The sequence below is a fragment of the Lycium barbarum genome, chromosome 7 (assembly GCF_019175385.1).
Source record: "Lycium barbarum isolate Lr01 chromosome 7, ASM1917538v2, whole genome shotgun sequence".
Taxonomy (NCBI): Eukaryota; Viridiplantae; Streptophyta; class Magnoliopsida; order Solanales; family Solanaceae; genus Lycium; species Lycium barbarum.
In genome coordinates this window covers 100,629,121-100,701,209 of record NC_083343.1, presented here as the reverse complement: position 1 = coordinate 100,701,209, position 72,089 = coordinate 100,629,121, and the positions used below count along the sequence as shown (strand labels likewise).

General features: G+C 36.2%; 2 protein-coding genes across 6 annotated transcripts; both read right to left on the bottom strand.

The window, feature by feature from the left end:
* Positions 1 to 16,920: 16,920 nt before the first annotated feature.
* Positions 16,921 to 17,743, bottom strand: LOC132603642 (VQ motif-containing protein 11-like). The gene has a single exon (XM_060316784.1). The coding sequence runs from the start codon at positions 17,581 to 17,583 to the stop codon at positions 17,032 to 17,034; it is 552 nt and encodes a 183-aa protein (XP_060172767.1). The 5' UTR covers positions 17,584 to 17,743; the 3' UTR covers positions 16,921 to 17,031.
* A 16,518-nt stretch (positions 17,744 to 34,261) lies between these two features.
* LOC132603641 (uncharacterized) lies at positions 34,262 to 46,338 on the bottom strand. Of its 5 annotated transcripts, none has more exons than XM_060316781.1 (2): positions 46,178 to 46,338; positions 34,262 to 34,884 (listed from the first exon to the last, which is right to left on the bottom strand). In XM_060316781.1, the coding sequence occupies exon 2, from the start codon at positions 34,877 to 34,879 to the stop codon at positions 34,478 to 34,480; it is 402 nt and encodes a 133-aa protein (XP_060172764.1). In that variant the 5' UTR covers positions 34,880 to 34,884; positions 46,178 to 46,338; the 3' UTR covers positions 34,262 to 34,477. The 5 variants fall into 5 exon arrangements, with proteins under 5 accessions (XP_060172764.1, XP_060172762.1, XP_060172766.1 ...); XM_060316779.1 differs by having other exon boundaries at positions 34,262 to 34,904; positions 46,178 to 46,321; XM_060316783.1 differs by lacking the exon at positions 46,178 to 46,338 and adding an exon at positions 45,899 to 46,020.
* Positions 46,339 to 72,089: the final 25,751 nt, after the last annotated feature.

The window sequence follows — 72,089 nt, the reverse complement described above, 5'->3', positions numbered from 1 at the left end:
CCTCGATTTGCCTGATCCTTTTTGGAGTAGGAAACTTAAGCAACAAATGAAGAGTCTAGGGGATAGCTTTCATGTCATGGAACTAGGGCCTCCCAAAGATTGTGTTATATCGCATATTGCTGTCGATCACGTAGAACTTTGTTATTTTGATAACCCCTTCGGCGTCTACTGGTAAGTCGATCTCTCCCTTGGTTACTTCACTGGACATATTGAAGCCGGCAAGGGTCCATTTCCTCCACTACTTTCCAACGGAGAATGTTGCCCAAACTCCCCAGATCAATCATTACCCGCTTCACCCGATAGCTACCAATGAGCACAATGATAACTAAGGCGTCATTGTGGGGTAAAGTAATGCCTGCCGTGTCCTCATCGGAAAAGGTAATCAAATCCTCATTTGAGAAGTCCCGAGTTTTTTTTCGTGTTACTGAGATCTTCATCTTTCTAAATGCGGTAAAGCTGGTCCGAGCGCTCATGGATCCGCCAAAAATCATATTGATGACATGCGGAGGAACGTCGGGTGCCCCTTCTCTTCGGCTGGTCTGTCTCTATCATAGTTACTCCTTTCCCTTTCTCTCAGATACTCTCGTAGATGTCCCCTAGCGAGCATATTAGCCACTTTCTCCCGGAGGTGCCTGCAGTCTGCAGTTTTGTGCCCAAGGGTTCCATGGAACGCTCACCAAACCTTCTGATCCTGAGTACTGGGATCCAACCGCAATGGTCTAGGAGGGTGTGATGGCGGATGGGACTTCAAAATATCCACCATTTGACATTCATAAATGGTGAAGTTTTAATCTGCAAATTTAGGATGCTTTGTCCCTTTTGAAGAGGTCCCAGAAGGATTGTTCTTAGGCTGTAGCCCGCGACTGTTCTTCTCAGGGTTCTCTTTCTTGCTTGGATTCGGCTTTTCTAACAATCGGTAGCCTGACCCGCCACTGGTCGTTTCCGGAGGTGGGTAAAGTAGGAAACGATTCTGCGATGAATTTTGGTCCTACCTGAAACCTTTGTTCGCCTTTGCTGAGAAAACTACCGACGAAGCCCCCAGCAAGTCGTCCTCCACCCAGATCATCGACTCATATCTGTTATGCACATCATCTCACGTGGTAGCCTAGAAATCTAGGAGGTTCTCCTTGAGATTTCGGGAAGCATTCGAACTTAAGGGGTTCAAATCCTTAGTAAAAGCCTCAGCTTCCCACTCATCCAGTACGGTAGCCAAAAGCATGGGTTCCTTCTGGAATCGTGTGACGAAGTCTTGGAGATGTTCTGATTCTCCCTGTATGATGCAAAAAATATCCTCCTTTCTAGTTTTTACCTTTCTTGCACCGGCGTGAGCTTTGATAAATGTGTCGGCCAGCAATGCAAAAGAAGTGATTAAGTGCTCTGGTAGTTAGGAGTACCACGTTAAACCCCCTCCCCGGACGAGAGTCTTGCCGAATTTTTTGATTAGGACCAACTCGATCTCCTTCTTCTTCTTCAAGTCTTGCTTTTTATCGCCATTGTGTAAGCCATAATATGCTCCTGTGGATCTGTCGTCCGGTCGTATTTAGGAATGTCGGGCATCTTGAACCTCTTCGAGATCAACTCCGGAGCGGCTTCCGATTTATATGCTCGCTGAATATACTTTCTTGCGTCGGGGCCCTCTATAATCGGGGGAGCCCCAGGAATTTGATTTAAGCGCCTTTAGAATTCCTTGGCATTCTTCTCAGCTTCCTTGGCGGTGTCATCTATTTTCCCTATGATTTCCTCATGAACCGCTTGACTTCGGTTTGGAAGGGATCATCGGGGGCAGACTCGATGCCGGAGGCATCTCCGGTCCTCCCTACAGTTTGTCCGCTACTGATGGCGACGTTTTCATTGATAGGAGTCGTGGGGGTGACGCCGGGACGCGCAACTCTGTCCTGAGGAGCAGACATGACAGATGCAACGATCTACCTCAACTTTTCTAGTTCTGTGCGATGATCCTCATCGCATGACTTTATTCCCTCAGGATCTGCATTGACTCCCCAGGAGTTTCATCGGTTAGAACTTCGTTCTCGGTAGTGCGGTTGTCCTGTTCTTCTCCCGTTGCCTCCTCACTTGTATTCTGGGGCTGCAAACCTCCTAGTGGTACTTGGAGAGGCAAACCGTTTGTACCTAGCCGAGTGTTGCCTGAATGGCTTCCAGTGTTCGCGTTGTCGTTTGCTCCTGTCATACCTAAAACGGATACTTAAGCACAACACGGAACTTAAGAAACGTTAGTTAGACAAACAATGGTCACAATAACAACCACAACTATCCTGGCCCTATAGTGGGCATCAATGTTTACCCGAAAAATGGTTCAGTTGAATTTGTGTTCGTAGTCAAGGACACATGGATCAAAGTAACCAGTAAAGCAATGTAATATGCAAGTAAAGTTGATATAAAATGAAATGTAAACAAAGCAAAGTTAAGAAATAGTCGGAGCCTTGTTAGAATCGGGTGTTAACTCCTCCGGTCAGGCTTGTGATTGGGGAGGTAATAAATCAAAGAAGAACTTAAAATAGAATGATTGTTTGTTTTATGTTGTGTATTGCACTTGAATTTTGTGTTAATGGGAACGTTAGTCCCTATTTATACTAAGAGCTAGGAGGACATATTCCATGTATTGCGCTCCTGCCAATAATGAGCATTAATTACGCAATAATAACAATCAATAAAGAGGATCATTAAGTCTAATAACACCACACGGATAACGTTAAGCTTGATTTGTAACAACAGTTCGTTGAGCTCTCCTCCGGAGCTATTCCAACGATCTTCCCATCCTAGCGGTATCTCCGGTACCATGAAGCCACCTCCGGTGAAGGTGTGTGATGACTCATTCTTGACTTATCTATTTTTCCACGTGTTGCAATGGCATTGGTCCAACTGTATTATACAAATTTAGCCCAATACACTAGTACCTGCCACTGCCAATACACTAGTACCTGCCACTGCTTAAGTAAAATTTAACTCGAATATTTGGTGTAACTACATCCATGCGCACCTCCATTTTATACTAAGGAAGGACTTGGATCTATTATGATCTGAAAAACTATTCGCTAATGATCACTGATATATGATACAAACTATGGGAAATAACTTAACTGCAAACTTCTCTTGGTCCTTGTTCCATCACAAAGAAAGTATGAGGACGAATTTGAGGAATCTTATAAATAATGTAATCAAAATCAATAGGTATCGGTGTCCATTTACAATCATTGGTATAGAAGGTGCAAACTCTGCCTAGTTGGTTCAACTTAAACCGCTAACACCCCTTTAAAATTAAAAAAAAAATAGTATTTTAAAATAACAAAATTTACATAATTTGAATTTAGAAAAGCGAAAAATATCACATAAATTGGAACATCTATAGGAGTAGTATCAATTTGATTTCAAAGTTTAATAGTATTTATATTACTCCTACTATTTTTCACAGTTTTATGGTGTATGTCAAAATTCAATAGGTTCAATTGAATTCATCTATGGCGGTAAAACAGGGAAAAATTGGGTGGCAGGACCCCAAAAGTTTTTTCCTAAGTGGCAGGATCCCCATTTTCTTTTCCATTTACTTTTTGTCCAAAAATTACTAATCACTTGATAGCAAACACGCAGGGGCCTTTTTGTATTTTTAAAAACTTTGGGGTTTAGTTTTAAACTAACAAAAAAATTACAATTTAGGCTCCAACTACATCTTTCCTTCACCGTCATCTTCCCCCCATTCCCATTGTTTGATCTTCCCGCTTCTCGAAAACAAGCAACTGACAAAGTCATAAATGCATCCTAAGTTCTAGGTTCTAAGTTGTTGAATATCCCCTTCTTCAACTTCCTTCATTGCTACGATTTCAAGATTTAATGTACCCTTACGGAACCCTAACTTTATCCTTTTTTATTTATTTATTTTTGGGATATCTGTTTTTCATATTTTCTATTTTTGTTCACAGTTTGTATATTTGAAAAATTATAGTCATGCCTAGGACCAAAAACCTTGAAGAATTTGAGAATGGTGAATCAACAAGTAAAACATATATTGGGAAAGTTAAATCGGTGGTGAAGTCCGCTGGAAATAACAGGCAAGGAAGGAAAAAAAGGTTGAGAGTGGAGCATAAAGGAGATGAAGACTTTGTGTTGCGTAATTACATGGATAAAAAAGAGTTATAATAAACAATTACAAAAGAAAAGAATGTTGATATTCATGAAGAAGAAGAAGAAGAAGAAATAGTGGAAAATAGTGTTCAAAATGAAGGGGGAAATGATGATGATGATGTTGAAGAAGAAGAAGAAGAAGAAGAAGAAGAAGAAGAAGAAGAAGAAGAAGAAGAAGAAGAAAATGATGATGATGATGTTCAAGAAGAACAAGAAGAAGAAAAAATGACGATGATGAGGTTGATGAAGAAGAATAAGAAGAAAAACAAGAAGAAGAGAAGGAAGAAGAAGATGATGATGTAGAAGAATAAGAAGAAGTACAAGAAGCGAATGAGATGACCATATACCTCGAAAGTTTTGGATTGATGACTTGGAGGGCCAAGTTTGGTGGTACTTTCCCTGGAAAGATCTCAATAAGGTCTAGGATGAATGTTTTTTTTTTGAATTCCTAGATATTATTAGAGATCAAGGACTCAATGAAGATTTTGAACACTCTTGTTTTGGCCACTTTATGACATTGTCAAAGTCATGGATTGGTTTCAATGGAAAATTTATTCATTCTCTTCTTCTTCGTCAAGTTACAAAGAATAAGAAGAAGCATCAGATGTGGTTCATAGTGGAGGGAGTGCCCTGTTGTTTTGGGTTGAGGGAGTTTGCACTGGTCACGAGTTTAAATTGCGGAGCTTTTCCCAGTGAGGAAATGAGGAAGGTTATTTTCTCAAGAGGTTTGGATTTTTATAAAAAAAAAAAATAAACAAGCTTATCAGATCCACGGGATTTACCACTACTGCGCTGCTGAAATTGAGAAAATTAGAGAAGTTTAAGACTGTAATGGTTGTATTTGTCCATACCGTCTTGTTGGGGCACGATGTTTCAAAAAAAGTTGATCTGAAATGGATCACCATGCCAGATAGTATTAATTTCTTTCAAAAAATTTCCATGGGGCAAGGAAACCTTCAATCTGACCTTTCAATATTTAAAGAAGGTGAACATTCCAAAGATGTATAAACTATCTTGTGAACAAAGTCAACCACCACAGTATGCTCTCTATGGCTTCCCCTGGGCCTTCATTGTAAGTATTTCATTACGAACCAATATGGAGATTATATCATTATAGATTAGTGGTGACATTTTTACTACTTATTCTACTTATTTGTTTATTCCTTTTTACTACAAGCATGGGCATACGTAGCTTTGTCATTTGCTGGAAAAACTGCTGCCCCATCTAAAGAACGTCCTTTTTCGATGCCAAGGATTTTGAGATGGCAAACGCAGGAGAAGCCCGAAGTTGTTGATCCTTTCAAAAATGCAATTGACAGTCCTGCGGTAATGATACAAAACTATTAATGCATTAGAACTTAGGTAAAGGTGAATAATGTATATTTTTATTTAATCTGTTGTTGTTTTTGTTTACTTGAGGTGGTGAGACCTTTTCTACACCCTGATGATGTGGAGAAGAGAAAGGACTACATTAAAATCTTGTTGATTATGATGATGAAGTACCAGACCCGAATATTGATGCCCTAAAGAGAGAGATTGGGGATACTCGTCAATTTCGCGTGGAAGCAGAACTTGCATATAAATCTGGGCACCAACATGATCATGATGAAGACCAAGTTCAAGATCGAGATCTTGGAGGACTGGATAAAGAGAGGTTTAGCCATTGTGGTTAGGTCGGGTGTCATTGCAAATAGATTGCCATCAATTAAGGAAAAATTAGTTAGCATTCACAAATTTCTTGAGGGAAAACCAAGAAGGCGTTCTAAATGTGTTTCTCCTTCAGTTAGGTCCAGTATGAAGGGGATCAGGAAGGCATTGCAATTTGACAATGCTAAGAAGAAGCCCAAAGGTAACCTGCCAACTTCTATGACATTCAAGTTAGTTAGTAGTAATTTTTATGGTCTATTCTTAGTAACTTATGTTAATTTTGACCTAGTGAATGCTCTTGCTGGTTCTCCTTTGAGTGATCTTGTCCATGTCAGCAATGTTGATGGCTCTTCTAGTCCTCTACTTGATCACACTGATGATTCCAATCGCAAGACTCTTCCTTGTTCTCCTTTGAGTGATCTTGCTGATGTCCCCAATGCTAAGGGAACTTCTAGTACTTTGAGTGATCCTGCTCATGTCCCCAATGCTAATGGCACTTCTAGTCCTTTGCTTGATCATGTTGATTCATTAGGTCTTCTTCTTGATTCTGCTGATATTGTTGTTGCTAGTGAAGATAGATCACCTGATAGAAGAATAGTTGATGTCTTAGAAACACTCAATGGCGAGATTAGCGTTGGACAAAATGGCTATGAGACAGCCAGTGAAGATCAAGTTTGAACAATTACTTTGGAACAATTATTTAGGTTTATTGTTTGAACAATTATTTAAGTTACTTTTTTGTATAAGTGCAAATATTGGTTTTAGTTTTTTACATTAAATATCACAACTTTCGATGGTCCCCATTAACTGGTTATTATCATGGATAAACAAATTTTTATTTAAATATTATTAACGCACCAGTTATAATAACGTATGCTTTGGGTAGTGGTCTATGGTTAAACAAATTTTCCTGTAAATATGATTAACGCACCAGCTATAATAACGTATGCTTTGGGTAGTGGTTTATGGTTAAACAAATTTTCATTTAAATATTATTAACGCACCAATTATAATAATGTATGCTTTAGGTAGTAAGTCTAGTGATTGGCTTTATCAGTTTGGTTTGTTTACACTTTAAATATCAAAATTTTCTTGTAAATAATTTTAACGCACCAGTTATAATAACGTATGTTCTGTGTAGTGGTCTATGGTTAAACAAATTTTCATTTAAACAGTATTAACGCACTAGTTATAATAACGTATGCTCTGTGTAGTGGTCTACGGTTAAACAAATTTTCATTTAAACAATATTAACGCACCAATTATAATAGCGTATGCTCTGTGTAGTGGTCTATGGTTAATCATTTAAATAATATTACCGCACCAGTTGTAATAACATATGCTCTATCTTCCGAGATAGGGATAAGGTCTGCGTACACTTTACCCTCCCCAGACCCCACATTGTGGGATTTCACTGGGTATGCTGTTGTTGCTCTGTGTAGTGATCTATGGTTAAATAAATTTTCATTTAAACAATATTAACGCACCAGTTATAATAACGTATGCTCTGTGTAGTGGTCTATGGTTAAAAAAAATCATGTTTGGTTTGTTTATACTTCAAACGATAAAACTCAAAAGTTTCCTGTAAATTTGCCTAACGATAACATATACAAATGAGATAATGCAACAGGAACAAAACATAAAATCAACAAAATATTTATATATATTATATTCATATATTTAACATAACAAAAACTAAATACATAAAATACTTTAAACATGAGGAGGGGAGTTTTTTTTTTTTTTTTGGCGGGGGGGGGGGGGGGGGGGGGGGGGAGGGGTTATGAAATCATCCGTGTCTATCCCCGCCAAAAGACATAAGGCCCTCAGCATGCCAGCAATGCGCCTCATCTTCATCTCTTGGCGTTGAGCATCCTCGTTGATGCATTGAGTAAGCCGATTCAGATCGGCTCTAACAATTATGCAGTCAGGACAGAGGTGGTTTCTCTTTGGCGGCATTTTGGATGAAGATTAAGAAAAGATGAAAATATTTTTATAAAGATTGCAAGTGAGAAGAGGAAGAAGTGTGGGTGTTGAATTTATAGGACTGAAAAGGTGTAAGGTGTGGTTTCGTGCTGCAGTGATCCATTGCGTCAATTGGTGCAGTGATTAATTAAATCACTTCAGTTTACGAGTTGATTTGATATGGGAAAGATGAACAGATGGGGTCTATTAATAATTGGTGTTAGGATACTAGTGTAGCTTTTCATTATAATATAATAAATTACATGTATACAATAACACTTAAATTTGTAAAAACTAAAAATGGTGACTTAAAATTATGTTAACGGCATGAAATTGGTGACTTGATGTATGCATTATTAAAAGTAATGTGTAATTACACATTAACTACGACATAAACCTCACTTCAAACATTACATTATCTAAGGATTACTCTTTACAAACTTGAAATGTTGATATTAATATTGATATTTTTTTTTTTGTAATATTTCAATAATATAAATGTTTTTGGTCATGTATAAATAAATTTTCATGAGATTAATATTTTGATAATCATGTTTTTAATTAATAAGAGACAATTTATGTATTAATTTGGGATTTTGTGTTTGTGATCTGGAATATTCTACTAAACTATTCGTCTGGATACAATAAATCCAGTTGAACCCCTAATTATTACATATATTAATGAGTAGAAGGCTTTCTTAGGTCCCAAAGCACCTCATTAAGTAGTTTCAACTACTATCAATACCCAAATATTGATTTAAACGATAAATACCATAATTATCCGTAGACTAATCTTATTTTGAAATACCATAATTAATACATAGTTGGTTTTTTTTTTTTTTTTTTTGGGGGGGGGGGGGGGGGTGTGGAAATTAGAATAGCAAGTGTATTAGAAGACACACTTATGAAACCTCTCCTGATAAGATGTGGCGTAGCAGAATCAAAATCCATTGTATTAGAAGACACACTTACTATTGATATTTTTTATCGTGTATAAACAAAATTCCATGAGATTAATATTTTGATAATCATGTTTTTTAATTAACAAGAGACTAATTTTGGGGTTTTGTGTTTGTGATCTCCTTATTCTGCTAAACAGTCCGTCGGGATACAATTAATCCAGTTGCATGCCTAATCATAGCATATATTAATTTGTCAACAACTTTCTCAGGTCCCAAAGCACCTCATTAAGTAGTTTCAACTATTACCAATACCCAAATATTGATTTAAAAGATAAATACCATAATTATCTGTAGACTAAGCTTATTTTGAAATATCATAATTAATACATAATTGGTTTTTTTTTGGGGGGGGGGGGGGGGGGGGGAATTAGAATAGCAATGGTCCTTGTGGTGTAGTAGAATCAAAATACGGTGTATTAGAAGACACACTTATGAAATCTCTCCTGATAAGGTGTGGTATAGTAGAATCAAAATACAATGTATTAGATGACACACCTATGAAACCTTTACTGATAATGTGTTGCTTCATGAAATTATAATGTCAGTTAGGATACGTATTCAAATACACATTTTCAAGATGTCTTTTCACCTTTCAAGGTGCCTTTTGGCCTTAAGGGTTTATAAATACCCTGCTTCACCAATTCAGCCACATTCACAATCCAATTTCATTACCCAAAAGACCAGACAACAGAATCATTATGGATCAAGGGGAAGGCTTACCAAATGGACTACCAAACGGTGCACCAAATGGACTACCAAATGGTGCACTGAATGCACAACAAAATGGTTATGTACGATGAACGATAAGCCGCTTGTTGTGGGATTTCTACGGTCTAGAAATTGATATAAGGGATCTAAACCATGAAATCAATCGATGCAACACTAAACATTGGGGTTACGAGGGATGGTTTGAAGAACTAAGCGAGGTCGTCAAGAGAATAGAGAGGATTCTCACTATTTTTCTCGAGGAAAGAGGACACGGTCTTGCAGAATTCAACAGGCCTCCTAACAGCCCTACCATCTCACCCCCTAACATCCCTACCAATTCACACCCTCATAATGCCTAGTTAGTTTTTTTATTGTATGCCATATTTACTATTTTCCCCGGATGTGATAGTTCATGTTGTATTAATGCTAATGATATTAATGTCTATTTCTATTTCGTATTACATCCAGTTTTCAGTACAAATTTATTTTCCCATGTTCAAGTCCAGTTTACAGTTATGAATTGGTCCAGTTTTAATTCTGAATGTTGAAAATCTGCACCTCTAATAACCGTAAAGGCGGTCTAGTGATCAGTTTGCATCAAGTTTGAATTCTAAAAATCTAATATTTGAGTTCTAAATATGTAACATAACAAGAACACTAAATAGTGTAGTTAATTAAATATCTTGACAATACAATAGAAGTTCCAAGTTCTGAACACAACATTACTAATTCAAGAAGTTCAAACTAAAAAAATTAGAACGCTTATTGCAACAAATTGAAGAAAAACAAATCAGTCTCCATTGCGTGACAAAGCTTTTGGGCAAGTTGTCTTCTTGTGGCCATATGTTTTGCACATTGAGCATTTATATCTCCTCTTCCTGTATATAGATGCTTCCCCTGTATCCATAGTATGGCTTTGACACCCTTTCCACGATCGATGATTTATTTTCATGAAAGCTAGCATCAATGCATTTACAAATGCCTTTGTGATCATTGATGTTTGCCCATGGAAAAAACCAGTGTCATCGATAAGGTTTTGGCTGGACTGTGTTGTAGCATACTCTGATGAGCAATATGTGTTGAAACCAATGGCAAAATTGTCGTAATTTTCTTGACAAGGATTATTCCTGGATTCTTCAACAAATAATGATGGTGGTGGTGGGGGTGATGTTGCAACCGTGGCATGTGAACCTCCAACAGAACTCTCAGCCACATTTATCCTTAGAATGGGCCTAGAACCATCACAAGCAATATCAAGAAGATACATACGAACATGATAATCTGTCTTTATGAATGCAAGAGCTATTTTTTCCCTAGTAGACGCAACACTAATCATATAACTAATCGTCATGTCCATATGTGAGCATTTTAGTTGACCACTTACAATGACGCTTTCAATCAACTGCTTATATGTACATGGCCTTTGAATTTCAATTGGTACTGTCACCTTTGTTCTGGGTTGCCAAATCCAACAATCTGAAGTCTCCACCCATTCACCATAATATTCTCTGCCTACTACAATACCATCTTCCATAACAACTAAACTAGACCAATAAAAGAACAGCTCGTCAAAAATAACTTCAACTAGACTAATAAGCGAACAACTTGTCTAAAATAAACTACACTAATAAGCGAACAAATCGTCTAATATAACTTTAACTAGATTAATAAAATAACAGCTCGTCTAAAATAAATTCAATCAAATTAATCTTGTACAGTAGAGCTGATTAAACAAGAAATAACTGCAAAAAAAAAATTGTTTACTAAAACAAAATTTGTAGAGATCTGCAGAACCACAAAATCAAATCATCAAAAATGAAACAACAGATTCTACAACATATAGGCAACTACATCTATTGCGATTAATGCACAAGATAAATTGAATGAAAATTACCGGAACAGAAATGGAGGAATCCGACCAAGATGAATAGAGGGAGCTTAAGGCAACAAATCCGAGCAAGACGAAAGGGCAAGGCTGTATATTAGCAATTTTATAGTCAGGAACGATCTACGGGAAGGGAATTAATGGCAGCAGTCGTGAAGAAGAAGTAATTGAGGCAGCTAGGATTTTTGCTATTTTGGAGAAATTATTAATAATTTGATTTATACAAAAGTGTATTTTTTAAAACTTGGGGGCTGGTTTGAAAGCTTAGAATATTTATAATTTTATTATTTTATTTTTATTTTTAAATCATTGGACTAAAATGTATTTTTTAAAAGTTGGAGGTTGATTTTGACGTTTTGCTAACTTGTCTCCAATTAATTAGCACTAATCATAAAAAGGGTCCCAAATACCTAATAATTAAAACTTGGGGTCTGGATTCCAAATAAAAACTTACTTGGGGCCAGTGGCGGAGTCACAGCCTGACAAGGGTGTTGAACACCCTTCGCCCAAAAATTATACCGTATAGACATGCAATTATTACGTATTATATACCTATATTACATATTAAACACCCTTAATATATAGATTATATGAATTCGAACACCCTTGACAAAATTTCTAGCTCTATCACTGCTTGGGCCCCTATCACCCCACTGCCCCGTAAAACTGAGTACCGCAAAGACTAATCGGGAAAAAAAAAAGACTGCAAGCTTATGGTATCTGTAAGAGAATATTTTCCCTGATCATTCTTATTCCTTGAATAGGTTAATATACAACATTTACAACATAAATGTAGGCTACAAATTAGGAGCTAATTTGACTAATATATGCTAACCTAAAATAGAAGATTACAAAATATATTTGACTAAATATTTACATAATCTAACATACCCCCGCAGTCAAAGCGGGAGGTTTACGAACGGTTAGACTGTCTCGAAAATAATCAAATAGTACGCGCGGAAGACCTTTGGTGAAGATGTCGGCAATCTGATAACGGGACGGAACATGTAGGACACGAACCTCTCCACGTCTAACCTTTTCACGAGCAAAGTGAATGTCCATTTCAATATGCTTGGTACGTTGATGTTGTACCGGATTTCCAGACAAATAAATGGCACTCACATTGTCACAATAGACCAAAGTTGCTTTACGAATAGGACAATTGAGTTCAAGCAACAGATTACGAATCCAACAACCTTCAGAGACAACATTAGGAATCCCTCTGTATTCAGCTTCAACACTAGACTTAGATAGAGTAAGTTGGCGCTTGGAAGACCAAGAAATTAAGTTATCCCCAAATATACACAATAACCCGATGTGGAGCGTTGAGTGTATGGACATCCTCCCCAATCAGCATCTGTATATGATAGAAGTGACTGTAGAGAGGTTTTGTATAAGTGTGTACCAAAGTCAATCGTACCTCGAATGTATCGCAAAATGCATTTTAATGCTTCCATATGCTCGACTTTGGGATCATGCATAAACAAGCAAACCTGTTGGACCGCATATGATATGTCTGGCCGAGTAAATGTCAAGTATTGCAAAGCACCTGTCAGACGACGATACTTCGTAGGATCTTCATACGGGGTGCTCGAAGTAGCGTTGAGTTTGCCTTTGATATCAACTGGAGTGGGGCAAGGCTTACATTGTGACATGCCTGCCCTATCAAGAATATCCTCTGCATAAGAACTCTGAGACATGAATAGGCTATTTTTGTCCCGGGCGACGGCAATCCCCAAAAAATAGCTCAACGGACCCAAGTCTTTCATGGCAAATTCTGTAGCTAACTTGGACATAATACCTAGTCTGAGAGAGTCTGAAGATGCAGTTAGAATAATATCATCCACATATAACAAAATGTAAGCAGTATCCTTTCCACGACAATAAGTGAAGAGAGAGTTGTTAGATGTACTATGAGAGAAACCAATGGTTGCCACATATTCAGCAAAACGCCGATACCATGCCCGCGGTGCCTGTTTCAAGCCATAAAGAGACTTACGCAAGAGACAAACATGATCAGGACGAGCCGGATCCCGGAATCCCAGAGGCTGATACATATAGACGGTCTCATTCAAATTGCCATGTAAGAAAGCATTCTTTACATCAAGTTGGTGAATGGTCCAAGAGTGAGATATAGCAATAGTAAGAACCACACGGATAGTTGTCGGCTTGACCACCGGACTGAAAGTCTCGTCACAATCAACACCTTCCCGTTGAGACCTTCCATCACCTACAAGACGGGCTTTATGCCTCTCAAAAGATCCATCAGATTTCCTTTTATGCCGAAAAATCCATAAAGACCGAATAATATTAGCATTTGAAGGACGAGGGACCAACTCCCAAGTCTTACTATCAATAAGAGCATTATATTCATCTTGCATAGCATTTTTCCAATTCGGGTCATTAAGCACACCAACTGGATTCCGGGGAATAGGGGAGATGGAATTGTTGGTGACACTTAAGGCTTGATTATAGTATTTCAAGTTCGGCTTAAATATCCCATGTTGACTACGTGTAGTCATGCGAGGAGCGGGTGAGGGGCTGGCAGGGATGGGGCTGCTGCCGTGGTGGGGGGTTGGCAGCGAGGGTGATGGAGGAGCTGGCAGTGGCGGGACTGCTGGCTGGACCGCGGAAGGATTGGGAGGGAGCTGGCGGGCAGCGGCGGGACAGGCGACGAGGGAGGAGAGGAGATGGGTGAGTTTGGGTGTTGGGTTGCAGAAGGCGGAGCAGCGGCCTGGTCATGCAACAAATGTATTCACAATGGGGAATTATCATCACCCAAAAACTCATATGAGGTGGAAGATGGACTATTTATTTGTGAAAATGGAAAGGATTTTTCATCAAACCACACATGCCGAGCTATGATTATTTTTCGGCTCGATAAATCATAGCATTTGTACCCCTGATGATTAGAAGGATACCCCTGGAAAACACACGAAGTGGACCTAGATTGTAGCTTATGAATTTGTGTGGACGGAAAAAGAGGAAAGCATAGACAACCAAAGACTCGGAGATGAGAGTAGGATGGAGTCTTTTGATAAAGAATATGAGTGGGCGTCTTATATGCTAAGATTTTAGAAGGGAGAATACTGTGTAGGTATATTGCCATGGCCAAGGCGTGATGCCAATAGGAGGGGGGCATAGATACATAGGCAAGGAGTGTACGAACAATATTATTTATGGATTTAATTTTCCGTTCCGCCTTACCATTTTGGGGTGAGGTGTGCGGGCAAGAAAATCAGAAAAGCATCCCGTTTTGTTCACAAAATTTATGAAAAGGACAATTATCAAATTCACGCCCGTTGTCACATTGAAAAGTTTTGATTTCTTTTTCAAACTGAGTGCGAATGAAAATTCGGAAAGACAAGAAACAATCATAAACTTGGGACTTTGTTTTAATGGGAAAAGTCCAAAGAAAATTAGTGTAATTGTCAAGAAATAAAACATAATATCTATGACCAGAAGAGCTAAGAACAGGTGAAGTCCATAAATCACTGTGAACAATGTCAAAGGGCATCGTAGTAGTTGAAAGAGAGTCATAAAAAGGCATTTTAATTAATTTCCCCAAAGGGCAAGAATGACAAACATTGTTTCGAGCCTTATTACATTCAATCAAATTACTACTACGTAAAGAACTAAGAATTACATCCCCGGGATGACCTAAACGGGAGTGCCAAATATGAGGAGAGATGACGGTAAAAGCAGATGGTGCGGAAGGCGAGATGGCTCGATAATTTTTTAAGAATGGATAAAGATCACCCGAACTCTCACATCTCATGAGTTTGCTCCCCGTCCGTAAATCCTTCACAGAAAAGCCAAAAGGATAAAAATCAACAAAAACCATATTATCGATAGTAAATTTACGAACGGAAATAAGGTTTTTGATGAGTTTAGGTGCATGTAAAACATTTTTCAGGTTTAAGGAGGGATTTACTTGAAGGGATATATGACCATAACCACGAATCGGAATCATGTTACCATTACCAACAATAATGCCATTATTTTTGCTCAATTGATAGTAAGACGAGAGAGTACTTTGGGAGTCGGTCATGTGAGATGTGGCTCCGGTGTCCATGTACCAATTGTTGTCATCGGGCGGATTTAAAGACATTGTGTGCATAGCTTGATCAATGTCCGTGGGCGCATACCCACCATGTGATGACGGGGCTGCCGAGTAGAACGACTGTGGAGGACGAGCACCGAGAACTCCCTGCTGCGACGGGGCTGGGCGTGGCTGCTGCCAGTCGCGGGGCTGCTGCCACCGTGCGGTGGGGTACGGGCACGGTGGGGTGGCCCATGGCTGTGGCCCCCAAGCAGCCCACGGTGGAAAATACCACGACGGGGCAGTGGACCGCTGGTGCTGCGACGCGGCGGGATGGTTGGGCTGGGCATTGTTCTGACTGCCCCCGCCGCTGCTTTGCCCATTTCCGGGGCCACCGTGGTTGTTGTTGCGGTTGCCGCCGCTGCAACCGCGGTTGTTCCTCTTTCCACGATTGTGAGAATTTCCTCGATTGTTGAAGGTATTTTCAGAATTGTTGGGCTGCCCATTACCAGAGAAATTATGAGGATTAATATTGTGGGAAACGAGAGCAGCATTCGACCCGGAGTCGTGAATGGCGTCCTCGCCATGGTTGTCTTCCTCAAGTTCGAGCATCGACCGGACAACGTCAAAAGATGGGAGAGGAGTACGGTGCTGCACCGTCATTCGAAAGGTTTTATATTCTTCCGATAACCCTCGCAGAAGACGAAGTACAAGTCGTTCGTCGGAAACTTTGTGTCTGACGTTGGCGAGATTGTCTGCAAGAACTTTCAGCCTGGTGCAGTATGCCTTCACATTCGAAAAATCCACCAATTTGGTGTTGGTGAATTTTGCATCAAGAGCAAGAGCCCTAGCCGATTTGTTATCCTGAAAGAGATGAACAAGGCGATTCTAAGCCTCGGCTGCGGTGTCCTCTTGATGAATGATCGTGTTGAGAAGATCATTCGATATCGTACCATATATCCATTGCCGAACAATGTCATCTAGCCGTTCCCACAGAGCCTTTGTAGCAAGTTTCTCGGCTACGGTTGCCGGGGGTGGCACGGTGGAGGAGGCTGGAGGTAGTATGTGGTCGATCACCAAGTTTGCTCGGCAATGGAGCTTGAAGAGGGTAGCCCAGTTATTGTATTGGCTTCCTTCATAGTCAAGAACAATAGGAATGCATGATTTGATATTGGTGACTATAGTCGCAGGATGCAACTTGGACGCGTCAGCCATGGAGAGGAGGAGGAGGAGGAGGAAGGGCCGAAGAGGAGGAGGAGGAAGGGCCGAAGAGGAGGAAAACGAAAAAGGGGGTCGGCGGCTAGGGTTAGGATGCTAGGGTTTTAGGAGAGACCTAGTCTGATACCATGTAAGAGAATATTTTCCCTGATCATTCTCATTACTTGAATAGGTTAATATACAACATTTACAACATGAATGTAGGCTACAAATTAGGAACTAATTTGACTAATATATGCTAACCTAAAATAGAAGATTACAAAATATATTTTGACTAAATATTTACATAATCTAACAGTATCATCTAATTAAAGCATCTTCAAAAATTCTTTTGAGACACAAAAGATCATCCAAAATTTAACCAACATGACTAGAACATCAAATTAACAACAAATATCAACTAGATTAATTTGAGTGTCTATATGTAAATAAATACATCCTACACAATATATCTATAATTGGATTAATTAAGAAGAAGAATGATGTGTAGCTGTAGGAGATTGAAGTGGAAATAAAGGCAAGAGTTGAGGTGGCTGAGAACCTCTAGGAGTACTTGGATGCAAGTAAAATCCTTTCCCAGCAATAGCTCTTTCTTCTTCTTTTTCTTCTTCCATTGGTGATCTTGGACTTATTCCACGTGTCATCATTTCAAGAGGGAACACTGGAGATGCAAGAAAATTACTTCTTTGCCTAGACGTAGAATAATTAGGTGATGACAAAATTTTATTAGTGAAAATATTTTCAAGCTTTCTTGCACTATGCCTTCGTTCGTGCAACTTAAATATCGATCGTTGAGGAGGACCTTTCTTGCCATAGTTGGATTTTCCGATGGGATGACATGAAGATTCATCATGACCGGTGAGTTTTTGGACGATGGAGCGGAAGTTAGAGGGATCAGCTTGGACAAAAGTAGTACTATTATTATTGTTACTAGATGGAGAAGCACATGAGATGTTCATCACAACATTATTGGGTTGGTTGTTGTTTTGGTTATGTAGTGTATGGCTAGAAGAAGCCATTTTTTTTGAATAAATATCTATGAAGAACAAGAAGGAGAAATCAAGAGAGAGGGATGGAAAAGAAAAGGCATAAAAGTTGGCTATTTTAGATGGGAAAATGAAAGAGAAATTGAGTTGCTTTATGTGTTGGTGTTTTTAAAGTTGAAGGGGTCCCGTAGGGTTGCACTTGTATGTTAGTAAAAGTTTCAACTTTTATACCAATTTTACGCTCAAATTCTTCACAAACAGTGGATAGGTAATCTTAAAAATAAAGTAAAATATATGTTTCTTTTTCATTATATATAAGTGCAGTGGGGGTACGAACACAGCTGTCCCCACTTGTACAATGAGCTTCACAAATTGTACCCGCAATGAATGCTTGTACCATAAACTATATAACTTGTACACTTTATTCAACTATTTTTATATCCCACGTAGACATATGTCATATTACTTAATATTTATTCCCTTCTCATGTATAGACGCATACACTTCAAATTTAATTCTTCGACACATTTATTTCCTCCGTGCATTTTTACTTGTTCACTTTTGACTTTTCGTATTCTAGTTGAATATTCTCATGTATAGAGTATAGACATATGCAGTTCAATTTTAATTCTCCTACACAAATTTATTTCGTCTGTGCACTTTAATATGTTCACTTTTGACTTTTCACATTCTTTAAGAATTAATAAATCCCACGTGGATATATGTCATAGTACTGAATATTTATTCTATTCTCATATATACACGTGTGCACTTCTATTTTAATTCTCCGACACATTTATTTCCTCCGTGCACTTTTACTTGTTCACTTTTGACTTTTCACGTTTTTGCTGAATATTTATTTTCAATGAGCTTCACAAACACGCAATGAATGCTTGTACCATGAGCTATATAACTTGTACATTTTATCCAACTATTTTTATATCCCACGTAGACATATGTCATAGTACTTAATATCTATTACCTTCTCATGTATAGACGTATGCACTTCAAGTTTTAATTCTCTTACACAAATTTATTTCGTTCGTGCACTTTAATATGTTCACTTTTGACTTTTCACATTCTTTAAGAATTAATAAATCCCACATGGATATATGTCATAGTACAGAATATTTATTCTCTTCTCATGTATACACGTGTGCACTTCTATTTTAATTCTCCGACACATATTTACTTCGTCCGTGCACTTTAACATGTTTACTTTTGACTTTTCACGTTTTTGCTGAATATTTATTTTCTTCCCATGTTTCTAATATATATAAGTGACTTGGGGGTACGAACACAGCTGCTCAAACTTGTACCAAAAGCTTCACAAATTGTACACTTTTGACTTTTCACATTTTTTAAGAATTAATAAATCTCACGTGGATATATGTCATAGTACTGAATATTTATTCTCTTCTCATGTGTACACGTGCGCACTTCTATTTTAATTCTCCGACACATTTATTTGCTCCGTGCACTTTTACTTGTTCACTTTTGACTTTTCACGTTTTTGCTGAGTATTTATTTTCTTCCCATGAGCTTCACAAATTGTACACGCAATGAATGCATGTACCATGAGCTATATAACTTGTACACTTTATCCAACTATTTTATATCCTACATAGACATATGTCATAGTACTTAAAATTTATTCCCTTCTCATGTATAGACGTATGCACTTCAAAATTTTAATTCTCCTACACAAATTTATTTCGTACGTGCACTTTAATATGTTCACTTTTGACTTTTCACATTCTTTAAGAATTAATAAATCCCACGTGGATATATGTCATAGTACTGAATATTTATTCTCTTCTCATGTATACACGTGTGCACTTCTATTTTAATTCTCCGACACATTTATTTTCTCCGTGCACTTTTACTTGTTCACTTTTGACTTTTCACGTTTTTGCTGAATATTTATTTTCTTACCATATTTCTAATATATATAAGTGGCTTGGGGGTACGAACACAGCTGCCCAAACTTGTACCAAAAGCTTAACAAATTGTACACGCAATGAATGCTTGTACCATAGGTTATATAATTTGTACACTTTACCCAACTATTTTTTAATCCCACGTGGACATTTCTAATATGTCATAGTACTTAATATTTATTCCATAGACGTATGTACTTCAATTTTAATTCTCCGGCACATTTATTTCCTCCGTGCACTTTTACTTGTTCACTCTTGACTTTTCGCGTTCTTGAAAAATATAATATGTGTGTGTCCAAATTATTTGTTCATTTATAAAACCAAAATAAAATTAACCCGTTTTAATAAATATTCTTGAAAATAGTCTATTGGAGAGAGACTATGACAAATGTCTAAGTGGGATAAAAAAGTAGTTGGTTAAAGTGTGCAATTTATATAACTTTTGGTACAAATTTGCATTGCTATTGTTCGTCCTCTTTTCACGTTTAAAGTATTAAGAAAGAAGGAAAACCCGTTTTCCTTCTTGTCAATACTTTACTTATCTTACTCTCCTTTGCATTCTCTGATTATTGTTTCTTTACATTTATAAAATGTATTACTTTATATTTTCATTTTGGAATTAAAATTTGGTGATTTACGATATAACATATCACATTTCTAATATGTCATAATACTTAATATTTATTCCATAGACATACGCACTTCAATTTTAATTATCCGACACATTTATTTCCTCGTATTTTTTAATTAATTTACTAAAAATATTTCATTAGTTTTGCTTTTAAAAAATCCAATATATACAACAATGGTTCTTATGTTTGGATTTGAACAGTTAATTGATTGAGATGGATATCAACTTGTCGGTATACATATAAGATATTAAACAATTTAAAAAAAAATCTAAAATGAAAATATTAATTTTCCCTCACCTTCTTACTAATTTTCTTTTTTCACATTGATGAATAACTTTCATTGTCAAGACTATGACAAATTTTTAAAAATTATTTACAAAATACAAACCTTAAAGATAGGCTAATTAAAGTGAATAAACATGTTCGGTGCACGGGCATAAGCGTAGAGGAGGGATGAACACCGCTCCTCCCGCTTGTACCATGAGCTTCACAAATTGTACACGCAATGAATGCTTGTACCATAAGCTGTATAACTTATACACTTTATCCAACTATTTTTATATCCCACGTAGACATATGTCATAATACTTAATATTTATTTCTTTCTCATGTATAGACGTATGCACTTCAAATTTAATTCTCCGACACATTTATTTCTTCTGTGCACTTTTATTTTTTCACTTTTGACTTTTCATGTTCTAACTGAATATTTATTCTCTTCTCATGTATAGACATATGCAGTCCAATTTTAATTTTCCTACACAAATTTATTTCCTCCGTACACTTTAATTTGTTCACTTTTGACTTTTCACATTCTTTAAGAATTAATAAATTCCACGTGGATATATGCCATAGTAGTGAATATTTATTCTCTTCTCATGTATACACATGTGCACTTCTATTTTAATTCTCCGACACATATTTATTCCCTCCGTGCACTTTTACTTGTTCACTTTTGACTTTTCACGTTTTTGCTGAATATTTATTTTCTCCCCATGTATATATGAATGCACTTCAATTTTAATTATCCGATACATATTTATTTTCTCCGTGCACTTTTACTTGTTCACTTTTGACTTTTCACGTTATTTAAGAATTAATAAATGAAATACTCCTTCCATCCCATATTTCTTGGCCACATTACTTGACTTTTCACGTTCTTTAAGAATTAATAAATGAAGTACTATCTTCGTCTCATATTACTTGGCCACATTACTATACTTGATTTTTCACGTTCTTTAAGAATTAATAAAAATAAAGTACTCCCTTAGTCCATATTACTTGGCCACATTATTAAAAATATATGTCTATTTTTCAATTCTATATTTTCCTTCTTTTCTATTTTTATTTTCTAATATATCTAAGTGTGAAGAGAGGACTAACACGGCAATAGAAATTTGTACCACAGGCTATATGAATTGTACATTTTAACCAACTACTTTTTTATCGCTCGTGATCATATGTCATAGTACTGAATATTTATCTCTTCTCATGTATACACATATGCACTTCAAACTTAATTCTCTGACACATTTATTTCCTCCGCGCACTTATACTTGTTGACTTTTGACTTTTCAAGTTCTTTAAGAATTAATAAATGAAGTACTCCCTTCATTCCATATTACTTGGCTACATTACTAAACTACTTTTTTACTGAATATTTGTTTTCTACTCATGTATACAAGTATGCACTTCAATTTTAATTGTCTGACACATATTTATTTCGTCCGTGCGCTTTTACTTGTTCATAAATGAAGTACTCAACATTACTAAAAATATATGTCCCAATTACTTGTTCATTTACAGAACCAAGATAAAATTAATTAAATCTTTCACATCTTATCCTCTCTGTCCCATATTACTTGGCCACATTATTAAAAATATATGTCTAAATTACTTGTTCATTTACAAAACCAAGATAAAATTAATTAAATCTTTCTCATCTTAGCTTTAGTAATAAATGTTCTTGAAAATAATCAATTTTGATTAGAATGTATTTATTGGAGAGAGATAGGGGTTAGATAGCAAAATATATCTTTTATTCTGATTTCTTAAGGGGCGTGCAAAAGGGAAAGTGACAAGTAATATGGGACAGAGAAAGTATATATTTTATCATAATATTCATATTTATTGGTGTAAGTCTCAATAGCCTTCAAAAATAATTTCAAAATGAGTAATTAAAGGGTGAAATTAATAATAAGAACACACAAATATTCACTCATTAATTCCATAGAAATTAATGGTCAGCCCCTTCTGCATGATTCTCCCACTCTTCTTGCGTTGCCTAGCTTGATAATCCCCGTGATAAATAAAGGAATACAAGAAAAAGGATGACATGTATACAAATATGTATGCCTATAATATATGCATAGTCGTTATCTATATACACAATCAAAATAATTGAAGTTTCATACTAATTAATAATTACCATATTAGTTTCTTTCTCTTGATATGTTAACGTGGACAAGTAAAAGTAAACAGAGGGAGTGACTTTTATCCCATTTTCCTTCTTTGTCAATATTTTAAACGTGAAGAGAGGACGAACAATAGCAATGCAAATTTGTACCAAAAGTTATTTTAATTCTCCTACACATAACTTGTTCACTTTTGACTTTTCACGTTCTTTGAGAATTAATAAATAAATCTTTGAGAATTAATAAATAAAGTATATATTTTATCATAATATCCATATTTATTGGTATATAGTCTCAATAGCCTCAGAAAATGATTTGAAAATGAATAATTAATGTGAAGGGTAAAATAAGAAGAAGAATTTTTTTCTTCCTTGATATGTTAACGTCGATAAGTAAAAGTGAAGGGAGGGGGTGACTTTTATCCCCGTTTTCCTTCATTGTCAATACTTTACTTATTTACTCTCATTAGTAGTCTCTGATTATTGTTTCTTTACATTTATAAAATGTATTACTTTATATTTTCATTTCAGAATTAAAATTTGGTGATTAATGATATAACATATATCTTTCTAATTTTGATTTCTTTGTAACAATTTGTTTTATCTATAATTATTAAATAAAAAATTATTATATATTTTTTAATTAATTTAATAAAAATATTTTATTAGTTTTGCTTTTAAAAAATCCAATATATACAACAATGGTTCTTATGTTTGGATCTAAGCAGATACTTAATTGAAATAGATATCAACTTGTGGATATACATATAAAATATTAAAGAACTTAAAAGAAAAAATTTAGAATCAAAATATTATTTTTCCCTCGTATTCTTACTAATTTTCTTTTACATCGATGAACAACTTTCATTGTCATGATAATGAGAAAAAAGTCCGACTCTTTCCATTTCAAAGACTTAATTCCATCAACTTCATTTTTTAATTATAACTAAAGTGATGGTACATAAAACACATTTTGTATATGTTGCTATATATAATAACAATTAGAATGTTTTTAAAAGTTATTTTCAAAATACAAACTTTAAAGAGGTCCAAACCAAAGCCAAAGCTCCAAAAGTCTAAGGATAAGTTCCTTCTCTATGGAAGAAAGAGAGTGCCACAACTATTATTTCAAAAGCTCGGAAATTCCTTTTGAGACTGGCTAATTAAAGTGAATAGACATATTTGGCCGGACATCGCACGGGCATGTATTGTTAGTTATACTAATAAGTGAAGAGGGCCTCGGTGGATATGAGTTAAACTCATATGTTAATTATTACATCCGTATAGGAAATAAAAAGATTTACATTATATGCACAAACAATATAAAGATTAATTTTACATAATCGGTATTGTTTAACGTCTTTACACGATTACTATTAAGAAGTTAAACTTGTATGTTAGTGTAAAATACTAAAATGGTCAGTCGCTATTCCAAGAAGACTTTGAGGCTTTAGGAAAAGCATAACTAGCTTTTACTTTTTGACATATATAATCCATGATTTGCTATTTCCACTCCACACACGCTATAAAGTCTTTGTCGCATTGGACCATCTTTGTGTTTGTTATGGAAGTCATTTCGGGGCTACTCTGTTAATTAACTAATGTGTTTTTACATTTTTCAAATGGACCAAAATACTTCAGTAATGACAATTAGAGTGTGTAAAAGGCAGGGCAGATCTATAGTATTAGTACTCCCTTCGTCTCAAATTATTTTTCATTTTGCACGCCTCTTAAAAATATTAATTAAGAGGGGTGTTTGACTACTTTTACCCTTATTTATGTCTAAGTTATAATTTATATCCATTAAATATTTACTTTATTTATGTGTCATCTCTATTAATGATCTACTAAGGGTAAAATGAGAAGAAAAAAAAAAGTACTCCCTCCGTCCCAATTTATGTGGCACCATTTGATTAGGCACGGAGTTTAAGATAGATAAAAACACTTTATTTGTGGTCCAAAACAAGCATTAGATATTTGTGTGGTTGTAAATCATCTCTTAAAGTTAAATTGTTTCTATATATAAAAAAAGTAACATTTATTTTGGGATAGACTAAAAAGAAAGTGTAGCACATAAATTGGGATAGACAGGAGTATTAATTGTGCTTTGAATTTCTAAAACAATAAATAATTTGAGACAACTATTTTTAATAACCACGATAAATAAGTATTAGCCTATTAGGTATCACGTAAATCTAGTTACTTTTGCCTAAACTTTATATTTATTTATTAAGAAATCCATTAAATGAGTAATAATATATATATAAATAGCTTGAAATCTAATAAATTTCTTATTATTATTATTATTATTATTATTATTATTATTATTATTATTATTATTATTATGATATTAACTTAAAATTGTTATAGAAATTATAATTTTAAAGACTGGATTCATCTCTGAAGAGGAAAAATAATCTCGGGTTCGAAATGAATAATATAAAAAGATAAGAGGAATACAGTATAACATGTTACCAAGAAGTATATATGGTGGTTAATTTTCAGTGGAGTTGAAAAGCTTGAAATTTGAAGTGTAAGTAGCAGTGGGGAAAGAAACAAAGACAAGGCCGCAGTAAATTAAATGGGAATGAGCTGTCTATGAAATGTATTAATGATGAGCGATGAAAGGGTCAACGGGGCATTGAAACCGGAAATAAATGACATGTTTGGACCGCTCTAAAAAATAATAACATGTTATAAAATAAAAAATAAAAAATAAATACACCAAAGAGAAGTATACAGAGAGAAACTAATTGTGTATATAAATTCTTCAAATGACCACTATTATAAGAGAAATATATGCTTGATGGTCAAGCCATTTAAGGAAACTTGGTGGCCACGTTACTTGGTCTCCAAGTTCCTTGTTGGCCAAGTCCTTGTGGACATCCACCAATAAATGTTTACAACACTCCCCCTTGGATGTCCATTTAATAGATGATGTGCCTCGTTAAAACCTTATTAGGAAAAACTCTGTGGGAAAAAATGAAGGAAAAAGAGTACACATATCTAGTAATACGCTTTGAGAGCTGCCTCATTAAAAACCTTGCCAGGAAAACCCAAATGAGACAAAACCTTGGTCAAGGGAAAAAGAATACAGTGCGTATTTGCTCCCCCTGATTAAAGCATCACATAATTCTTGACGATGATGTAACAAATCTTGTACACCAACTTATCATATCTTGAGATTGACAGAGCTTTTATCAGATCTGTCAAATGATCATTTGACGAACTGGTTGATGATCTGCATCTTCCTTTCTCAGATAGAGTTGCATCATCACCGTATAATATTGTTGCAATCAGGACAAGTACATCATGACTTGCTTCATAATCTGTTGTTGTCTTTCTATGATTTGACTGTCAAGACAATAATCCTTCACGGAAATAGATAACACATCTGGATTGAACTCTTATGTCGATCAAATGAATGCCCTGTATGTCCAAAACACTTGACAATATTGGTTAGGACAAATACATTCATGTCAGGGCTTTCATTTGCAATATGCAGTTGATCTATTTCAATCACTCCATGTTGGAGTAAATTATATCATGCCTGTAGTTATAGCAAGATATATAAATGCATCAACTGCACAAATATATGGTACTTCAGGACCATTTCAATTTTCTCATTTCAACCTCTTTCAGCAGATATAATCAAGTGCTTTTGGAAACTCTTCAAGAGCTCCAATAATATTCAAGTCATCAACTTGCATAATAATATGAAAGGTTCTGATTATCATATAGAGACAAGGGTAAACATGATCTTATTTGTACCCTTCGTTAATAAATATTCATTAAGGTGATTTCAGTACATCAGTCTTGATTCATTTAATCCATTTAAGGATTATAAACAAGTTTCCCAAGAATTTATATATGCTTCAGGCATTTTGAATCCTTCAGAAATTTTCATATAAATTTTGTCAAGTAAGCCATATAGGCTGTGAAAACTTCCATCATTATAAATTGTGACATCTTCTAATGTCTTAACTATAGGTCCAATCGCTTACCGAGATACATCATATCACTTGGTAATTATTTCTACGTCAGCATGCTTTAAGAGACGTAGAACTGATATCCTCACAATCTTATACAATATTGCGTACCATACCATATCAAAGATATCGTCGATGAGATATCATCTCGTATCGGTTCGCAATTCGACATAACTTACTGAGATCTCATCACTTCATTATTTTCAGGTACCTGAACCTCTCATAAGGTTTATGAAGTATTATGTCGTAGCTCTTCAAGAGCACATTGCCTCATTATTATGATCATTTGCTCCTCTCTTTTTCAAGGATTATTATATTTGGAACCGATTGGTCTACCATGCTCCATGCACGCTGTAGACTTTGTCCTTCAGGGACATTAAGAGCATTTTGCAGATGAAATATGAAATAGTTGGGTCAGCAAATGCTTCCAACATTTGACTTGGATTATCTGAGGATCATACTGATGATAATTCACAACATATTTCTTAGCTGCTTATTCTCTCCCCCTTATTTTAGTGACATATGTCCCCATTTTCTTTGGAAAAATCCATCTGTGTGCATCATGGTATATCCATTAATCATGTACCGCACATCAAATGCTAAAAGATGGAAATATCTAGTTCCTGACCCTAAACCAAATATGAGGGGAGAATTTATCAAAATTTATTGATCTAAAGCATACAAGTGATGTTGTATGCAATATATCATATCTCAGACCAACATCTGAAACTCTGTTCTCATAAGCAATGGTTTAGTTGTATTATGGAGGCATCTAACGCCAAACCAACTTAGATATAAACCAGCATTATTATGATGATTGTCTTGATTACATATTCTAAAAATTGTGCTTCCAACTCAATCATTTTGAGCAAGCAACTTCGTAAATGTCAAACTGCTAGTCGACAATAAACATACATGTGACCGTCTCATAGATGCATCTATTTAAGACATCACATCGCAGGTGAAGGGGCCCATATTCACCTTTTATATTTTCCAGAATTTTAGGGGATTCAGTCCCAACATTAGCTGGTGTAATCAACTTATCATGAGAACAAGCAACAAAAACAAATTCTTGAAGAATCTTCTAGTTCTTCAATATATTTTAAATACTCAATTAGCACATCAGATTTAAATCAGGAAGACCAAAATGGTCTTGTCAACTGATAAAATTATCTGTACCTGTAAACTTCAAGTTTACCATGACGAGTGCTATTTATTTTAGTAAACTTCTGGTTTACTATTGCATGAGATTGTATATCAATAAACTTCTGGTTTATCGTGGTATGTGATCTCATCATGCTCGGGTAACATTTTACATGTGTATTTCTTACCCGCAGTAACTTGAAGATATTTAATATTCCGATCATTTGTAGTCTCAATATGATAACCATTTTTATTGTTAGTAAACTTCAGGTCTACCACAGTTTGTTTTTCAAACGTAACAATTGCAATCTCGGATAAATGGTGTTATCACATATAACCTCTTCAAGAGACTTCAATTTATCTATCATAATCAGATATTATTTGGACACTGCTAGTGTCATGATACTTGTAAATAAATAATTAGCTCTTTTGGAGCCTTTGATCATTAATTTCTATTATCAAATGTTTCTTAAATACTTCTGGTACCATGAAAGCAAATTTCGACACTACTGGTGTCATGAAATAAACATTGAATTCTAAACTTTAATATTTCAAACATCTCCTTCAGAGAGATTCATTATTAACTGAATATTTTGTATCTAAGCGTCAACCACATAATAATCACATCCTTCATAAAGAGATACATTAATTGTTATTTCCTTCAAGGAAATAAATAATAACTAACCATAATGTATCAATGTTGTTATAGTAGAAACATTCTGTTTTGCTTTCTTTTTTCTTAAAAAGATACTTTGATAAAATTATTAAAGATGTTTTTGCGTACGACAGGTACGTGTTGTCATGTCTTAATTTCATACCACAAAAATAACATGTATATTCCTTGTATTTTATCTCTCTAGAAGATAGGTTGTGGTATTTCTTCATTCACTTCGGGAAATGAAGCCTGATTATTCAAATGTGCTTGCAATACGACGTTCATCAATAGCTCGTTATTTTGCTCAAGCACAAGAAGACACTGCTCAGAATATTTCTCAGATATTTTACTCGTTCTTTCTGCTTCAGGAGTGAAGATTAAAATTTTACTAATTCGGGAGTAAAGTTTAAAGGTTTACTACTTCAAGAGTAAATTTCAAAGTTTTACTACTTCAGGAGTAAAATTTTAGATTTCTACTACTTCGGATTAGATTTCAGAGTTGTACTACTTCAGGAGTTGAATTCAAAGCCTTACTACTTCAGGAGTAAAATTCATAATCATACTACTTCTAGTAAAATTCAGAGTCTTACTATTTCGTGAGTAGAGCTCAAAATTCTACTGTTTCGGGAGTAGAGTTCAAAGTTTGCTAATCGAGGAGCAAATTTATGAGTTTAGTACTTCAGGAGTAAAGCATATAATATTCAGAATATTTCTTCTCAATTATTCTACCTCTTCTGGAGATGAATCATGATATTTTCACTATCAAATGCACGTTTATATTTATAGGCTTTACTACATACTATCACATTCACTTCAGAGAATGGATCTGTACTTGCAACATTTATCAAAAGTTTTCATTCTTAAGGAATAAAACATAATTATCTAAACGTGCCTCAAGCATATCAAATCGTGATAGCTTATAACCTCTTTTAAGATATTGCTACTTTAGGAGCAAATTGAGGTATACATATTTAGTCCCAACAACAAGCCCATAAAACTATTACCACTTCTGGTGGTTGTAAACTTATTATGAACTCTACTGGAGTTCAAGAAGAGTCATTAATTCATCTTACATAAAGCGCTTATCATGCTGATAAAAATATCAAACCAAGAGCAACAAAAAAATCTCGAATTTCTTACCTGCAATATTGGCCACCTCTCTCTAAATACCTCGGATGGTAATCTTGTGACCATACAACTCTCAAGCCCACTTAAAACCTTTGAAAGTAACCAAAATTTGCTTCTTTCTAAAGTCAGAAGTGAGCCAACAAATATAGAAAGAAAATTGGCTCAATACTGTGAGAACTAATAATTAGCTTGGTAACGAAGCTCCTTATAAGAGTATGCATAATCAGTTAAAAATTTCGTCTATCTTTGAACTCAATAGCAATTGATCGAGCCATCAAAACAAATAAATAAATAAATATTTGAAATATGTTACCTGAAATTGCTTTGAGAATTATAATCTCACCTTTGCTTCGGCAGATATATCGAAGATTCGAACCATTTTGCTATACACATGCTCAAGATAGCAGAGTCTCGTGCTGATAACGTGTTATAAAATAAAGAATATAAAATAAATACACCAGAGAGAAGTATATAGGGAGAAACTAATTGTGTATATAAATTCTTCAAATGACCACTATTATAAGAGAAATATATGCTTGATGGCCAAGCCATTTAAGGAAACTTGGTGGCCACGTTACTTGGTCTCCAAGTTCCTTCTTGGCCAAGTCCTTGTGGACATCCACCAATAAATGTTTACAACATAACATACATTTTACATATTAAATATAAATATATAAAAAATATAGTATATATTATACTCTTTTCATTTACTTTTACTTATCCAATATATTAAAAATAGATTCTCACTTTTACTTGTCACTTTTAGCATATCAAGAGAAGACAATTTTTTTTCCTGTTTTACCCTTTGTATTAAATATTATAATGCTCACTTCAAATCATTTTTCAAATCTAATAAAAATATGCATCAATTAATATGGATACATTGGTAAATTATGCTCTTCATTTATTATTTCTTAATAGGTGTGCATAGTCAAAAGTGAATAAGTAAAAGTGAACAGAGAAAGTACATAATATACATATTATATATATATAGCCGGTGTATAGGTTTTGTATATTTTGACCTGTTGTTAATTTTGGTTGATGGGCCAAAAAAACCCCTTTTCCTTTTATCATATGATTATTAGCAGAGACAGAGTTAGGGGGTTAAAGTGATTCATCTAAATTTTCTTCTCAAAAAATCATACTATATACTCCCTCCGTCCCAATTTATATGAGGATTGACTTATTTGGGGAGCCAAACAATTTTTATTTTGAGTATGATTCCTCCAACTCTTTTAATATATTGTGAATTATTAATTATGCAAACCTATAGTACTTTTTATGTAGTTTTCAAATATGTAAATTTTATTATAAAATACTCGAAAAATCTATATTTGAAATTGAGTCAAAGAAAAAATTGTTTGACTCCTCAAATTTAAAACCCTCATGAATATATACACACTGTTGAATTTCCTTAATGCAATCTATTACCGGAAGGTTGAAAATGTTAAATTGGATATTTCTTGACCACAAAGAATGATAAGATTAATAATATCATAATACTATGAATTGAAGTGTAATCATTTGACCACTAAATTATTGGAGTAATAAGTAAACATAAGCGACATAGATAGTACACACACGTCTAGACGCGGAATCTTTGTATTCCCTGAGATTGCGTGAGGGAAAGGAAGTTTGACGCATTGAAAAAGAAGTGAACATATATGGCAGTCTTACTTTCTGTTTGAGTTTACTTGCTTTGTCTCGTTGGTTATTAGTTTCTTTACATTAATGGTACCTCTACTTTCCCTAAAATACTATTCCTACCCCCTAGACTATTAAAATGTCACAACCGCGTTTATACTATTAACTGAAAAGGCTCAAATATGCCATCGAACTATTGAAAATATTAAATTCTAAATTAAATTTAAACCCGACCTATAAATTTGTGCTGGTTTAATTAAAACGTGGACCTCTAATTGGAGCTCAAGTGTCATATCTGGTACACTAAAACCGTCATTAATGAAAAATGGCATGGATGAGCCATTTTGGTAACGGCGATGACATAAATGAACCAAACTATTGACGAGTGGCATAAATGATCCATTTGCGATAGTTCAATGGTATATTTGAGCCTTTTCCGCTGTAGTTTCACTCGCTGTATCAGTTACTCCCTTTGTTCCAATTTATGTGGCACAATTTGAATTTTGAGCTAGAGTCAAACTTTTTAATTTTATTCGTAAATTCGGAATAAAATCTTTAAGTTTTTTAAAATGAGATTTACATATTTGGAAACTACATAAATAAGGCGCAATAATTGACAATTCAAAAGCTATATGAAAAAATTGTGATAAAAGAAAATCTTAATTGACTCTCGAAATCCAAACAATGCCACATAAATTTGGATGGAGGGAGCTTTCAATATGTTCACGAACATATGCGGTCTAGAGTACAACAAATGAGTTCAGCAAACATAGTAACTTTTGTCCGGAGTACAATAAAAACTAAGTATTTGACTATAAAATTAGTAATTTTTTGTGATATTTACTTGAGGTAGCTGGCATAAGAATTCATAAATTTCAAATATTAAATCTGCATCTATTTAGAAATTATCAGTTTGTATTTCTTTCTTATAAAAAATTATTTATAATAGGACCTGGTAATGTAAGTTAATTATACTTATGAGTTATGCCTAATTTTAGGGATATGTATGTGTAGTTTCTTTGCTTTACACTTGGATTTCTTTCTTTTTTGGTTTCTCTTTCTTTGCCGGCAGGCCTATCTTTTTTGTTCTCTTTCCCATTAGACTTTCTTTGCCCTTTTCTTCCTTTCTCTCTCTTATATTTTCTTAATAACAAAGGCTATAATTAAAATATGTATATATCAAGACATGCATGACATGATCCAATCTTTCCTCAATGGTACTGTCCCTAGATATGCAATTAATTTAACTTATCGAATGATTTGTTTTGCGAAGTGCAAATATACCAGGTCCACCGGCTACAGCGAATGAAATATTTTACTCCATTTTATATTAAGATGGTACTATTATAATTTAGTGAATTTGATAATTTTTTGTTTCCATTTGGTATTATGTACCCGCTTTTAGACCTGGCTTCTTCGATTTCTCACCGGAACACTTTACTTTGGGGGTTAAAATCTAGTACTTGAATCCAAAACCTCTAATTAACAATGAAAAGATACTTATCAGTTATCATCCTATCACAACCTTTGATGATTATGAATTTGATATTCAATACATATATATATATATATATATATATATATATATATATAAAGGCAAAGGGTCAAATATACCCCTCTACTTTAGTTTATTGGTTAAATTTATCCTCCGTTAGTCAAAGTTTACAAATATACCCCTCCGTTAGCCAAAATACACAAATATGCCCCTCAGTGGATGGGAAATCCCAAATCAATTAAAATTACTCATTTAACTTAAAAAAAACCCATGCCCATCACTTTGGCCCGACCCGACCCCTAAAATTATTTCCCCCAACCCTATTACACGTCACTGTACAAGGGTTGGCAAAAACTTGAGAGTAGAACCTCCCTGTCTGTGTAACTTAGGAGCTAATTACAGACAAGAGCTACTGGAAACACCGTTTAATTTATCCATTTACATCTAAAATAAAGATTAGGAACTCATACATTAATTTTCATTTCCATGATAACGAATTACATATTACAAAACTGCTCAAGAATGAAAAACTTATAAAACTGTACACAAGAATCAAGTGAGGAAGCAACATATAGAAATCAAAGTACACAACTCTCGCTCAAATATCGGGCTTTGTGTTTTGAGTTTTGACTGAAGAGTTCTAAGGCGTAGAGTGGGCATGGTTTTTTTTTTTTTTTTTTTTTTTAAGTTAAATGGGTAATTTTAATTGATTTGGGATTTTCCATCCACTGAGGGGTATATTTGTGTACTTTGGCTAACAGAGGGGTATATTTGTAAACTTTGGCTAACGGAGGGTAAATTTAACCAATAAACTAAAGTAGAGGGGGTATATTTGACCCTTTGCCCAAAAAAAAAATACCAAGTTGTCCAGTAGCGGTATTAATTATATCCGTTGCTAATAAAATTCTTGAATATGGACGTCCACTGTGTAAACAATAATGTGCTTCTCATTTGAAGAGCACAACCTATTGAACTAAGTGATTTTTCTGATAAGCTCAAACAATATCTTATGGAATCTATCAAGTGGTCACAATTTACTCTTTGACACTGAATATTATTGCTACTAAAACGATCTATCAACTTATTTTTATATTGTCAAAAATATCCAACACCTCCTCAAAAGTGAAAGAGAAAAGACGGAAGAACTTGTTGATAAAATGGAAATATATATGACACAGATCACAATCCTGAATAAATTGAAGTACTAACAATGTAGCCTAATTTTTCAGTTGAGATGTAAGATTCTTGGTACAACAAATAAACGGGGAGAAGAAGCAGCAGCAACAACACACCCAATAATCCCACAAGTGGGGTCTGAAAAAGGTAGATTGTACGCAAACCTTACCACTACCTTAGGAGATAGAGAGGTTGTTTCCGATAAACTCTCGGCTCAGGATAAAGCAATAACAAAGCAGGCAGGCAGAAGGTGAATTTAAAAACCAACATTACTTAAAAATTAAGACAGGCAAATCATATATATATCGGAGCTGTAATCTAGTAGCAGCGTAAGCGGTTAAGGTTTAAGACCACCGTCTCTTTTATCTTCTTGTTCATTTGCCCATCATATGTGTTAAACCATAGACTACCAATTTCATTACTCGGTATGCTCAGATATCTTCTTTTTTTTTGTCTGTTTTCATAAGATTATAGAAAGAAAAAACAAAACTGCCAGTTATCAAACTTCCTCGAATGACAAGGCAAATCCGGCTATTCGTGCCCATTGCTACGGTATAGATGAGCACGTAGGTTCCAAAATACAGAAAAATAAGAAAACAAGGCAACTGACAAGGAAATCTTTCGTCAATTCTGTAAAAAGTACATTATCCTAAAATCGAAATTCGCTGCCCATGCTTTCATTATTTTGTTGAAAGAGAAAGGATTACATTGCCTACTCTTGCACTGCTTTTCTGGCAGCATCTTCTTCTGCTTTCATCTTCCTTTCCCACTTTCTCTTCCTATAATCAGCCAACATTTCCGGCATTTTTTGCATCAGTTCAGCAGTCTTAGCCCGTTTTTCTGCTGATATTCTGTCGCACTTGTGCCCTTTCTGCTTCGTTCTCATTTCCTTCCTCGCTGGATCGTATGGCCAATCTTGTCCAGCAAGAACAACTTCCTTGCGGAGCCGAGCTCGATGGCGAGCACTGATACCCAGAGGTTTCCAGGCCCCAAGCTCCCAGTAACCCCAAACTCCCTTTGATAGCTCATCCTTGTATTTTACCAACTTTTCTTGCCACGGATATTGATTTCCCACAACTGCTTTTGCTACAGACTTTACAGCTTTTCCAGCCATTGCTCCTGGAAACCAATACATAAAACTTTTCTTGTCATTATAAATCAAGAAGCTTCAGCTATCATATGAATATCATTAGAAAGTACCAACGCATATTGAAACGAGATGTATGGAAATTAGGCAGCTATCAGGCTACAAGAGAAAGGTCCAAGGGTATTACATGATTGTAAGTGGATGCCGCAGCATAGAGTGAATGAAAATAAAATAAGATTTTGAAACTGAACACAAGATCCTATCACAGGATGAGCCTCTGAACCAACCGCCAAAATTACGACCATGCACACCTCCTTCGTACACCTCCATTTCACATTAAGGCAGGACTTGGATCTAGTATGATTTCAAAAACTATTCGCTAATGATCACTGATACAGGAGACAAACTGTGGGAAATAACTTAACTGGAAAATGCTTGGTCCTTATTCAGCAACATAGTATCAGAACCAATTTGAGGAATCTATAAAATAGTGTAATCGAAATTAATAGGTATCTGTGTCCATTTACAATCATTGGTATCGGAAGCGCAAACTCTACCTATTTGGCTCTTAAACTGTTAACTACCCCTTTACAAATCCCTAAACGAATAGCCTTCTAAAAGTTAAACTGACCGAACAAGAACCTAAGCTTAAACCTCATATTACTTTTAAACTAGCCCTTTAACAATGTGGATGAATGGAACTATTTCTCATACAACTAACAGATAATAACGCAGCACAGCAATAAAGTACAGCACGATAACAACTTAGAATATAAGGGATGCTGCAGGTTTTATCATGCCAGAAGATTGGTTATCCTTATTATCCATCTTTCTCGTACAGTGATAGTTTAATTACTAGACAAAGTCAAAGATGATAACAGGCTACCTCCAACCTTACCCCAGTCACGTGAATATATAATCTACTTTTATCATACATAAGGTACCAATGTTTTGTGTTATACTATACTATTATAATGCTGTAATGCCACATAAATTGGGATGAGGGAGTAATATCTAGCCTCCACAGTTAAAATTATATTGGCAAACAGCAGCTGTATTTATATTTTTTGGGTGAAATGAGAATGTTTTATTCATAACAGCACTACGAAATCTGGACGTCTATTGTGGCAAAAGTGAGAGAACAAAAGTAAATCCATGTTGAGAGCTGTAGGGATTCTAGGAGCTCTATAATAGATTCAGCTTATTAACAAGATCATTCTGCACCAAAAGTAAAACAAAAGAAACGTTGTTAGACTTTATTGTTCTCAAAGAACCTCCAGTTCCTCTCTTTCTATGTAACATCTAGCATTTGAAAAGACCAAAATTTCAGGGGCATTCATGTAGGACCTATCAACTATGAGGATGCTTGTCTATCTACACTAATCTGGCAGGGATATGAGTTAGCAGAAATTTGTACGACGGATGAAATCAAGAGTTAGAATTTTCGTCTAAGAGCAAGTTATTATATTTTTATGCTAACAGAAAAGCCTTTGCAGTTATCAAAGCAACTATGTACTAAGTTGCTCGGACTCGGGTGCGGGTATCCGATACAGTATCCGAGTGTCAGATTTCGCAAAATCTAAATTTTAAGATTCGGGGGTGCGGATCCAAGTATAGATACGGGTGCGGGGATTCGGCTACGAAAATTCAAAATTATAAAAAGTAGAGCTATAAATGTTGAGAGATATTCTATGAAAAACTTTACATGTATATTGTAGAATTCCATTCTTTCATAATATTGAAGGTATGTCATTTCCCTTCTCTTAAATATGTTTTATCTTCAATTTTGAGAAATCAAAATCTCAATTTTCCCCCAAATTTGTCGATAGACTCGGGTCAAAGTATCCAAACTTGGTTGACCGTATCCGGTTCCCGACCCGTGTCGAGACAGGATCGGCACCAAAAACGGAGTCCGCGCAACTTAGACTATGCCTCAGACTACATGAATCCTCACTAACCATGTTACTCCATTTTAACTCATCACATGCCAATATTATGAAAATAAAATTAAGTAATAGAAGTTTCCAATATATACAGTAACAGAACATCCCTGCGACAACCCCCAGCTTTCCCTTTTCCACAGAAAAAAAAAGGAAACTGTGAACTGATAAAACGGGTTGGATTGAAGGGTTCAGGGTGGGTAACAATACAGATATTTCAGTCACAGTGTCTCATCTACTTTATGCAGATGATACCCTGACGTTTTGTGGAACAAAGTAATCACAAGTACAGTACCTCAACTTGACATTGCTCCTTTTTGAAGCCATCTCAGGTTTACACATAAACATGCTAAAAGTAAGATCCACCCAGTGAATGAGGTCCCAAATATAGGAGAATTAGCTAACATTCTGGGTTGTGGCATGGGCTCCTTTCCAGCAAAATACCGAGGTCTTCCTTTAGGTGCAAAGTTCAAAAGTACAACAACAACATCATACTCAAGTGAAATCCCACAATGTGGGGTCTGGGGAGAGTAAACTGTACGCAGACCTTACCCCTATCTCGCAAGATAGGGAGGCTATTTCCGAAAGACCCTCGGCTCAAGAGAAAACATGACGAGAAAAGGTCAGATAAGCACAAATAGCTCAAAGCAATATGAAAATGCAACTAACGAAAGTGAAAAAGCCCTGATAAAGCAGTTTGAGGAAAAAGAAGCAGTGGCTACCACAAGATAAACAAGATAGTCGAAGTACAAGAAACAACATACAGTAGCAAGAATCAAAGGACAATAAACTGTAGATCAAAACTACGACTATTAGTACGAAGGGATACGCGGGACAACCTACTAGCCTTCTACCCTAATTTGAGTCCTCCATAGCCTCCTATCTAAGGTCATGTCCTCGGTAAGCTGGAACTGCGTCATGTCCTGTCTAAGCACCTCTCCCCAATACTTCTTCGGCCTACCTCTACCTCTTCTGAAATCGTCCATAGCCAACCTCTCACACCTCCGCACTGGGACATCTGTGTCTCTCCTCTTCACATGCCCAAACCATCTCAGTCGCGCTTTCCGCATCTTGTCCTCCATCGATGTCACTCCCACCTTATCCCAGATATCTTCATTCCTAATCCTATCTCGCCTGGTGTGCCCACACATCCATCGCAGCATTCTCATTTCCGCAACTTTCATTTTTTGGACGTGAGAGTTCTTGACTGACCAACACTCCGCCCCGTACAACAAAGTCGATCTTACTACCACTTAGTAGAACTTGCCTTTAAGCTTTGGTGGCACCTTCTTATCACACAGCGCACTCCTGAAGCGAGCCTCCATTTCATCCACCCTACACCAATACGATGCATCTATATCCCCATTTCCTTGTATAATAGACCCAAGATACTTGAAACTTCCTTTCTTTTGGATGGCCTGGGTACCAAGCCTCACTTCCACGCCAGCCTCACGTGTCACGTCACTGAACTTGCACTCTATGTACTCTGTCTTGGTCCTACTCAACTTGAACCCGTTAAGACTCTAGAGTTTGTCTCCACACCTCCAGCTTAGCATTCACTCTGCTATGGATCTCGTCAATCAAGACTATGTCATCCGCAAATAACATGCACCATGACACCTCACCTTGAATTTTCCGCGTCAAATTATCCATCACCAAAGCAAATAAAAATAGGCTAAGAGCTGATCCCTGGTGCAACCCCCATCTCCACTGGAAAGTGCTCTGAGTCTCCTCCCACTGTCCTTACCCTGGTTTTGGCTCCCTCATACATGTCCTTGATCGCCCTCTAGCCTCCAAGCATCTCCATAAAACCTCTTGGCGCTTTGTCGTAAGCTTTTCCTAGGTCAATGAAAACCATGAGTACGTCTCTCTTCCTCTCCCTATACTGCTCCACCAATATCCTCACAAGATGAATGGCTTTTGTAGTCGAGCGCCCCGGCATGAATCCAAAATGGTTCTCTGAAATGGACATGCCTATCCTCACTCTCATCTCCACCACCCTCATAGTGTGACTTAATACCTCTATAGTTGTTGCAACTTTGAATGTCGCCCTTGTTCTTGTATAAAGGAACCATCGTACTCCACCTCCATTCCTTGGGCATCTTCACCATCTAAAAAATGACATTAAGCAACCCAGTCAGCCACTCCAAACCTACCCTGTCTGCACTCTTCCAAAACTCCCCCGGGATCTCGTCAGGCCCGGTCACTCTTCCTCTGCGCATTCTACAAACAACACCCTTGACCTCCTCTACCTTTATACTCCTACAATAACCAAAATCAAGACACCTCTCAGAGTACTCCAAATCTCCCAACACAATGTCTCTGTCACCTTCTTCATTCAAGAGTTTATGGAAGTATGACTGCCATCTTCGTCTAATGAGAGCATCCTCCACCAATACTTTGCCATTCAAGAGTATAGAAGTTTGGAATGGAGTTATTGAAATTATGGAGAAAAGATTGCCAACCTAGAAAATGCAATATCTTTGTATGGGAGGTAGATTGACATTAATCAACAGCGTACTAGATAGTATTCCTACCTACATGATATCACTCTTCCCAATGCCAAGCAAGGTGCTGAAGCACATAGACAAAATCAGAAGGTCATTCTTATGGAAAGGAAACTATGAAGGCCATAAGTTTCACCTAGTGAAGTGGCCAAGAGTGATCATGACAAAGAACCAAGGAAGTTTGGGTATTAGAGACTTGAAAAAGCATAACAAGAGTTTGCTTATGAAGTGGTGGTGAAGGTATGCTCAAGAACCAGCAAGCATCTGGAAAGAGGTGGTAACTGCCAAATACAGAAGGCAAGACAGATGGAGCGCCAAACAGAATAGACCTTCACAAGGAGTTGGCCCCTAGAAACATATTACAGCTTTAAAGATGAATTCTTTCAAGAGGTGTCCTTCAAGATTAGGAATGGCAACAATCTTAAGTTTTGGAAGGACAAAAGGATCAACAACCAACCTCTCAGAGCTTCCCACCCAAACCTATTCCAGAGAGGTTCAGAACCTGACTCGTCAGTTGCACAGAATAGAGCAGGGGAAATTTGGGATCCTCACTTCAGGAGAAACTTACAAGATTGGGAGCTAAATGAGATTATTGACCTTTTCAATGTACTTGAAGGTTTCCCAGTGCTACCTCAGCATTCAGATAGCTTAAAATGGGGCAGCTCTGGAAAAGTAGTATACCCTGTGAAGGATATAGGAAATTGTGCTCATTAAATGAAATGATAGACCATTGGCCATGGAAACTAATATGGAAGACTAAGCTGCCAATCAAAATCATTTGGTTCATATGGTCAGCCCTCAGAGATGCTATCTTAACTCAGGACAATCTTTGCAGGAAAAAAATTCAGCTGGTAAACAGGCGTTACACGTGTCAGAACAGTTTGGAGTCAGTTAAACACTTGTTTCTACACTGCTCAGTGGCCGCAGATCTTTGGAATATGTTCATCTCAGTTTCTGCAGTTAACTGGAGGCCACCCAACTATCAAAGAGGTAGTTGAAAGCTGGTGCCTAAAGGAAGTTGATAGCACATCAAGAAGACCTGGCAGATGATCCCAACCTGTATTTTTTGGTGTCTTTGGAGAGAGGAATCTCAGATGTTTTGATGGCATTTCAACTCCCAACAATAGACTGAAATCTTCTTGCCTCTTGAATCATTTTAGTTGGAGCAAGCTATCCCCTGTAAATGATGTTATTCCCCTTTTAGATTTTATCAGCTCCCTATCTATGGTTTAGAAACCATACTTTTGCTTCTGGTTAAACTCATAGGTTAGAGTGGAAATATTTGCATTTAGGAGTTTAACCAAGATCATTTGTGTACTTACTTTGCATCTCCTTGAAGCCTTTTTTATACAACACCTTATTTCATCCAAAAAAAAAAAAAAAAAGGTTAATTTAGTATATCATAAACTGTCCAAATTTAGGCCAAAAACGAAATGAAGGACAATGTTGTCCCATTTCGAATAGTTCAAGGCAAATTTGATCATTTTCCATTGTTTCAAATGTATCTTTTTTTCAGGTTTGAAGTTCAAATAAAACTTTTGTTAAATAATCACTTCTTCTTTCCAGCTGCTTGCAAGATTATGGGCGTGTTTGGCATGGAGAAAATGTTTTCTAATTTTCCCATAATTGGTTGGTCAAAATATTTTGGAAAACATTTTCTCCAGGAAAGCAAGTTCCTTATAAATGAGGAAAATGACTTCCCTAATGGAAGTAGGGAAAACAAGTTCCATGAGTGACTTCCCACTCCCCCATTCGCCACCGGCCCATCCCCGCCACCCCCGAACCCCGCTCCCGACTCCCGACTCCCCCCACCTCCATAGTGTTTTGCTAAATTGCAAATAAATGCTCTTGGGAAAATATTTTTTTTGCTTACATACCAAACACTAGAAAATAGTAAGAAACACACTTGTTTTCCAGAAAAACAGTTTCCACGGAACACATTTTTCTTCATACCAAACACACCCTATATGTGTACATTGGAGTGACTTGTTAACTGTTCGCTTGCCTTGCTACTCTAAAGCCTTAATAGCAATAGGGAAACTACAGAAAGAAAAAAGGGAATCCACACTGTTGGAAAAGTAATAGAAATGCATAGATAAAAAATAGAACAGAATCTTAAATAAGTTCAATGCATATAATCCCAACCAACACAGCTTACCAATTTCAAAGAATGTAAAGAAAATCAACAGCAAAGATAATACTCAGTCTGCTCTCTAGGAATTAATAATCTTTTTATGTTAAATATAATAGTACTAATTATTGGAGAAAGTTATTAGTATCAAGTTCTCCGAAGTAGGTTCATAAACTCAACAACCTCTGTCTACCTACCAGAAGCAGATCCAGGTTCCGGGTGTCCACTGGTCAACTTGATCAACTTTGAGCTTCCATTCCGGTTATTTATTTTTTCGATTTATAAAGTAGATTGATCGAACGAAAAAAATGTAATAATCATGACAACTTGGCGTAAAGCATAAAACTTGCAAAAATATTACTAAGATCATAAATATACATCATTCATTTACAATTGTCCTCAACGAGTTTTCATATTTTGAAAACCATCAATGATTATGTCATTACTCAGATTTATAAATACATCAGGCTCTATGTTACAAACTAAACAATCATTTAGATATGATTACCAATACTATTTCTCGCTTCATTATTTATCTGCTTCATGGATGACAATGCTCTTTCCACAATTGCGGTAGCAACATGTAAAATCAGAGTCAACTTCACAAGTAAATAAAGAAGAGAATAAGTCTCCACAAGATTTGCCTCAACAATACTTTTGCCAAATTACTAATTCCTCGCGAGTTGGAGAACTTGTGATTACCACCTCACATATGAATTATGAAAGTATCGAGTTGGTAACTCAGATCCAGAATCTATAATTCGTCAAACTCATGTGGATAACACCTCGCCAACGTCATTATTCTACCCTTATAAAAATTAGCAAAGGAAATAACTAGATCCAAGCTAGCCATACCAAGAAGCAAAATCACTACTCACTACATCAAAATCCCCAAAATCATTAGTCTTTCTCCTAAATAAGATGAGAACAATTGAAATCCATACTAGAACTTGGTCAGGAACAATGAAACTTCGTGACAAATTTATCCATCTCAGTTCAAAGAATTAGAACACTTTCATTTCCAACAAAATAAAAGTTCAATCCAAGCTTAGAAGCAAAATAAGGCCAAACGCTTAGAATAGTGTTAGGATTTTATAAGCAATTTCACACCGCAATTGAGGTATATATTGTTTTAACACTTAGAATAGTACTACTGTACGATTTTATATATGAAAACGTTTGCACCATCGCAATCTTTCCTCATTGATATTTCATATCTAGGATCAATCCAGGTTAAGGTCACTATGTAGAAGCTCTTAAGTCTTAGTGTGTGTTCGGTATGGAGGCCAATTTTCACATGTTCGGGAAATATTTTCTCTAGGAAAACAAGTTCCTTAAAACTGAGAAAAATAACTTCCCTGATGGAAGTAAGGAAAACGAGTATCACAAGTGGCATTCCACATTGATTGTCTCCTCCAAACCCTCAAATTCACCTTACCGTCTAGTATCTAGATTATATACAAATGCTTACCCAACATAAGCAAATAAGTAAGAAACCCACTTATTTTCTTGGAAAACATTTTGCTTTAAGTAAAATTTTCTTTAGGGTCCTCCCGCTAGTGATTATGGACTTTGTACAGGGGTGTAATAATTCGAATAGCAAAATAAATTATTATTTTTACGTAATATAATGAAATCTTCAAAATTGGTCATCTGCAATTCCATGAAAATAGAAAAATTAACAGTTATTTCAACTAAAAAAATTGAAATCACGAAATGGGTCATTTGCATTCAATATCCCATTAAGTAGAAAAATGCAAATCATTAATAACAACTCATATCCTATTAGCATAAGATATTTATTTAAACAAAGACTGAAAGAGCCACATAGACTTACAATGGAGAATGACAAACGGTTGAATCTTGAAATTTGTTGGACAATGGCCAAGTTACACGGGTTTTGTTCTGATGGGAAAGAAAACTTAGATGTTATTGTAAGTTTCTAAGAAAGTTTATATTTATCCCTTTACTTTCAAATATGGTTCATATCTACTCTGCTAGTGGGCTGTTGCCCGTGCTGTGCACGGGCCCAATAAACTTGTTAATCATTAATGCAAAGTTTTCAAAATTTACAACATAATTTAAGTTGTGTATTTATCAGAAATGTGCGACCGTTCGGGGTTATTTTTAGTCCAACTCAGCGTAAAAAAATATTCTATGGCTAGCACATCAAACACATTTATGGACATGAAGAGAAACCAATGCAAATTTGTTCAAATTCACAAGGCAAAACAATTTTACACAGAAAAATTAATCTAACTGTTCAATTTTGTTTAGTCTTCATTGAGGGTACAACTAACAGATGTTTTAAGGTTTACACAATCTTAACATAGAAAGATGCGAATCACTGATTCACAATGTCAACCAAGTAAAGTACAATAAGGATGGTCTAAACCTTATTCCCATTCATCATTTTTATGTGAAACCAAAGTAGAAACCTAGTGAATCTGTACAGAGAAAGAAAAACTCGGATTAGGTTTCTGAAATATCCCGAGTTTTCATATCAGAATCAAGAAGCAGATTGCTCCTCTCTATGTTGGTGTAAAAAGAATGCTGCTTCCCGTTTGTGGATTTGCAATCTGTTTAGAATCACTGTCAATCCAAGTGAATGGAACTGCCATATCAGTATAAATGTATGATGCTTTTCAGCTTGCAAGCACTCTACATGAATATGATCTGAACCAATCAATAACTTTGACAATTTCAGTACTTAACCGTGAGTAGTGCACTCAAGTTCGAAATGAATGTGTTGAACACATGACATTGTATTAAATCAATTAATCAATGCTATAAGAAATTAAGAATCATCAATTAAATTGAGGATTTGCATAAAATGTTTATGGGCATCACAACCTCCTCTTACAATGGCCCATCTATTGAAAAGAAATGAGGTATTATATGTTGAACAACTTGAATATGGAGAAGTAACATATCATGGAGAATTTTCTGTCAATATATCAAGATACTGGCTCGTTAGGGTTGGAACAGTCACTGTGCAATATAGATTCCCCTAGGCCAGCATTATTTTTCCAACCCCTAGGTCACGTGTCCGCAGCTTAGAGTTGTGACTGTACTTTGGGGAATTGGGGTTGTTTGATTTGACTCCCGTCACCTGTTATATTTGTGTTGTATTTGTAGGTCTGAGACGTGTGCTATGCTATTCCTTTTCTATCCGGCTTTGACACGTCATTCTCGCAAATACAGCTAACTAAATGTTTTCATATCTATCTCAAATTCCTCTTATGTTTTGGTGCTAAGCTTTTGTTTTTCTCCTGCACTGTTAATTTCTAACCAGTGAGTTTTGTTCTGCACTCTGCTTTTTTCTTCCATTTCTGCATATATGTGTTTCAAGCTCTTTGATAAATTTTTCAATAATATCTGATACCTCATAATTTCATAGGCAATTTAAGAATTTAGCCTAGAGCTCAAAATTTGGGATTTCGATACTGAATCGAAGTGCCATCTTAGAGTTGGACCAAACATATGAAAGTCTTCACTTCTTAGTACCATTTTTCCTTGGGTATTTGTTTTTTCCTATTGTTTTTGATATATATTACTTTGTATGTGAATGTCAATAAATTATATCTGCTTTCAAAGGAACAGACAACTTACGTCGCATCAAAATACAAATAGGTATTTGTGCTTTCACTTGTTTATGTTCGGAGTACGGAGAGGAGTTTGGACAGTAGCTGCGATGAACAAAGCTAAAAACTTGATAAAAATCAATTACCGGGAATATACAGAGGATAAGCCCACCAAAAAAAGAAACTCATTTACCTCCTGAAAAGGAATTACCTCATAAAGGAGAAAAACAGAAAACTAACAGAAGTATACAGAGAATTGGCGCAAAGGGAAAAATAGAATGTCCATAAAAATTATTACTATAAAATTCAACAGAAGGAGAAGAATGATATCCGGATTGGATAAACAAAGGGGAAAACAGAAAAAATAAAACTGAACATAAAATGAGCAGCCAGAAAACAGCCCGACAGATGAAGCAAAACGATAGAAGACGTTGAGACAATATCGAGATACGGAGAAAGAACACTTTAAAGGTGAGGCGTTCATCAGTTAGATATATATCAATCCAGTAGAGTTCCGTAAGAATGTGTCAAAGACGGGGAAAAAGAATAGCATGTGTCGAACAGTCGAAGCTATCTTTGGGCGGTCAAAATCAACAACTCAAGATGAACGATTACTTCACCACTGAAAAACAACAACTACTATGCTTCGACCCCAAGCAAGTTGGCGTGGCTATATGAATATTCACTACTAAGATCTATTAAAAAATTTCCTTTGTTGAATTAGGTAAAACCCAAACTAACTTTTCGTTGGGCATGTAAATTTCCATCTGTAATTCAAAACACAAACCAGGAACTTACTTGAGTCTAATAAGTCCCTGAACCACACACTCCATTCCCACTTCAATTTATTCTAATCCACGTGCAAAGAACTCTTTAGAACATACCTGTGAATTTCTAACATAGTCCACAAACAGTCTTAGTTTCTTTTGGACAATTTCGCGAACTCCTCTAATGCAAGTTCCAATGTAATATCTAAAATAACAACTCAAAATCCGTTGCTACCCACCTTGAAAAAGTTGGAAGTTGGACCAGATTAAATTTACCCAAAATTAAAATTAAAATGTAAGACTAAATCATGAAAAGAGCAAACAAATAGAAGCTTAAACCTAAATAACAGTGATAACAAAAAGAGGCAGAATAAACAACCAAAGGGGAAAACTTACCTATACAGAGAACGAGCGGCGACAGAGAAAAGTGAAAGAGACGTTGAGAGCTCCAGATGACGGCGTCAACACTGAGGAGGTAAAAAAGAATAAGGTTACAGCTCCCCTGAACGGCTGAAAACCACCCCAAATTACCAAACTAACCCAAGCTGCTCTCTTAGCGGCTTTTATAGATATATATATATAATAAATAAATAAAATAAAGTAGTAATGTTTTGAGTTTTCGAATGTATATACCCCTACCCTTATATTTTTTTAACAAAATTGCCTCTTTTTTTGTCAAGAGATCGGGATCCAATACTAAATTTAGAGTTGCTCGTTAAAAATCAATCCAAACTGATTAAATAAGCCAATTTTTTTTGGATTAAATTTGGTTTAGTTTTAAATTTTTTAAATCATACAATAGTAGTTTTGGTTATGGCTCTACTAAAAAAACCGAACCAAACAAAATTATATATACATAAATTAGATTGAATTACCATGAAATTCACGAAGTTTAAGGACGTCTTTTTCTTCCATAAGAATTATTCAATCTTTCTTGTGCCATTAGGAAGATAAAGTTACAAGAATCCTTAGCTTTTGGGTATTCTAGCTTACATAAAATATATCATAAAATACTACATAGTTAAATATATTTGACTTGTTTTGAGTATATTTTAACGAAAAGATATTACATTTACCTAATAAAAAGCTTGTCGCTTTATTTGTTTGTTTAATGTCAAGAAGTAATAGTAGAAAAAGAAGGAAAGAATATATATTTATATATGGTTAAAAACCGAATAACCGAACCAAAATCGATAACAACCAAACTGATAAATGCATATTATACATTTGGTTTCGTTTGGTTTTAATAATTAAAAAATTGACGAAATTGATGTTGTTTTAATTTTAACTCAAAACCAATCCAAACCAAACTGTGAACACCCCTAACCAAAATAGACATGCGAAGGCCAATATGTATTCTTAAAACATTCAATTCATTTGCCCATATTCATGACCCCAACACATCCCAAAGTTATACTCTCCCTTCCCTAATTTAATTCTCTTTTTCTAAAAAGCAAATTCACTAGGCGAGAGGTTAAGGGCTAGTTTTATAAATTTATATCGTAAAAGGGAAACACAAAGAAAAAAGTACAAGTAAAGGGGCTAGTGATGTGCCTCGTAATTTCGGCACATTTGATGCTTTTAACGGAGAGTTTTACTTATTTTCAAGCAATTTTATGTCGTTTTGATGTGGTTTTTATTATGTTCCAGGTATTTAGTGTCTGTATGGCGAAAGTTGGAGAATTACATGAAAAGATTGCAAAAAGAAGTGAAAAATGGCAAGTAACTGAACAGGCAAATTGACTGAACAAAAGACGGACCGCAAAACATTCTATGGGACGTCAAATGGACCGTAAACTGGTCACAGTATACCTGTCAACCAAAGGAAATTTCATAGAGCAAAAAGACAGCCCGCAGAATATTTGACAGACCGTGAAAACTACCGTCAATCAGTAACAGTGTTTAATTCAGCTAAGGGAAATCTTGCGGAGCATTTATACGGACCGTATAACATTTTACGGTCCGTCGAATAGGAAGTGCAGAAGTATTGAAGAAGGCAGTTTGACGGCTGAAGAGGACATTGAAGAAGGCAATTTGACGGCTGAAGAGGACATTGGACGGACCGTATAACTTTTGACAGTCCGTATACTAGTGCCAACAGGGCAGTTTTGTCATCTTAATTCCCACGATTTGGACCATTATAAATACGTATTGTAGGGTTTGTTTAGACTATTCTTGGTCAGATTTCAGTGCTATTCTCTTTGCATTCAATACTCTATTGTTTTTGGAGCTTTTTGGAGAACAAGACAAGACAATTGCAATTACTTTATTCTTATTCTAATCAATAGTAAGCATTATGACTTCTTTTACATTATGTTCTTTGTTCTTCAATATGAGTAGCTAAATTCATTACTAAGATTGTGAACCCAATGATGAGTGTTATATGATTGGGAATTGGGATTGACATATGCATAATGGGTTGTTAGAGTTTATTTGTTCTTTATTCTCTATTGTTAGTTAATGGTTGCAAACATTAACTTAAGCCATAAAACTTGAATTGTTTGGGAAAATAGGTTAGGGTTTGACAAGAACAAGTAACAAGAACTCGGGGTGTTAACCCTCGTTTAATAGATTCGCTCAAGGATAAAAGGAATTTACTTGGCATGATATTAACCATTCTTCATATATAAAAGAACTCTTTTATATTTGGGAAAATCATAAAGAGAAATAGTCCTTAACTATTGGGAAATATTTGGGATTCAATTAGAGGTTAATTGCATTCGTACAACAATCCATTAGAAGTATAACAAGATCAATACCCATGGCATACACTTCATCTAAAGGGGGACACAACCTTGGTTTATTTAATCATATTTATTACAATCAAAGTACTCTAGTTAATAAACAAACAATCTTTTACAAACTTAATGGAATACAAAATTAGACCGCAAGAAAGTACTCAACTAATTTAGCAAGCTTTTCACACCTTATTCCCTGTGGGATTCGACCCCAACCTAGTTGGGTTACTATATTTGATATCGTCCGCTTTACGCCATTTAATAGGTGTAATTTGAGCGTATCAAATTTTGGCGTCATTGCCGGGGAATGCGGTTTTGAAATTACTAAATAATTTGTGCTTTACTTAAAGTCTTTTTCTATTACATTACACCTTGTGTGTTGTTTACTGTGAACCAGGTGATCATAAACAACAGAGGAGGATGTGGAGCTGCTGGTAATAGGGTTTGCAAGCGCAAGACCCACCAGTGGAGGTGGAGGTTGAGAATGTCTTTGCAGATATGCTAGATGAGATGGATTATGCATCTGGCATTGTTCCACCTAGGGTGAATGCTGCAAACTGCAAGATTGACTCCACTATCTACCAACTGCTCAAACTTAAGGGATATTTTTGGAACTCTACCGATGATGACCCTCATCAACACTTGAGGAATTTTGTGGGTGTGTGTGCACAACACATGCAGAATTTTGTTCCTGATGATGCAATTCGGCTAAGAGTTTTCAAATATTCTTTGGCCGGTGAAGCAAGAGTTTGGTTTGAGAAGCTACCCACAACACTATTCATACATGGGGAGAGCTGGTTGCTATCTTTCTCAAGAAGTAGTTTTTGCCGAGCAAGAAAGCTGAAATTTGTGATAAGTTTATGATTTCAAACAGCTTTCGGGGGAGCAACTATATGAAGCGTGAGAGAGATTCAAGGAGTATTTGCAAAAATTCTCCAATTCATGGTTTTTCGGACCATATATTGATGAAGAAGTTCCATAGGGGGTTGGATCCATTGACACATGCAGTGGTAAATAATGCAGCTGGTGGGTATTTCATGGACAAGACATAGACCCGAATCACTCAGTAGCTTGATAAGCTTACTACTCACAATCAAGCATGACATTTGGATGGTACTGACAGTGTAGCCTATGGAGCTCCAATGATCCATAATATTGTGAAAGAGAATCAAGAGACTCAGTAGACTCTAGCTCAGCTTGCAACCAATATTTCTTTGCTGACAAAGAGATTTGATGACAGAGAAGCGAAGAAAGAAAATGTTGTTGAAGAAGTTCCCGGAATGCCCAAAGGCATGTACCAGCCTCCTATGTAGTTTGAAGATGCTAACTATGTGAATAACTCTCAAGAGGGTTACCAAAGGCAGAACTACCAAGGAGGTTATCAGAATCAGACTCAAAATCAATGGAGACCTCAACATGGACAAGATAATTACAACAACAACTATTGTGGCTCGAACCAGGGAACTACAACAACAACAATAATAGTTTTGGAAATAGGAGTTCAAATCCCTATATTCCACTGATATAGGCTGTGTGTTTACCAAACAGTATGGAGGGACCTAGTTCTGTACCAGTTCCCTTATGCAATGCAGTATGTAAAGGACACAGGATTTTACCGTGGAAAACTCCTTGCTCAAGGGATTAAAAACCACGACCTATCCCAGTAGGATTTCAACTCTACTACACGAGCAACTTTAGGTTACAACTCTATCGTAAGCTAGGAATTAACTCCCATAATCCCTCACCCTTACAATAATGCTTATACAATTTAGGAACTAACCCCCGTATTCCATCCACACTTACAATACTCTGATTGCAAGCCACTCCACTTAGCTAACTCTAGCTAGGGATCACTAATGCACCTAGAATAACTCTAGCCCAATGTACTACTCAAGAGCTTGTGGAACACACTTCCAACAAGCTGACTTTGAGACTTTTAAATACCTACAAAAAGCTTCTCAAACAAGAGGAATAGGTTTACAATTTAAATACAAATGAAATAAAGCTTAAGACAAACTAAGAGACTTTTATCTTCAGAGTTAGCATCTGGTCCTTCAGTTTTTTTTCAGCTCTGTTAGTTGAACACTTGGGAATCTTGTGACGGCTATACTTTTCAAGTGATTTTTAGATTTTCCAAGTGATGCCCAATATGTTGGGACATGTTGAATATATATTGGGGAACATGAGAGATGTGATGGAGACTTCTCAACCAAAGTTTGACCCGAGGCATGGGTTGCAGCACTGCTATTGTACGGTCTAGCTTTATAGCTGTTTAAAGTTGTACCACTGAGTAAGCGCGGTATATTCAAAACAGATCACAGACCACGCCTCTTGTCGGTTCCCTATCAGTTTTCAATTATCAAAACATAGGATCATAGAGTACACCTTATCAATTTACCCTTTTTTGATGATGACAAACTTATAGATGATGTTCTCCCTGAGAACCAGCTTCCCACTTGTTCTCCCTGAGAAGCAGACCATTATTTTCAAGACACTCGCAACATGTTAGCAAAAACAAAAAGAAATTCAACTGGAAAACCAGATCTCCACATTATTAATACATATATTTTTTTTGTTCAGCATTTTTCCACCAGCATCTCTTCCCCCTTTGTTCAGCATTTCTCCCCCCAAATCATTTGTCTTCTTTCTTTCTTTTTTTTCTTCCCCCTTTTGGCATCATGAAAAAGAGTCAAGCTAACAAAAGAAAATCAAGAAGTTCAGTAGCATAAACCCAGAGCCACTCGAGCAACACAACACAGACAACATGGGAATAATATGGCAAAATACAATGCACAAAACAGAGTGATAGCCAAGTGAGAATACCAAGAAAATCAACAGCCAAACAATGGAATGTATAAGGATAAAATTGTCTTAAAGCCAAGCCATATGCTAAGAATAGGAGTGTAGAAATGTACAAGAATAGAAACCGGCTCAGGAAGAAGCAAGAGAGGAAAAAGAGGGAACAAAGGTCTGTAAGAGCCAGTCAATGCACTCACTGCTGGTGCGCTAATCCTGTAGCATTTGATCACGAAAAATATTAATATTCTGTTGGAGTCGCGCATTCAGAGCTTGTAGATGTGCAATTTCAAAGCTAGCATCTTCCGAAGCACTGGAGAGACCCGATTCCTGAGGGATGACACCAACGTTTCCTGGTGCACGTGCCCTGTGACTGTGACCTGTGCTTCTTCGTGAGGAGCGGCGTCTGATAATTCGTGTTTTGGAAACTGACAAGGTACTTCCATCCTTAGTCAGATTTACCTCCGGTTGCCTTTTTTGAGGATGTGCTTGCTCGAGATCACTTACCGCAACATCAACACATATAGAAGCATCAACCACCACATTTAGCACAATGCCAATTGAAGATATAGATTCCCTTCCAGATGGACTGAGTCCCTCGTTTGAATCCTGTGATAGGATGGCAACTTTATACTCCATGCCATTGACAACACTTTCATCATGTCTCATAGCTTGCAAGGTTTTTGCCATGATAACAAGAACTTCAGCTTCACTTTGTAGTAGATTTGATTCACTCATCTCCTATTTAGAAAAACACCCATCTGACTGTGCGGACAAGTTGTCTACGTCTTTGTTGGAGAGTGAATTACTTAGAGATGCAGTTCGATCTACCATTTCGCTATTTGAGTTGATTGAGTTGGAACCAGTCAGAGAAGCTATGAATTTTCTCGGAGTGTGGCTTTTGCGAATTAGGGAGGAGCTGGAGATTTGAGGCTTTGAGGAGAGGGTAGATAGATTATTCTTAGTGGGATTCGAGGATTGAGCCATAGGTTAGGGACGATTTTTAGAGAGGTAGAGACAAGGAGAAATTCAGCAGGGTTTCAGATTAGTGGGAGGAGATAGAAATGAAAGGCACGTATTAATGGGAATATTTTAGTAGTTAAGTAGGATGGTACGTGGATGACTTGGAACTTGTAACAATTTTAAGATTTATACAATCATTGAGTAGGCTGCTAACCTGAGCCTCAGAGACTAAGTCTCTGGGCTGTTTCATGATAGATTTGGTAGAAACTCTAAAATGTGCACTATCTAGTACGCCGACTTTGCCTTCCAAGATTGCTATGCGTGTACACCTGTAACAGTGTAAAAATGTGTTAGATGCTTGTTGAAAAACACTTTATGGCATTGCAGCTCTCCCCTCTACATAGCTAAAAATATTTTGGAGGCTTAGTTAGGCTTGATCAAGCCCAGCTCAAAATGATTTCTTTCAAAATGCTCCCTACTCAACGCTTTTGTGAAGATGTCAGCAACTTGGCCCTTTGTCTTGCAAAACTCCACATGTATCAGAACTTTTTCAGCATTATCTCTTAGAAAGTGATATTTGGCATCAATGTGTTTGGTTCGTTTATGGTGAACTGGATCCTTTGCCATGTTGAGTGCACTTGTATTGTCACACAGTAAGGGAACACAGTAAGTGAGAACACCGACGTCTTCAAGTTGTTGCTTGATCCACAGCAATTGAGCATAACAAGAAGCAACAACAACATATTCGGCTTCGTTAGTTGAAAGAGCAACTGAGTTTTGTTTTTTCCTACCCCAAGATATCAGACACGATCCTAGAAAATGAGCCATTCCTGATGTGCTTTTTCTGTCGACCGAGTAACCAACATAGTCAGCGTCTGTATATCCAACAAATACAAAGCTGTCTCCTGTGGGACAGTAAAGGACAAGGTCTGGCGTTCCCTTGAGATATATCAGAATTCTTTTGGCAGCCTTCGAGTGAGATTCCTTAGGACTTGACTGAAATCTAGCACATATTCAGACACTAAATACAATGTCAGGCCTGCTGGCTGTTAGATATAGAAGATATCCTATGATGCCTCTGTACATTGTCTCATTTACTGGATCACCAGATTCATCCATATCAAGTCGAGTGGCAGTAGCTATCGGAGTGTCGATAGGCTTGGCATTCTCTATTTTAAAACGTTTGAGCAACTCCTTGATGTACTTCTCTTGATTGATCATAGAACCTTTTGGAGTCTGCTTTACTTACAAACCAAGGAAGAAATTCAGCTCACCTGTCATGCTCATCTCGAATTCACTTCCCATCAGCTTTGCAAAGTCCTTACACAGTGAATCATTTGTGGCTCCAAAGATAATGTCATCAACATACACTTGTACAATCAACAGAAATTCTTCCTCTCTTCTTCAGGAATAGAGTGTTGTCAATATTTCCTCTGGTGAAACAGTTTTCAAGAATTGTTTTTGACAATCTTTCATATCAAGCTCGAGGGGCTTGTTTCAGACCATATAAAGCTTGGTCAAGTTTGAAGACATGCTCTGGATGTTCATGATTTTTGAAGCCAGAAGGTTGCTTGACGAACACTTCTTCCTTTAAATACCCATTCAGAAAGGCACTCTTGACGTCTATTTGGAACAACTTGGATTCCATATGGGATGCAAAAGCTATAAGAATCCTGATTGCCTCCATTCTGGCCACTGGAGCAAACGTCTCATCATAGTCTATTCCTTCTTCTTAATTGTATCCTTGAACTACAAGTATTACTTTGTTTCTAGTGGTATTCCCAAGCTCATCAAGCTTGTTACGGAACACCCATCTGGTGCCTATCACAGTTCCCAACAAAACAAACTCTCAACAGATCTGGAGCCTCGATAACTATGTCAAAACGGATTCGTCCTTCCATCTTCAAAACAAAACATGGTTAAGATTTCCCCATCCCTACAGGGTCAATCGTTCATCACATAGGAACAAATAATGTTTCCACATGGCACATAAATGAGATGCAGTGCTCTTTAGGTCATAGATCGTCCGAACACAGGGTGGTCTCTCTTAATGAGCTTTAGGTAGGTCTGAGATACCCAAAGCTCGTCTAGGTATGAATTCTCTAGTTCGGTAGGGATTTGACTTAGATCTATCCTAGTTTTTACTAGAATGGGCTTTTCACAAAATACCGGGAACCCGAGCGGACAACTGGGGCTGAACCGTTAGGGCTGTTGGACGACCACGAACCAACCCCGCCTCACAACTGTTCCAAAAGAAATATTTTAGTTTTATACTGAAGGTGCGACCGCGTGCTTCGCGAAGTTGCCTTTGGAACAAAATATAAAATAAATGTCAGGAGTGGCGGAATTATGATATGCATACAAATGACAGTTGATAATTGCGGGAAAGAAAACACATAAATAGTTAAATCAAATATATCCACATTATATTGGAATCCTTATGGTTAGAACCTTTAAGTACCCAGTAGAGTCGCCATCTGTAACGGTTTGCATTTTTACGGGCGGGGTTAACGCTTGAAAAAGCTACTTCAAAATCGTTCGTGCTCTTTCGGACTTTGTTTTAAAAGAGTTGCCACCTAATTTTTTGGAAATTAGGAAAACTAATTTTGAAGGATTTATTCATATACAGTGAAAATCCTTCATAATCCAAAGTTCTAGGTAAGGGTTCTGGTGATCCCCTAGGGAAGGTGTTAGACACCCTATTATTAAGGATCCGTACTATATAGTTGACCTTCGAATTTCAATGTATGAGTATTTACATGAATTGTTTATTTAGTGTTTATTGTCGCATTTATTATAGTTTTCATTTGCATATCATTTTGGAAAAGAATTGAATATATTCCCTTTACATATAGGGTATTTAGGTCTGGACTTGTAATGTCCAGATAAATAATTTCCTTTTAATATAAGGAGAGTATATGTTTTATAAAAAGTGTAAAAATTGTTATGTTTTTAATAACGAGCGAATATAGCCCCATTCATGCTTAACTCATACTTGGCTCGGGTCAACTTATAATACTTTTAGAATATCTCGCTTGAAACTTTTATAATTACGGATATGTTTTGTCCATTTTATTTTAAAAAGGGATTTTTCATAATTTACATATATTGAATACGTTCCTTTGAAAATGAATTTGGGCTTTGAGGACAAGATGATTTTTATAAAAGAAATTTGTAGTTTTTCTGGGTAAGGCCCAGATCCATTTTTCTTTGTTTTAAGAGAATCTAGTTTTGAGATTTACCTATTTTATTAACCAAATGTCGTGTGGGCTCTGACCCGAATACCTTAAACGTTTATTTCTAAAAAAAGTCAAGTGGGTTCTGTCCAAAAAGATACTTTATCCGCTTGTTTTCTAATAGAAAAAGCTAAGTGGGCTCTGGCCCAAAATGGTTTAACCGTTTGTCTTTCTAAAGAAAAAGTCAAGTGGACTTTGGCCCAAAATAACTTAACTCTCTACTTCTAAAAAATAACTATGTTGATTCTAGCCCCAAAAATAATTTAACCGTCTATTTTTTTTCTTCTAAAAGAGACAAAAAGCCATGTGGGCTTTGGCCCAAAAATGACTTAACCGTCTGTTTCCCAAAAGAAAAATCGTATGGGCTCTGGCCCAGATTTTGTTTTTTTTTGGCTAATTCAAACCCAGAAAACGTGTCTACTTTAAAAAATCATTCAATTTGCTTCTCCCCATTGTTTTGGGTAAAATGCCATACCATTTTGATCTCAAAAAATCTCTTAGTCCTCTTTTTGTTTAACTAAAAAAAATGTGGTTAATCCGCATTTAAGTTAAAAAATCAGTACGCATAATCCAGGTTTCAAAAAATCTTTTTAAGGATCTAGAGTCAACTAAACGGCATATGCACCGTTTGCCTAAGATGCCTAGTTCAAACCATAATTGATTCCAATAATACTGTGGTTTTTACAAGTATGAATACAATACAACATTTAAGCAAATTGGAATAGCATAAATGTCACGACCTATTTTAGGACTGCGCGGGCACCTATCTTTCCCACCTCGTTAGGCGAACCCTTTATCGAAATAACACATCAATTAAATCAAGACGAATCATTTAAACCAATAGATATTTAGAAATAACAGCGGAACATCATAATATATATTTAATAAACTCAAGTGTTCATATGATTACAACAAATACATGATTACAGACTCAATCCATTTTCCCATGACTTGATCTAGACTAGTATAAAAGCGACTAAATGAATTCCGATTTCCACTATATTCTAAGACTTAACCTCCGTCCCGGAATAAAATGGAAGGAGGCCTTCTAGATAGGCACCGCACATTCCCGTTTCGTATCACAATCAACCACCTGAAACAATCTACACCCCAAAAGGGTGTAGCAAGAGCAGTATCAGTACAATCAACGCGTACTAAGTAGGCATCATAGGTCGACAATGGTTAGTAACACATATCAGCAAAAGAATTCACAAATAAACATTATAGTAACTAAATCAACTCATAATCCATGCACCGCTCATTATAACATCAAGATCCTTAAATCCTTATCTTCTCTCTAATAATCACAAGACAATTCCACAACTTTCCTTACCAAATCATTTGTCATTATACCTACGTTTTTTTGTCTAGAAGTCAACTCATCATTAAGAATTCTTTATTCTACATTTCCCTAGAGGTCAACATAATCCTACGAACGATCCATAAGACAACCAACCAGTAAAATCAAAGATAATCGCGACAAGTATACCTCATTTGTTTAAATAGCATTTAATCCCATTTCCATTCCAAGTCTTAATGTATAAATCCGAATCCAACATTACAAGTACAACACCAAGCATCTCAGAATCAAGCCATAATGCAATGCAATGCCATGCAAATGCGGTGTACACATGTACTCCGAACGGAAATATTGACGTCTCGGTAGTACAACCCAGCGTGAATCGTGAAGTCTAAATGCCACCCGTCCCGGATCTTTGCCCAACAGACGGACGAGACCTCGGATCTTTGCCCATGGGGGTTCTCACCAACACCACTTTGGGGGACCCGCGGAGTCCATCCACTAACAACGATCCCGAAAATATCATCGGAATCGCCCATGCAACAACGATGTCAGAATGGATCATCCGTCATCGGCCATTTCACAATCACTCAAGTAAGAGAGTTTCATCAAAATATCAGTTTCACATAATCAACGATTCCGGAATTGATCATCAGACATCGGCCTTTTCACAATTACTAAAGTAAAAGAGTTTATCAAATATCAGTTTCACACAATCAACGATTCTGAAACTGATCATCGGACATCGGCCTTCTCACAATCACTCAAGTAAAAGAGTTTATCAAAATATTAGTCTCACTCAATCAACGATACCGGATCTTCACCAGGTATTGGCCATGCATCATGAATGAATGAGAATGCGTGCTATGCGTGTATCAACCTCAAGCTCAATATCACAAGTACCAACAATGGGGTATGCTAACAATGTATCATATCACAATACCAACAGTGGGTATGCCAACAATATATCAATATAACAATACCAATAGTGGGTATACCAACAATGTATCTATATCACAATACCAATAGTGGGTATGCCAATAATATATCAATATCAAATTACCAACAGTGGCTATGCCAACAATGTATTGATAATGTCCAAATCCACTCCTGAAAGAGAAAATGTACATGGTCGTATGCAATATAATTACCCAACTATGAGTCCGGGTTGAATCCCACAGGGAATAATATACTAGGCGATCAAGCAAGTAAGAAATTTTCACTTTCTACACTAAGCCAAACACTTGATAATATTTTGGTTTTGAGAAATTATAACTAAAGCAAAAATGTAAACTAACCTAGAAAGCAAGTAAAATGATCAATGGCCACAAACATGGATACTAGGGAAATTACTCTCAAGTAACGATCCAATGTATTTTACAATTTTACAACTAAGAGCGAGTTTATGTTAATAGATAATGGTTTCAAAAATCTCATTGAAAGTCTTCCAACCAAATCAATGAATTTCACTCTAAACTTTTCCAAGCTTTAGAGTGTGAAATTAAGCACTACCAATTGAATCTTAAGTTAACTATCCTATTCCCAGATCAAGTTATTAGATGAGGGTTAAGCCCCAAATCCTTGCTATTAACTCTTTTTCTAACCTCTACTTTCTTTTCCAAGCAAAGGGTATTTAGGCACAAATAATGTTGTACACCATTAAATGACATTAAAGCTTGAAGAGTTAATAGAGAAATAATAAACCCACTCAATTAGAAATAAAAATTGTTTAATACATAAGTAAAATAAAAGATTCATCCAAACTAGACATATGAATATTTGCATAAACAAGGTTCAAGCATTGGATGAAATACCACACACATAAATATTCAATACATAGCAAGAGTAGAAGAAATGTGTAAAGAATTTCTCATTGGGTGCCTCCAAATCTTCTCTTCCAAAGTGTTAGTGATGAACCCTAGCTCCTAAACTTGTGTAAAAATGGCCAAATATGGAAATAATATGCTCCAAGTCTCTATTTTGTAGCTCCCCAATTTTCCAATTAAAAATATGACGAAAATGGCCCCCAACTTTTCAAATTTCTGATTTGCATTACCAGCCATTTTTTTGCACTTTTAGCCAATTTTCTCATTTTATTCATTTTAGCTCTTTTTTGACTTGTTTTCACTGGGTTTCTTCCAATGCTCTCCTCAACCATATAAACCTATAAAATTGAAGCAAAGCATAGTAAATGCACTATTTTTTAATCTAACATAACAAAAATCTAAGCATAAAGAAGAGATAAGTTGGTAAAATACCAACTTATCATGTATCTACATCACAATACTAACAGTGGATATGCCAACAATATATCCAAACCAAGACAGATAACAGGATCTAATCTCTATCAACAACTCATGTCATCAAGCCAATACAATAGAACAGTCAAACACAATATAACAGGGTAGCTAGTTCCAACACACAACAGGTCAATCAATCGATATATATTATTACCACTTCCTTAAATCAGCTTATTAGCTTAGAACACGAATCTCACCCTACACTCAAAATCCCTCGTCACAACTCATTTAGGACTCAATCACAATCATTGGTACATTTTGTCATTCCATTTATCAACTAGGTTCGCTATTAATGGTATAACACAAGTAACCACATATTACGAAATTTTCTATCGTGAGACATAAATAAATTATGTACCATCCATTACTCCCAAGTCACATAAAACCCACCAACATTCAAGAAAGCACACCAAATATCCTAAGGAGTCTATAGGCCACAAGCCCGAACACACAAATCACACAACAATACCATCCTAGGATTCCATCCCAAATTACATGCATTCTCCGTTCCTTCTAATACACGAATATATGAAACTAACCGGAGTCTACAGAAAGAAAGCCTTAACCTACCTGGCAGCTGAGCAGGTGCCACGAATCCACACGTTGCCTTGTCTTTTGAAGCGTCTCCAAATAATCAAACTCTATCACATATGAATTCTATGTAAGAAACCATGAATAATGATACCCATATTGGCTACCTTCTATTCGAGTCAAATTTCAACCCTTAATTTAGGAAAAACGGGTCTCAAGGGCAAAACGGGAATTTTATGACCAAAATACTGAATTCAATACCAAAAGGTCAAAACACATTACTTTAATCATAGGAATACTCAATTAATTCTCAAAATCATCATTAATATAAAAACCCTCAAATTTGGGTCTAAGGACCCTAAATTTAGTCCCTCAATTTTACCTCTAAAAATGGAAGAAACATGTTTATATAGTTTATAATCATCAAATTCATGCTTAAGGAAGCTAATCCAACCAATAATACAAGGACCCATTAGGAAAAAAACCCGTAAAACCCTTTTTTTAATCTTAAGCTTTTATGGAACATTATGAATCTAACTAATCCATTCACAACGTTTCCAAGCATATTCAACATTAATCTTACTATTTATGAAGACTAGAGGAAGCCAAATTGATTTTAGGACCCAACTCAAGAAACCCATTTAAAGACTCATTAGATTTTAGGTGATTATATGGTTAGAATAAGGATTAGGAGATGAAGCTAAATGATTATGGAGCCACGAACCTTACCTTAGTGGAGAATTAGGTAGAAAACCCTTCAGTTCGCCTCTCTCTAGCCCTTAGAACGAAATAAGAATAATGACCAAGTATCTAGGGTTTTTACAAATATAAGGCACATTGGTACAGTTCTGCCTCTCCAGTGGCAACGATATCTCTGGTACAGTTCTGCCGCTCCAGCGGCAACGATACTGCCCCAGCGGTATGCAGACCGCTAGGCGGTCCTGCACCAGATCTCACCACGCCGCTGCAGCGGTTACCTCACTACCCCAGCGATGCCGCTACAGCGGTCCTGGTGCCGCTGCGGCGGACACCAGTAACCAGAAAATAGTTCAACTTTCACGAGTTCAACTTTCACGAATTCAACTCCGAAATTCGAATATCATCCGAGACCCAAAACACACAAACAAAGTATGCAAATATACATAAAACGCGCTTCGAATTCACCCGCGACCTCGAATTTCCCAAACAAGGTCTCGTTGTCTAAGTCAACTCTAGGTCAAACAGTTTTCGTTTAAAGTCATATTTTCTAAAAGATGCTCCAAAACTCAAAACGACGCCTAGGGAGCCATGACAACTATCTCCTCCGATCAAAAAAACTCTAGCAAGACTCAGGAACGAGTCAGCGAGGGTAAAAACGAAAGAATCCCGGCAACGACAAAATGGGTCGTCACATCAGGTACCAATTAAACAATCACTCGTCCTCGAGCGAAGAACAAGAGTAGGACAAGCCTACGGTAACCAAGGAAATCATATCACAACCAACACGAAGCTCCTTACAACAAGAAGCAAACCCAAACCGTAACTCGTTTGCACTTAGCCAAAAGGACCCAATTACCATACCTCTAAAACAAATAACACTTAGCACGAACCTTTAGACATAACTAAATCATAAACATTCTGAACTGGTAAGATACTCTGAGCTAGTTAATCCTTTTGTTCCACCCTTTTTCCAAGTCGTTCCTACTTCGCAATTTATTAGAGGTACATAATACAAACCGAAACTAGGACTTACTCTTCCTAAAAGAGAATCCTAAATCCCCCAGAAAACTCTAAGCTATTTCATCGAAACTTATCTTTCTCATAGTCAAATTGGTCAGTCTTACGTCTTCTTAACTCTTCAAATCATTTATCTAGGAACTTACTATCAAGTACTGCATAAGGCAAGATCTGCCAACATCAAATGATCAGAACAGATCCTTATCAGGATCCTAGAATCTCTCCAAAGCACAACTATTATCATTACAACCCGTTGTACTAACCAAAAGGCTGACTTTGGTGAGATACCACAAGGGCTACTAATAACAAACCTCAAAAGTTGGGCGTCCCTTATCACATTCATTAAACTGATTTACTTGGAACCCATAAGTTCCCTTGGAGTTACAAACATGATCTAACCATTTCCATTCAAACCATAATGACCCACAATGAACGCATCATTTCAGGATATATCAGTAATCACACAAACTGATTCTAAGATCCGAAACCCATCACCCTCTTACTCCGCATTGCAAACCATAAGTTACTGCTCTCGGGTCTAAAAGCTGAAACTTATCCAAATTGTTCTCAAGGTACCGGATGACTAAATCTTGCGAATGCAACCTCAAATTCCTTAACATTACCCAATAAGAATACCTGGTACAACCCGATTTTTTCGACACTAAGGACATATGTACTCATAAATCGACCTTTTAACTATCAAACTTTCCATTGTAATATCTCAATAACCCATAATACTTCCGAAAGCATCCAAAACCTCATAATCCCTTGCGCTAACAAGCATAATCACTTCGGACCCATAATATCCGAAGTCATTTCATCAATGTTGTTCATAACATGAAACACTTAGCACAACACGATCCCATCTCGGAAACACTGATAGCCATAATATACTAAGAATGTCTACAAATCCTTTCTCTAATACACACATTAACTCATTCACTGCAAAGTACTGCGAAACTATCCAAAGGGGTACCACACGAGCCATTTCCGATAAATCCAACATGTTGGTTATCTGAAATCTCACTTCTCACTCAGCCACTGGTCACAACTTCTTATCACTTACCCATTTTGTAAACTTACTTTCTCAAATCACACAACAGTCACAAGCTTGTCTATTCCATACTAGACAACAATACCACCATTCAAATAGATTCAAGTACTCCCAAGGGCGTACCTAATTCTTGCTACCCTCGACTAACACTAACCAATTCTCGAAGCCGCTAAATCAATTACCGGAAATCATAAGTCTTGCACACTACCGAACCAACCTTGGGGATAGAATCACACCACACACTTTACACATTAGAGTTATCTTTCAACGCATCGGAGTCTAAACTGACTAAACTCTAATTCCATCGAAGCACATACTTGGTCTACAATGACCCACTCTCCTCTACCAAGGTTTTCTTATTCCATTCCTTAGTTTGAATTCCAAAATGATCCATATGACTCGAACATGTTTAAGCCTCATCTCTGATTCACTAAATTAGAACGTCTAACCATTGTCGAACCTAAACACACCTAACAATTCAAGCAACTATACCATCAACTCAGCCGGATAGTAATACCGATAAATAACAAAAATTCACCGAAGCTAACACAACAAGTACAAAGGCTCTCAGCCACAATCCGATACTGGACATAACTCATAACAGTTGCTTAGTTACTAGAAACTCACTCTCGTAATAGTCACAGACACATTCTCATAAGCATGCCAGATACCAATTATTTCTTTCTTAGTGCTCAAGAATTTTCTATCCAAATCTTCTTTATCACGACTCAATTCCATCTACACAACAAGTACCAATACCAATCCCCTTAAGAATTTGGACTCTCTAGGCTCTCTCACTATATCGTCCCTTTAGTACTTACTCTCAACTTCTCTTATCTACCACACGCAATCACTATACTCGTTGAATCTGGTAATCCCTAGCAAACTCATACTCGTCCTCGCATATCAATACTAAAAAAAAAAAACTTAACCATTACGAAAACATTGGTCTGCCCTAAGTTCACTTGTGCCACACATACTATCACAAACCTTACCGGAGTCAAAACCCCTTTTTCCCAAAACCAATCCTATCAACAAGCAGATCGCTCTTACTAAGCCCACATGCATTGACCATTTCCAAACAAACTGTAACACCCCAAAAGTCTTTAAACCAATACTTGAATTTTCGATTAATCATATTTTTATAGTAAGGATATATTTACTTCGCACTCCCTACGTGAATTTGACGATATATGAAAATTTCTTACTTTAGATTATGTTAATATTTACAAGGGGGTTTCGTGATTTTGTTAAGTTCACCACTTATCATCCTCTTGATAATTTTCTTATGAAATACAATAGATATATAAAATTGGGCAGCCACTTTTTTTTTTAATTATTTTTTCTTTCATCCTTATCCTAGGGAGTATATAATACCTTTTTGGGGCTCTTATCCTCTCCACCACCTCCAATTTTGTTTTCCCCAAGAAAATAAAACCCCAATACCCCTCTCCACTCATCAAAATCTCCCACTAAATCAATCATCAAGACTTGTTTTGGTTGAGCCACAAACAACTCCACAGGATTGAGGTAAGTTCAGAACCCGTTTTTGAACTGGACAGCTGTTAGTGTTTTTAGCATAATTCCTTGTATAAAATTTAGTTTTAAGTGATACAAGATGTTCTAGAAAGCTATTTCATAGACCTGCAATTATCGTTCAGGCTCCAAAACCCAGGTTTTCTTTTACTTACTGGAAAAGGGGTGATGAAGTACAGGATAGGTGCTGCCCAGATTTCTGTTTTGCAAACGCTACATGTACTACTGTTAGTATTTTGAGCATATCTTGTAGTACAAAACTGCTATAGGAGTGATTTAAATTTCTCTAAAACCCCAAGACATATATCTACAACTTTTATTAAGGTCACAAAGTCTATTTTTGCCTATTACCCCTTTGAAACTGAGCCACAATACCAGACAGTAGTACTGTCCAGAATTTCTATTTTGATAGTTTAGGGTGATTTTCACTAATATCATATTTAGTTTCGACGTTCTGAAACCATTGAAATTAAATAGATATTTGATTGTGTATTTAAGGTATATCTGCTCTTGTACAAGCTAAGAGGAATTGTTTGACGAAGTGGACTTTGGTTGGTCTATGGCGTAGACGATTTGAACTCCTCGAGTTGTGGTAGAACTTGTTGTGTGGTAAAACACCACGGTTTGTGTATAAACTTGAACTTGGAATATGTTTATTTTCTGGAATTTTTGAAGTATCTTGATGTGTTGTTTCCTTTCTCTTCATCTTATATCATTGTATGGTTATTATCTCAAGTATTGCAAAATATTCGCTAAATCGCTCACTTGTACGAATTGCTTGATCATTTTGAATTCTTGTTGGGACTTTTTCCTTCTTGTTACAGTGACTTTGTCACCGATATCGGCATGCCTCTTGATTAGGATCTTGCCCATCTTGACTTTGGATTTACATTTTGTCTTGATGATGGACTTTTATCCATTTTCGAGTATGAGTGGAAAGCCAGTTTCAACATGGCTCTTGATTCTCTTGATTATTGGGTGATGACCCTACTTGATTTGGGGATTCTGTCCATCTTGATATTGATTATGCTTGGTGTGATGGCATGACATACATATTGGGCGAAAATGGTTATTTGACAAACTCTCTTGATTTGATTTATAAGCTTTCTTGACACTTGAGTCTACGAATATTGATATCGATATTTTGAAACTTTTCAAGGTTTGATATTTGATACTTTATACTTTTGATATACTTGGTTACTTGATTTATTATTATCTTATTGAGCTACCCACGACGGATAAGGGAATTGGAGAATCTAATGGCTCCAAGCCCAAAGTTTATACGCCACTAAGCTTTATGCTTAGCGATAGTTGTTTTCTATCGTAGGTAATGTGCGGAAGGAGATTTGAAGACGACCATTTGGAGTAGACTTTTTGGGAGCTTTAGTGAAGATCACCTTTACATATGTGTTTAGGTTTTGTATAGTTTTGGGACTTGTACATGATCCATATGTCACACTTATGTATGAAATTTTGGAGGTTCGTTGGACCACAAAGACACAAGCTTGTAACTTGAACTTGGTAACTTGTTTTACTGTTTTTGGGTGTGCTTTTAACCCAAGTCATGCTATGTCTTGGGTTTACATTTTGCCTTGTTATTATGTACAAAGGAAGATATTAGTTTTCTGTGATAATCGCAAGTTTGAGTTTCGTGTATATTATGAACCTGCGGTGGTGTTGATTGGAAAATAAAATCTCAAAATGAAGTTTTTTAAATGTGTTGACTATTTGAGGAAGGCGTTATCATTTTAAATTGATACTCTGATATTGTATTTCATCTAAGAATTTTTTTTAGTGTATAATGGGAAAAAAATGCCGCACTTTCAACCCTTTTTCGCATGGGCCTATTTCCGCTATTAAATATTTTTGTGAATATCTTTTGGCATAAATTTCTTCTAAACGTTTTAAGAGTGAAATTAGCTTCTGTTTCGTAAGTGGTATTCTCCCAAAGGGGATGCTACATAAATGACCACTAGGATCACAGATATCCTTCGACTCCTATTACCAACTCCTCCTCTCTCAAGGAACCAACAATGAAACAGTCTCAACCAAATTCCCATAACAGAAACTCAAGTAATAACTAAAATTGAACTTGGTCAATCGTCCGAATCAAGACGACACATCTCATATCGTATCGCAACCTGACATACGAAACCAATCGCACAGAATTTAGAACGGGTTTTTGCCATTTGAGGGAGAATACAACAAGAATACACAGACACCAATTGGACCAAAGTAGCACGAATAGAAAGAATGAAGGGAGTTTTTCCTAGGATGCCTCATAGCCTCTCGCGGATGGGTACAAATGTCTCCGTATCATTCCACGAGACTCTACTTCACATTGCTCTTGAACCTAGTAGACCGGTAACCTAAGCTCTGATACCAACTTGTCACGACCTATTTTAGGACCGCGTGGGCACCTACCTTTCCCAACTTGGTAGGCGAACCCTCTATCGAAATAGCACATTAATTAAATCAAGACGAATCATTTAAACTAATAGATATTTAGAAATAACAGCGGAACATCATAATATATATTTAATAAACTCAAGTGTTCATATGATTACAACAAATACACGATTACAGACTCAATCCATTTTCCCATGACCTAATCTAGACTAGTACAAAAGCGACTAAATGAATTTCAATTTCCACTATATTCTAAGACTTAACCTCCGTCCCGGGATAAAATGGAAGGAGGCCTTCCAGATAGGCACCGCACATTCCCGCTTCGTATCACAATCAACCACCTGAAATAATCTACACTCCAAAAGTGTTTGGCAAGAGCAGTATCAGTACAATCAACGCGTACTGAATAGGCATCATAGGCCGACAATGGTTAGTAACACATATCAGCAAAAGAATTCATGAATAAACATGATAGTGACTAAATCAAATCATAATCCACGCACAGCTCATTATAACATCAAGATCCTTAAATCCTTATCTTCTCTCTAATAATCACAGGACAATTCCACAACTTTCCTTACCAAATCATTTGTCATTATACCTACGATTTTTGTCTAGAAGTCAACTCATCATTAAGAATTCTTTATTCTACATTTCCCTAGAAGTCAACATACAACTAATCCTACGAACGATCCATAAGACAACCAACCAGTAAAATCAAAGATAATCACGACAAGTATACCTCATTTGTTTAAATAGCATTTAATCCCATTTCCATTCCAAGTCTCAATGTATAAATCTGAATCCAACATCACAAGTACAACACCAAGCATCTCAGAATCAAGCCATAATGCAATGCAATATAATGATGTATGAATACAATACAATGCAATGCCATGCAAATGCGGTGTACACATATACTCCAGACAGAAATATTGACGTCTCGGTAGCACAACCCAGCGTGACACGCGAAGTCTAAGTGCCACCCGTCCCGGATCTTTGCGCAACAGACAGACGGGACGCTGGATCTTTGCCTACGGGGGATTCTCTCCAGCACCACTCTGGGGGAACTGCGGAGTCCATGCACTAACAACGATTCTGAAAATATCATCGGAATCGGCCATGCAATGACGATGCCGGAATGGATCATCGGCCATCGGCCATCTCATAATAAGTAAGATAGTTTCATCAAATATCAGTTTCACACAATCAACGATTTCGAAATTGATCATCGGACATCGGTCTTCTCACAATCACTCAAGTAAAAGAGTTTATGAAATATCACTTTCACACAATCAATGATTCCAGAACTGATCATCGGACATCGGTCTTCTCACAATCACTCAAGTAAAAGAGTTTATAAAAAATATCAGTCTCACTCAATCAATGATACCGGATCATCACCGGGTATCGTCCATGCATCACGAGTGAATGATAATGCGTGTATCAACCTCAAGCTCAATATCACAAGCACCAACAAGGGGTACACCAACAATGTATCATATCAAAATACCAACAGTAGGTATGCCAACAATATATCAATATCATAATACCAAAAGTGGGTATGCCAACATTGTAGCTATATCACAATACCAATAGTGGGTATGCCAACAATATATCAATATCTAATTACCAACAGTGGGTATGCTAACAATGTATCTACATCACAATACCAACAACGGGTATGCTATCAGTATATCCAAACCAAGACGGATAACAGGATCTAATCTCTATCAACAACTCATGACATCAAGCCAATACAATAAAACAGTCAAACACAACACAACAGGGTGTCTAGTCCCAACACACAATAGGTCAATCAATCGATATATATTATTATCACTTCCTTAGATCAGCTTATTAGCTTAGAACGCGAATCTCACCCTACACTTAAAATCCCTTGTTACAACTTATTTAGGACTCAATCACAATCATTGGTACATTTTGTCCTTCTATTTATCAACTAGGTTTGCTATTAATGGTATAACACAAGTAACCACATATTACAGAATTTTCTATCGTGAAACATAAATAAATTATGTACCATCCATTGCTCCCAAGTCACATAAAATCCATCAACATTCAAGAAAGCACGCCAAACATTAAGGAGTCTACAGTCCACAAGCCCGAACACACAAATCATACAGAAATACCATCTTAGGATTCCATCCCAAATCTCCAATTCCTATACATGCATTCTCCATCCTTCTAATACACGAATATATGAAACTAACCAGAGTCTACAGAGAGAAAGCCATAACCTACCTGGCAGCCGAGCAGGTGCCACGAACCCACACGTTGCCTTGTCTTTCGAAGCATATCCAAATAATCAAACTCTATCACATATGAATTCTATGTAAGAAACCATGAATAATGATACCCATATTGGCTACCTTCTATTCGGGTCAAATTTCAACCCTTAATTTAGGAAAAACGGGTCTCAAGGGCAAAACGAACATTTTATGACCAAAATACTAAATTCAATACCAAAAGGTCAAAAATCATTACTTTAATCATAGGAATACTCAATTAATTTTGAAAATCATCATTAATATGAAAACCCCCAAATTTGGGTCTAAGAATTCTAACTTTAATCCCACAATTTTACCTCTAAAAATGGAAACAACATGTTAATATAGTTTATAATCATCAAGTTCATGCTTAATGAAGCTAACCCAACCAACAATACAAGATTTCAAAGCCAAGGACCCATTAGGAAGAAAACCCATAAAACCCTTCTTTTAATCTTAAGCTTTTATGGAACATTATGAATCTGACTAATCCATTCACAACGTTTCCTAGCATATTCAACAGTAATATTACTATTTATGAAGACTCTAGGAAGCCAAATTGATTTTAGGACCCAACTCAAGAAACCCATTTAAAGACCCATTAGATTTTAGGTGATTCTATGGTTAGAATAAGGATTAGGAGATGAAGCTAAATGATTATGGAGCCCAAGAACCTTACCTTAGTGGAGAAATAGTTAGAAAACCCTTCAGTTCGCCTCTCTCTAGCCCTTAGAACGATATAAGAATAATGACTAAGTGTCTAGGATTTTTACACAGCGGCAACGATATCGCCCCAGCGGTATACAAACCTCTGCGGCGGTCCTGCACCAGATCTCTCTAAATCGCTGTAGTGGTCATCTCACCACCCCAGCGGCACCGCTACAGCGATCCTGATGCCGCTACGACGGACATCAGTTACCAGAAAATAGTTCAACTTTCATGAATTCAACTCTGAAATTCGATTATATCCGAGACCTAAAACACACAAACAAAGTATGCAGATATACATAAAAACGTGCTATGGATTCACCCGCGACCTGAGATTTCCCAAATAAGCTCTCTTTGTCTAAGTCAACTTTAGGTCAAACGATTTTCGCTTAAAGTCATATTTTCTAAAAGATGCTCCAAAACTCAAAATGATGCTTAGGGAACTATGACAACTATCTCCTCAGGTCAAAAAAGCTCTAACAAGACTCAGGAACGGGTCAGCGAGGATAAAAACGGAAGAATCCCGGTAATGACAAAATGGGTCATTACAATAAATAGTATAGGAAAGATAGACTAGGGTTGTACCAAACCCCTAGTTAATGTTACACCTCGGAAATTCTGGATTTGTTGCCTTGTGAGTAGGCTAATGTGAACTTAAGGTGATTATGAAATCCTTACAAGATTAAGGAAAGTATTAGATAGCTTAAAGTGCATACTATAATATTTTGAAGTCATATGAATATGTGAAATCTAGTTTGTTGAAGGAACTGAAATGTAAGTCGTGTTTGAAAAGGTTTTCGCCATGATTGACCTAATATCGTTACTCCTCGGAAAAATTCATGCCGTTGCAAGGTAATTAGACTAATGCAAGGTAAGATGTATATGATGCCCTTACAAGTAAGAAGGGGTGCTTACGATTCTGATTACAATTCTAAAGACATTCAAGGAAAGAGAAGAAAGTTCGTTGAGGAATGCGAAGTATAAGTCGTGTTTTGAAAAGGGTTTGCAAAGTACCGAGCTAATGTTGATTTAATAATGTATTGAGGAAGAGTTATAACACTCCTTGGATTGTTAATGAAATGTTAAACAAGTGCTTAGAAGGTTCCACAAGGATTGGAGTTCAAACGAAACGACGGGAATAATTTCGAAAAAGTGGAGTTATACGACCACTTATACGGTTCGTATAAAGGTCCTATAACCTTACAGAAAGGGGAAATTCCCTGATGGTGAAATACGGTCACTTATACAGACCGTATAAAGTTATATGGACCGTATAAGTGTCCGTATAACATGATCGGGACAGCTTTTTCCCTAAGTATAAATAAGTGACCCAAGATCATATTTTTCATTTTATATCTTCTCCACTTCTCTCAAGACCTCTAGAAGGTTCCACACATTTCACCAACATAAACCCAAGGTAAATCAAATATCAAACACCAAAAATTGGTGGAATCAAGAGTATGGGTGCTCATTGGGGTTGCTAGAATTCAAGAATCTCTTTGGAGTTGAAGTTAGGGTTTCTCCAAGTGAAGTATTTTCATCCAAAGCCCATTCCTACATGATCAAAGGTGAGTTTTATGTTCATTTCATGCTATTAAGAGTATTGAATGATTGAAAGACTTGGATTATGGAAGAAAGTATAAAATGGGTTCCGAATATGAGAATAGTGGTATTCTTGAATAGTAGTTTGACATGAATCATGATTCTTGAGATGTTATGAGTGAAAATATTGTTGTAAATGATACAAATGATGTTAAATAAGTATTATATGAGAACGAGTACGGTGTTATGCCATATCTATGGTCATGAATCGTTTTGGTAGGGAATTGTGGGAATTTGATAATGTCGAACTTGACAAAGTTATTGATTATGATATTATGAATGTCGTTATTGATGTTTTGGAGTTGTTATATCACATGGAGGATGTTTTAGAAACAAAGGAAATACTGCTCCAATTTTATTAGCTTTAGCTTAAGCTTGAGTATATTATCGATTACCTAATCTTAGCACGAATTCTCTTAAATGTAGAATCGTTGGCTTCGAAGGGAACCACTTAGTCGATAGAGTTAAGGAGACAAAGAGGTATGTAAGGCTAACTCTTCTTTCTAAAGGAATGTTTTCCTTATTTTGCGTCTATACAAGATATTCACGCTACTCCTATTCCTATAAATGCTGTAAGCTCATGACCCTCGAGATTCTCTTGATATTGCTAACAATGTTTCTTGTGATGATAATGATAACGATTATGATGACAAGGTGAATTCTAGGGATGCCATCTAAGATATTCGAAACGTCCTATTCCTAGAAATGTTAGAATGTTCATGACTTTCGATATTTTGAATTACCTTCGGTGAAAGTTCTTCACAGTGATGATGATAATAACGATGATGATAATAGTAATAATGGCAAGGATGATGATGATGTTGATATGACTTAAGCACACCTATGTGTGTGTGTGTGCGTATATATATATATATATATATATATATATATATATATATATATATATATGTATGTATATATATATATATATGTATGTATGTATGTATGTATGGATATTACATAACACTGAGCTTATATGTCCGGGTACGATATCTAATGCGTGCACACCACTGCAGTTGGGTACGTATAACACTAAGCCTTGGTAGGGCCGGGTACGTATAACACTGAGCCTTGGTAGGGCCAGGTATGTACGTATAACACTGATCCTTGTTATGGCCGAGTACGTAA

Bases quoted from the DNA above. Each gene is read 5' to 3' on its own strand.
- LOC132603642 (XM_060316784.1), bottom strand. From the start codon at position 17,583: ATGGCTTCTTCTAGCCATACACTACATAACCAAAACAACAACCAACCC.
- LOC132603641 (XM_060316779.1), bottom strand. From the start codon at position 34,900: ATGTATTGGTTTCCAGGAGCAATGGCTGGAAAAGCTGTAAAGTCTGTA.